Source organism: Pleurodeles waltl, chromosome 2_2 (genome assembly GCF_031143425.1).
Source record: "Pleurodeles waltl isolate 20211129_DDA chromosome 2_2, aPleWal1.hap1.20221129, whole genome shotgun sequence".
Taxonomy (NCBI): domain Eukaryota; kingdom Metazoa; phylum Chordata; class Amphibia; order Caudata; family Salamandridae; genus Pleurodeles; species Pleurodeles waltl.
Window position 1 is genome coordinate 41,484,019 of NC_090439.1, and position 70,886 is coordinate 41,554,904.

A 70,886-nucleotide genomic window follows, 5' to 3' on the forward strand; every position below is an offset into this window, starting at 1 on the left:
CATTTCTGCCCCCCGGGGGCAGATCGGCCTATTTTTATTAGGCCGATCTGCCCCCAGGGGGGGAAGAAACCTCTAGGCGCCAGGGCAAATTTGTTTGAGAGTTTTTTTTTGTTTTGTTTGTTTTTCTAGAGATGGGGAGCGACCCATTAGGCAAGGGTCGCTCCCCTGGGGGGGATAATTGTATTTAGTCCATTTCTGCCCCCCTTGTGGGCAGATTGGCAGGTTTTAGGTCAATCTGCCCCCAAGGGGGCAGAAACCACTAGACACCGGGGATTTTTTCTTTGGCGCAATTTTCACGGTGGGGAGCGATCCCGTAGGCAATGGTCGCTCCCGGGGGGTGGGGGGTTGAGGGGGGGAATTTATTTTAGGCCATTTCTGCCCCCCCCGGGGCCGGCTGAGCTAGAGGCCAAAATCCACAGGTAGGCACTTTGCAAAAAAAACCTCTGTTTTATGTGAAAAAAAGTGTTGTGTCCACATTGTGTTTTGGTCCATTTCCTTTCGTGGGCGCTAGGCCTACCCACACAAGTGAGGTACCATTTTTATTGAGAGACTTAGAGGAACGCTGGGTGGAAGGAAATTTGTGGCTCCTCTCAGATTCCAGAACTTTCTGTCACCGAAATGAGAGGAAAAAGTGCTTTTTTGGCCAAATGTTGATGTTTTCAAAGGATTCTGGGTAACAGAACCTGGTCAGAGCCCCGCAAGTCACCCCATCTTGGATTCCCCTGGGTTTCTAGTTTTCAAAAATGTGCTGGTTTGCTAGGTTTCCCCAGTTGCCGGCGGAGCTACAGGCCAAAATCCACAGATAGGCACTGTTTTCTATGAAAAAATGTGATGTGTCCACATTGTGTTTTGGGCCATTTCCTTTCGTGGGCGCTAGGCCTACCCACACAAGTGAGGTATCATTTTTATCGGGAGACTTGGGGGAATGCTGGATGGAAGGAAATTTGTGGCTCCTCTCAGATTCCACAACTTTCTGTCACCGAAATGAGTGGAAAACGTGTTTTATTTAGCCAAATTTTGTGGTTTGCAAATGATTCTGGGTAACAGAACCTGGTCAGAGCCCCACAAGTCACCCCATCTTGGATTCCGCTAGGTCTCTAGTTTTCCGAAATGCACAGGTTGGTAGGTTTCCCTAGGTGCCGGCTGAGCTAGAGGCCAAAATCTACATGTAGGCACTTTGCAAAAAACACCTCTGTTTTCTTTCAAAAAATGTGATGTGTCCACGTTGCGTTTTGGGGCATTTCCTGTTGCGGGCGCTAGGCCTACCCACACAAGTGAGGTATCATTTTTATCGGGAGACTTGGGGGAACGCTGAGTGGAAGGAAATGTGTGGCTCCTCTCTGATTCCAGAACTTTCTGTCACCAAAATGTGAGGAAAATGTGTTTTTTTAGCCAAATTTTTAGGTTTGCAAAGGATTCTGGGAAAGAGAACCTGGTCAGAGCCCCACAAGTCACCCCATCTTGGATTCCCCTAGGTCTCTAGTTTTCATAAATGCACAGGTTTGGTAGGTTTCCCTAGGTGCCGGATGAGCTAGAGGCCAAAATCTACAGGTATGCACTTTGCAAAAAAGACCTCTGTTTTCTTTCAAAAAATGTGATGTATCCACGTTGCGTTTTGGGTCATTTCCTGTCACGGGCGCTAGGCCTACCCACACAAGTGAGGTATCATTTTTATCGGGATACCTTGGGGAATGCTGGGTGGTAGGAAATTTGTGGCTCCTCTCTGATTCCAGAACTTTCTATCACCAAAATGTGAGGAAAATGTGTTTTTTTAGCCAAATTTTGAGGTTTGCAAAGGATTCTGGGTAACAGAACCTGGTCAGAGCCCCACAAGTCACCCCATCTTGGATTCCCCTAGGTCTCTAGTTTTCAAAAATGCACAGGTTTGGTAGGTTTCCCTAGGTGCCCGCTGAGCTAGAGGCCAAAATCTACAGGTAGTCACTTTGCAAAAAACACCTCTGTTTTCTTTCAAAAAATGTGATGTGTGCACGTTGCGTTTTGGGGCATTTCCTGTCGCGGGCGCTGGGCCTACCCACACAAGTGAGGTATCACTTTCTGTCACCGAAATGTGAGGAAAACGTGTTTTTTTAGCCAAATTTTGAGGTTTGCAAAGGATTCTGGGTAACAGAACCTGGTCAGAGCCCCACAAGTCACCCCATCTTGGATTCCCCTAGGTCTCTAGTTTTCAAAAATGCACAGGTTTGGTAGGTTTCCCTAGGTGCCCGCTGAGCTAGAGGCCAAAATCTACAGGTAGTCACTTTGCAAAAAACACCTCTGTTTTCTTTCAAAAAATGTGATGTGTGCACGTTGCGTTTTGGGGCATTTCCTGTCGCGGGCGCTGGGCCTACCCACACAAGTGAGGTATCACTTTCTGTCACCGAAATGTGAGGAAAACGTGTTTTTTTAGCCAAATTTTGAGGTTTGCAAAGGATTCTGGGTAACAGAACCTGGTCAGAGCCCACAAGTCACCCCATCTTGGATTCCCCTAGGTCTCTAGTTTTAAAAAATGCACAGGTTTGGTAGGTTTCCCTAGGTGCCGGCTGAGCTAGGGGCCAAAATCTACAGGCAGGCACTTTGCAAAAAACAACTCTGTTTTCTTTCAAAAAATGTGATGTGTGCATGTTGCGTTTTGGGGCATTTCCTGTCGTGGGCGCTGGGCCTACCCACACAAGTGAGGTATCATTTTTATCAGGAGACTTGGGGGACCGCTGGGTGGAAGGAAATTTGTGGCTCCTCTCTGATTCCAGAACTTTCTGTCACCAAAATGTGAGGAAAATGTGTTTTTTTAGCCAAATGTTGAGGTTTGCAAAGGATTCTGTGTAACAACACCTGGTCAGAGCCCAACAAGTCACCCCATCTTGGATTCCCCTAGGTCTCCAGTTTTCAAAAATGCACAGGTTTGGTAGGGTTCCCTAGGTGCCTGCTGAGCTAGAGGCCAAAATCTACAGGTAGGCACTTTGCAAAAAACACCTCTGTTTTCTTTAAAAAAATGTTGTGTCCACGTTGTGTTTTGGGGTATTTCCTGTCGCGGGCGCTAGGCCTACCCACACAAGTGAGGTATCATTTTTATCGGGAGACTTGGGGGAATGCTGGATGGAAGGAAATTTGTGGCTCCTCTCAGATTCCACAACTTTCTGTCACCGAAATGAGTTGAAAACGTGTTTTATTTAGCCAAATTTTCAGGTTTGCAAATGATTCTGGGTAACAGAACCTGGTCAGAGCCCCACAAGTCACCCCATCTTGGATTCCGCTAGGTCTCTAGTTTTCCGAAATGCACAGGTTGGTAGGTTTCCCTAGGTGCCGGCTGAGCTAGAGGCCAAAATCTACATGTAGGCACTTTGCAAAAAACACCTCTGTTTTCTTTCAAAAAATGTGATGTGTCCACGTTGCGTTTTGGGGCATTTCCTGTTGCGGGCGCTAGGCCTACCCACACAAGTGAGGTATCATTTTTATCGGGAGACTTGGGGGAACGCTGGGTGGAAGGAAATGTGTGGCTCCTCTCTGATTCCAGAACTTTCTGTCACCAAAATGTGAGGAAAATGTGTTTTTTTAGCCAAATTTTGAGGTTTGCAAAGGATTCTGGGAAAGAGAACCTGGTCAGAGCCCCACAAGTCACCCCATCTTGGATTCCCCTAGGTCTCTAGTTTTCATAAATGCACAGGTTTGGTAGGTTTCCCCAGGTGCCGGATGAGCTAGAGGCCAAAATCTACAGGTATGCACTTTGCAAAAAACACCTCTGTTTTCTTTCAAAAAATGTGATGTGTCCACGTTGCGTTTTGGGTCATTTCCTGTCACGGGCGCTAGGCCTACCCACACAAGTGAGGTATCATTTTTATCGGGATACCTTGGGGAATGCTGGGTGGAAGGAAATTTGTGGCTCCTCTCTGATTCCAGAACTTTCTATTACCAAAATGTGAGGAAAATGTGTTTTTTTAGCCAAATTTTGAGGTTTGCAAAGGATTCTGGGTAACAGAACCTGGTCAGAGCCCCACAAGTCACCCCATCTTGGATTCCCCTAGGTCTCTAGTTTTCAAAAATGCACAGGTTTGGTAGGTTTCCCTAGGTGCCCGCTGAGCTAGAGGCCAAAATCTACAGGTAGTCACTTTGCAAAAAACACCTCTGTTTTCTTTCAAAAAATGGGATGTGTGCACGTTGCGTTTTGGGGCATTTCCTGTCGCGGGCGCTGGGCCTACCCACACAAGTGAGGTATCACTTTCTGTCACCGAAATGTGAGGAAAACGTGTTTTTTTAGCCAAATTTTGAGGTTTGCAAAGGATTCTGGGTAACAGAACCTGGTCAGAGCCCACAAGTCACCCCATCTTGGATTCCCGTAGGTCTCTAGTTTTAAAAAATGCACAGGTTTGGTAGGTTTCCCTAGGTGCCGGCTGAGCTAGAGGCAAAAATCTACAGGTAGGCACTTTGCAAAAAACACCTCTGTTTTCTTTCAAAAAATGTGATGTGTGCACATTGCGTTTTGGGGCATTTCCTGTCACGGGCGCTAGGCCTACCCACACAAGTGAGGTATCATTTTTATCGGGAGACTTGTGGGAAGGCTGGTTGGAAGGAAATTTGTGGCTCCTCTCAGATTCCACAACTTTCTGTCACCGAAATGAGTGGAAAACGTGTTTTATTTAGCCAAATTTTGTGGTTTGCAAATGATTCTGGGTAACAGAACCTGGTCAGAGCCCCACAAGTCACCCCATCTTGGATTCCGCTAGGTCTCTAGTTTTCCGAAATGCACAGGTTGGTAGGTTTCCCTAGGTGCCGGCTGAGCTAGAGGCCAAAATCTACATGTAGGCACTTTGCAAAAAACACCTCTGTTTTCTTTCAAAAAATGTGATGTGTCCACGTTGCGTTTTGGGGCATTTCCTGTTGCGGGCGCTAGGCCTACCCACACAAGTGAGGTATCATTTTTATCGGGAGACTTGGGGGAACGCTGAGTGGAAGGAAATGTGTGGCTCCTCTCTGATTCCAGAACTTTCTGTCACCAAAATGTGAGGAAAATGTTTTTTTTTAGCCAAATTTTTAGGTTTGCAAAGGATTCTGGGAAAGAGAACCTGGTCAGAGCCCCACAAGTCACCCCATCTTGGATTCCCCTAGGTCTCTAGTTTTCATAAATGCACAGGTTTGGTAGGTTTCCCTAGGTGCCGGATGAGCTAGAGGCCAAAATCTACAGGTATGCACTTTGCAAAAAAGACCTCTGTTTTCTTTCAAAAAATGTGATGTATCCACGTTGCGTTTTGGGTCATTTCCTGTCACGGGCGCTAGGCCTACCCACACAAGTGAGGTATCATTTTTATCGGGATACCTTGGGGAATGCTGGGTGGTAGGAAATTTGTGGCTCCTCTCTGATTCCAGAACTTTCTATCACCAAAATGTGAGGAAAATGTGTTTTTTTAGCCAAATTTTGAGGTTTGCAAAGGATTCTGGGTAACAGAACCTGGTCAGAGCCCCACAAGTCACCCCATCTTGGATTCCCCTAGGTCTCTAGTTTTCAAAAATGCACAGGTTTGGTAGGTTTCCCTAGGTGCCCGCTGAGCTAGAGGCCAAAATCTACAGGTAGTCACTTTGCAAAAAACACCTCTGTTTTCTTTCAAAAAATGTGATGTGTGCACGTTGCGTTTTGGGGCATTTCCTGTCGCGGGCGCTGGGCCTACCCACACAAGTGAGGTATCACTTTCTGTCACCGAAATGTGAGGAAAACGTGTTTTTTTAGCCAAATTTTGAGGTTTGCAAAGGATTCTGGGTAACAGAACCTGGTCAGAGCCCCACAAGTCACCCCATCTTGGATTCCCCTAGGTCTCTAGTTTTCAAAAATGCACAGGTTTGGTAGGTTTCCCTAGGTGCCCGCTGAGCTAGAGGCCAAAATCTACAGGTAGTCACTTTGCAAAAAACACCTCTGTTTTCTTTCAAAAAATGTGATGTGTGCACGTTGCGTTTTGGGGCATTTCCTGTCGCGGGCGCTGGGCCTACCCACACAAGTGAGGTATCACTTTCTGTCACCGAAATGTGAGGAAAACGTGTTTTTTTAGCCAAATTTTGAGGTTTGCAAAGGATTCTGGGTAACAGAACCTGGTCAGAGCCCACAAGTCACCCCATCTTGGATTCCCCTAGGTCTCTAGTTTTAAAAAATGCACAGGTTTGGTAGGTTTCCCTAGGTGCCGGCTGAGCTAGGGGCCAAAATCTACAGGCAGGCACTTTGCAAAAAACAACTCTGTTTTCTTTCAAAAAATGTGATGTGTGCATGTTGCGTTTTGGGGCATTTCCTGTCGTGGGCGCTGGGCCTACCCACACAAGTGAGGTATCATTTTTATCAGGAGACTTGGGGGACCGCTGGGTGGAAGGAAATTTGTGGCTCCTCTCTGATTCCAGAACTTTCTGTCACCAAAATGTGAGGAAAATGTGTTTTTTTAGCCAAATGTTGAGGTTTGCAAAGGATTCTGTGTAACAACACCTGGTCAGAGCCCAACAAGTCACCCCATCTTGGATTCCCCTAGGTCTCCAGTTTTCAAAAATGCACAGGTTTGGTAGGGTTCCCTAGGTGCCTGCTGAGCTAGAGGCCAAAATCTACAGGTAGGCACTTTGCAAAAAACACCTCTGTTTTCTTTAAAAAAATGTTGTGTCCACGTTGTGTTTTGGGGTATTTCCTGTCGCGGGCGCTAGGCCTACCCACACAAGTGAGGTATCATTTTTATCGGGAGACTTGGGGGAATGCTGGATGGAAGGAAATTTGTGGCTCCTCTCAGATTCCACAACTTTCTGTCACCGAAATGAGTTGAAAACGTGTTTTATTTAGCCAAATTTTCAGGTTTGCAAATGATTCTGGGTAACAGAACCTGGTCAGAGCCCCACAAGTCACCCCATCTTGGATTCCGCTAGGTCTCTAGTTTTCCGAAATGCACAGGTTGGTAGGTTTCCCTAGGTGCCGGCTGAGCTAGAGGCCAAAATCTACATGTAGGCACTTTGCAAAAAACACCTCTGTTTTCTTTCAAAAAATGTGATGTGTCCACGTTGCGTTTTGGGGCATTTCCTGTTGCGGGCGCTAGGCCTACCCACACAAGTGAGGTATCATTTTTATCGGGAGACTTGGGGAAACGCTGGGTGGAAGGAAATGTGTGGCTCCTCTCTGATTCCAGAACTTTCTGTCACCAAAATGTGAGGAAAATGTGTTTTTTTAGCCAAATTTTGAGGTTTGCAAAGGATTCTGGGAAAGAGAACCTGGTCAGAGCCCCACAAGTCACCCCATCTTGGATTCCCCTAGGTCTCTAGTTTTCATAAATGCACAGGTTTGGTAGGTTTCCCCAGGTGCCGGATGAGCTAGAGGCCAAAATCTACAGGTATGCACTTTGCAAAAAACACCTCTGTTTTCTTTCAAAAAATGTGATGTGTCCACGTTGCGTTTTGGGTCATTTCCTGTCACGGGCGCTAGGCCTACCCACACAAGTGAGGTATCATTTTTATCGGGATACCTTGGGGAATGCTGGGTGGAAGGAAATTTGTGGCTCCTCTCTGATTCCAGAACTTTCTATTACCAAAATGTGAGGAAAATGTGTTTTTTTAGCCAAATTTTGAGGTTTGCAAAGGATTCTGGGTAACAGAACCTGGTCAGAGCCCCACAAGTCACCCCATCTTGGATTCCCCTAGGTCTCTAGTTTTCAAAAATGCACAGGTTTGGTAGGTTTCCCTAGGTGCCCGCTGAGCTAGAGGCCAAAATCTACAGGTAGTCACTTTGCAAAAAACACCTCTGTTTTCTTTCAAAAAATGGGATGTGTGCACGTTGCGTTTTGGGGCATTTCCTGTCGCGGGCGCTGGGCCTACCCACACAAGTGAGGTATCACTTTCTGTCACCGAAATGTGAGGAAAACGTGTTTTTTTAGCCAAATTTTGAGGTTTGCAAAGGATTCTGGGTAACAGAACCTGGTCAGAGCCCACAAGTCACCCCATCTTGGATTCCCGTAGGTCTCTAGTTTTAAAAAATGCACAGGTTTGGTAGGTTTCCCTAGGTGCCGGCTGAGCTAGAGGCAAAAATCTACAGGTAGGCACTTTGCAAAAAACACCTCTGTTTTCTTTCAAAAAATGTGATGTGTGCACATTGCGTTTTGGGGCATTTCCTGTCACGGGCGCTAGGCCTACCCACACAAGTGAGGTACCATTTTTATCAGGAGATTTGGGGGAACGCTGGGTGGAAGGACATTTGTGGCTCCTCTCTGATTCCAGAACTTTCTGTCACCAAAATGTGAGGAAAATGTGTTTTTTTAGCCACATTTTGAGGTTTGCAAAGGATCCTGGGTAACAGAACCTGGTCAGAGCCCCACAAGTCACCCCATCTTGGATTCCCCTAGGTCTCTAGTTTTCAAAAATGCATAGGTTTGGTAGGTTTCCCTAGGTGCCGGCTGACCTAGAGGCCAAAATCTACAGGTAGGCACTTTGCAAAAAACACCTCTGTTTTCTTTAAAAAAATGTGATGTGTGCACGTTGCGTTTTGGGGCATTTCTTGTCGCGGGCGCTGGGCCTACCCACAAAAGTGAGGTATCATTTTTATCGGGAGACTTTGGGAAACGCTTCGAGGAAGGAAATTTGTGTCTCCTCTCTGATTCCAGAACTTTCTGTCACCAAAATGTGAGTAAAATTTGTTTTTTTAGCCAAATTTTGAGGTTTGCAAAGAATTCTGGGTAACAGAACCTGGTCAGAGCCCCACAAGTCACCCCATCTTGGATTCCTCTACGTCTCTAGTTTTAAAAAATGCATAGATTTGGTAGGTTTCCCTAGGTGCCGGCTGAGCTAGAGGCCAAAATCTACAGGTAGGCACTTTTAAAAAAACACCTCTGTTTTCTTGAAAAAAATGTGATGTGTCCATGTTGCGTTTTGGGGCATTTCCTGTTGCGGGCGCTAGGCCTACCCACACAAGTGAGGTATCATTTTTATCGGGAGACTAGGGGGAACGCTGGGTGGAAAGAAATGTGTGGCTCCTCTCTGATTCCAGCACTTTCTGTCACCAAAATGTGTGGAAAATGTGTTTTTTTAGCAACATTTTGAGGTTTGCAAAGGATTCCGGGTAACAGAACCTGGTCAGAGCCCCACAAGTCACCCTCTCTTAGATTCCCCTAGGTCTCTAGTTTTCTAAAATGCATAGGTTTGTTAGGTTTCCCTAAGTGCCGGCTGAGCTAGAGGCCAAAATCTACAGGTAGGCACTTTGCAAAAAACACCTCTGTTTTCTTTAAAGAAATGTGATGTGTGCACGTTGCGTTTTGGGGCATTTCCTGTCACGGACGCTAGGCCTACCCACACAAGGGAGATATCATCTTTATCAGGAGACTTGGGGGAACGCTGGGTGGAAGGAAATTTGTGGCTCCTCTCTGATTCCAGAACTTTCTGTCACCAAAATGTGAGGAAAATTTGTTTTTTTAGCCAAATGTTGAGGTTTGCAAAGGAATCTGGGTAACAGAACCTGGTCAGAGCCCCACAAGTCACCCCATCTTGGATTCCCCTAGGTCTCTAGTTTAAAAAAATGCACAGGTTTGGTAGGTTTCCCTAGGTGCCGGGTGAGCTAGAGGCCAAAATCTACAGGTAGGCACTTTGCAAAAAACACCTCTGTTTTCTTTTAAAAAATGTGATGTGTGCACGTTGCGTTTTGGGGCATTTCCTGTCGCGGGCGCTGGGCCTACCCACACAAGTGAGGTATCATTTTTATCGGGAGACTTGGGGGAACGCTTCGAGGAAGGAAATTTATGGCTCCTCTCTGATTCCAGAACTTTCTGTCACCAAAATGTGATGAAAATTTGTTTTGTTAGCCAAATTTGGAGGTTTGCAAAGAAATCTGGGTAACAGAACCTGGTCAGAGCCCCACAAGTCACCCCATCTTGGATTCCCCTACGTCTCTAGTTTTCAAAAATGCGTAGGTTTGGTAGGTTTCCCTAGGTGCCCGCTGAGCTAGAGGCCAAAATCTACAGGTAGTCACTTTTCAAAAAACACCTCTGTTTTCTTTCAAAAAATGTGATGTGTCCATGTTGCGTGTTGGGGCATTTCCTGTTGCGGGCACTAGGCCTACCCACACAAGTGAGGTATCATTTTTATCGGGAGACTAAGGGGAACGCTGGGTGGAAAGAAATTTGTGGCTCATCTCTGATTCCAGCACTTTCTGTCACCAAAATGTGAGGAAAATGTGTTTTTTTAGCAACATTTTGAGGTTTGCAAAGGATTCCGGGTAACAGAACCTGGTCAGAGCCCCACAAGTCACCCTCTCTTAGATTCCCCTAGGTCTCTAGTTTTCAAAAATTCATAGGTTTGTTAGGTTTCCCTAAGTGCCGGCTGAGCTAGAGGCCAAAATCTACAGGTCGGCACTTTGCAAAAAACACCTCTGTTTTCTTTAAAAAAATGTGATGTGTGCACGTTGCGTTTTGGGGCATTTCCTGTCGCGGACGCTAGGCCTACCCACACAAGGGAGATATCATTTTTATCAGGAGACTTGGGGGAACGCTGGGTAGAAGGAAATTTGTGGCTCCTCTCTGATTCCAGAACTTTCTGTCACCAAAATGTGAGGAAAATGTGTTTTTTTAGCAACATTTTGAGGTTTGCAAAGGATTCCGGGTAACAGAACCTGGTCAGAGCCCCACAAGTCACCCTCTCTTAGATTCCCCTAGGTCTCTAGTTTAAAAAAATGCACAGGTTTGGTAGGTTTCCCTAGGTGCCGGGTGAGCTAGAGGCCACAATCTACAGGTAGGCACTTTGCAAAAAACACCTCTGTTATCTTTAAAAAAATGTGATGTGTGCACGTTGCGTTTTGGGGCATTTCCTGTCGCGGGCGCTAGGCCTACCCACACAAGTGAGGTATCACTTTCTGTCACCGAAATGTGAGGAAAACGAGTTTTTTTAGCCAAATTCTAAGGTTTGCAAAGAATTCTGCGTAACAGAACCTGGTCAGAGCCCCACAAGTCACCCCATCTTGGATTCCCCTAGGTCTCTAGTTTTAAAAAATGCACAGGTTTGGTAGGTTTCCCTATGTGCCGGTTGAGCTAGAGGCCAAAATCTACAGGTAGGCACTTTGCAAAAAACACCTCTGTTTTCTTTAAAAAAATGTGATGTGTCCACGTTGCGTCTTGGGGCATTGCCTGTCGCAGGCGCTAGGCCTACCCACAGAAGTGAGGTATCATTTTTATCGGGAGACTTGGGGGAACGCTTGGAGGAAGGAAATTTGTGGCTCCTCTCTGATTCCAGAACTTTCTGTCACCAAAATGTGAGGAAAGTGTGCTTTTTTAGCCACATTTTGAGGTTTGTAAAGGATTCTGGGTAACAGAACCTGGTCAGAGCCCCACAAGTCACCCCATCTTAGATTCCCCTAGGTCTCTAGTTTTCAGAAATGCATAGGTTTGGTAGATTTCCCGAGGTGCCGGCTGAGCTTGAGGCCAAAATCTACAGGTAGGCACTTTGCAAAAAACACCTCTGTTTTCTTTAAAAAAATGTGATGTGTCCACGTTGCGTTTTGGGGCATTTCTTGTCGCGGGCGCTGGGCCTACCCACAAAAGTGAGGTATCATTTTTATCGGGAGACTTTGGGAAACGCTTCGAGGAAGGAAATTTGTGTCTCCTCTCTGATTCCAGAACTTTCTGTCACCAAAATGTGAGTAAAATTTGTTTTTTTAGCCAAATTTTGAGGTTTGCAAAGAATTCTGGGTAACAGAACCTGGTCAGAGCCCCACAAGTCACCCCATCTTGGATTCCTCTACGTCTCTAGTTTTAAAAAATGCATAGGTTTGGTAGGTTTCCCTAGGTGCTGGCTGAGCTAGAGGCCAAAATCTACAGGTAGGCACTTTTCAAAAAACACCTCTGTTTTCTTGAAAAAAATGTGATGTGTCCATGTTGCGTTTTGGGGCATTTCCTGTTGCGGGCGCTAGGCCTACCCACACAAGTGAGGTATCATTTTTATCGGGAGACTAGGGGGAACGCTGGGTGGAAAGAAATGTGTGGCTCCTCTCTGATTCCAGCACTTTCTGTCACCAAAATGTGTGGAAAATGTGTTTTTTTAGCAACATTTTGAGGTTTGCAAAGGATTCCGGGTAACAGAACCTGGTCAGAGCCCCACAAGTCACCCTCTCTTAGATTCCCCTAGGTCTCTAGTTTTCAAAAATGCATAGGTTTGTTAGGTTTCCCTAAGTGCCGGCTGAGCTAGATGCCAAAATCTACAGGTAGGCACTTTGCAAAAAACAACTCTGTTTTCTTTAAAAAAATGTGATGTGTGCACGTTGCGTTTTGGGGCATTTCCTGTCACGGACGCTAGGCCTACCCACACAAGGGAGATATCATCTTTATCAGGAGACTTGGGGGAACGCTGGGTGGAAGGAAATTTGTGGCTCCTCTCTGATTCCAGAACTTTCTGTCACCAAAATGTGAGGAAAATTTGTTTTTTTAGCCAAATGTTGAGGTTTGCAAAGGAATCTGGGTAACAGAACCTGGTCAGAGCCCCACAAGTCACCCCATCTTGGATTCCCCTAGGTCTCTAGTTTAAAAAAATGCACAGGTTTGGTAGGTTTCCCTAGGTGCCGGGTGAGCTAGAGGCCAAAATCTACAGGTAGGCACTTTGCAAAAAACACCTCTGTTTTCTTTTAAAAAATGTGATGTGTGCACGTTGCGTTTTGGGGCATTTCCTGTCGCGGGCGCTGGGCCTACCCACACAAGTGAGGTATCATTTTTATCGGGAGACTTGGGGGAACGCTTCGAGGAAGGAAATTTATGGCTCCTCTCTGATTCCAGAACTTTCTGTCACCAAAATGTGATGAAAATTTGTTTTGTTAGCCAAATTTTGAGGTTTGCAAAGAAATCTGGGTAACAGAACCTGGTCAGAGCCCCACAAGTCACCCCATCTTGGATTCCCCTACGTCTCTAGTTTTCAAAAATGCATAGGTTTGGTAGGTTTCCCTAGGTGCCCGCTGAGCTAGAGGCCAAAATCTACAGGTAGTCACTTTTCAAAAAACACCTCTGTTTTCTTTCAAAAAATGTGATGTGTCCATGTTGCGTGTTGGGGCATTTCCTGTTGCGGGCGCTGGCCTACCCACACAAGTGAGGTATCATTTTTATTGGGAGACTAGGGGGAACGCTGGGTGGAAAGAAATTTGTGGCTCCTCTCTGATTCCAGCACTTTCTGTCACCAAAATGTGAGGAAAATGTGTTTTTTTAGCAACATTTTGAGGTTTGCAAAGGATTCCGGGTAACAGAACCTGGTCAGAGCCCCACAAGTCACCCTCTCTTAGATTCCCCTAGGTCTCTAGTTTTCAAAAATGCATAGGTTTGTTAGGTTTCCCTAAGTGCCGGCTGAGCTAGAGGCCAAAATCTACCGGTCGACACTTTGCAAAAAACACCTCTGTTTTCTTTAAAAAAATGTGATGTGTGCACGTTGCGTTTTGGGGCATTTCCTGTCGCGGACGCTAGGCCTACCCACACAAGGGAGATATCATTTTTATCAGGAGACTTGGGGGAACGCTGGGTAGAAGGAAATTTGTGGCTCCTCTCTGATTCCAGAACTTTCTGTCACCAAAATGTGAGGAAAATTTGTTTTTTTAGCCAAATGTTGAGGTTTGCAAAGGAATCTGGGTAACAGAACCTGGTCAGAGCCCCACAAGTCACCCCATCTTGGATTCCCCTAGGTCTCTAGTTTAAAAAAATGCACAGGTTTGGTAGGTTTCCCTAGGTGCCGGGTGAGCTAGAGGCCAAAATCTACAGGTAGGCACTTTGCAAAAAACACCTCTGTTATCTTTAAAAAAATGTGATGTGTGCACGTTGCGTTTTGGGGCATTTCCTGTCGCGGGCGCTAGGCCTACCCACACAAGTGAGGTATCACTTTCTGTCACCAAAATGTGAGGAAAACAAGTTTTTTTAGCCAAATTCTAAGGTTTGCAAAGAATTCTGCGTAACAGAACCTGGTCAGAGCCCCACAAGTCACCCCATCTTGGATTCCCTTAGGTCTCTAGTTTTAAAAAATGCACAGGTTTGGTAGGTTTCCCTATGTGCCGGCTGAGCTAGAGGCCAAAATCTACAGGTAGGCACTTTGCAAAAAACACCTCTGTTTTCTTTAAAAAAATGTGATGTGTCCACGTTGCGTCTTGGGGCATTGCCTGTCGCAGGCGCTAGGCCTACCCACAGAAGTGAGGTATCATTTTTATCGGGAGACTTGGGGGAACGCTTGGAGGAAGGAAATTTGTGGCTCCTCTCTGATTCCAGAACTTTCTGTCACCAAAATGTGAGGAAAGTGTGCTTTTTTAGCCACATTTTGAGGTTTGTAAAGGATTCTGGGTAACAGAACCTGGTCAGAGCCCCACAAGTCACCCCATCTTAGATTCCCCTAGGTCTCTAGTTTTCAGAAATGCATAGGTTTGGTAGATTTCCCTAGGTGCCGGCTGAGCTTGAGGCCAAAATCTACAGGTAGGCACTTTGCAAAAAACACCTCTGTTTTCTTTAAAAAAATGTGATGTGTGCAAGTTGCGTTTTGGGGAATTTCCTGTCGCGGGCGCTAGGCCTACCCACACAAGTGAGGTATCACTTTCTGTCACCGAAATGTGAGGAAAACTTGTTTTTTTAGCCAAATTTTGAGGTTTGCAAAGGATTCTGCGTAACAGAACCTGGTCAGAGCCCAACAAGTCACCCCATCTTGGATTCCCCTAGGTCTCTAGTTTTAAAAAATGCACAGGTTTGGTAGGTTTCCCTAGGTGCCGGCTGAGCTAGAGGCCAAAATCTACAGGTAGGCACTTTTCAAAAATCACCTCTGTTTTCTTTCAAAAAATGTGATTTGTGCATGTTGCGTTTTGGGGCATTTCCTGTCGTGGGCGCTGGGACTACCCACGCAAGTGAGGTATCATTTTTATCAGGAGACTTGGGGGATCGCTGGGTGGAAAGAAATTTGTGGCTCCTCTCTGATTCCAGAACTTTCTGTCACTAAAATGTGAGGAAAATGTGTTTTTTTAGTAACATTTTGAGGTTTGCAAAGGATTCCAGGTAACAGAACCTGGTCAGAGCCCCACAAGTCACCCTCTCTTAGATTCCCCTAGGTCTCTAGTTTTAAAAAATGCATAGGTTTGTTAGGTTTCCCTAAGTACCAGCTGAGCTAGAGGCCAAAATCTACAGGTAGGCACTTTGCAAAAAACACCTCTGTTTTCTTTAAAAAAATGTGATGTGTGCACGTTGCGTTTTGGGGCATTTCCTGTCGCGGACGCTAGGCCTACCCACACAAGGGAGATATCAATTTTATCAGGAGATTTGGGGGAACGCTGGGTGGAAGGAAATTTGTGACTCCTCTCTGATTCCAGAACTTTCTGTCACCAAAATGTGAGGAAAATTTGTTTTTTTAGCCAAATGTTGAGGTTTGCAAAGGAATCTGGGTAACAGAACCTGGTCAGAGCCCCACAAGTCACCCCATCTTGGATTCCCCTAGGTCTCTAGTTTTCAAAAATGCACAGGTTTGGTAGGTTTCCCTAGGTGCCGGCTGAGCTAGAGGCCAAAATCTACAGGTAGGCACTTTGCAAAAAACACCTCTGTTTTCTTTAAAAAAATGTGATGTGTCCACGTTGCGTCTTGGGGCATTTCCTGTCGCAGGCGCTAGGCCTACCCACAGAAGTGAGGTATCATTTTTATCGGGAGACTTGGGGGAATGCTTGGAGGAAGGAAATTTGTGGCTCCTCTCTGATTCCAGAACTTTCTGTCACCCAAATGTGAGGAAAATTTGTTTTTTTAGCCAAATGTTGAGGTTTGCAAAGGAATCTGGGTAACAGAACCTGGTCAGAGCCCCACAAGTCACCCCATCTTGGATTCCCCTAGGTCTCTAGTTTAAAAAAATGCACAGGTTTGGTAGGTTTCCCTAGGTGCCGGGTGAGCTAGAGGCCAAAATCTACAGGTAGGCACTTTGCAAAAAACACCTCCGTTTTCTTTTAAAAAAATGTGATGTGTCCACGTTGCGTCTTGGGGCATTTCCTGTCGCAGGCGCTAGGCCTACCCACAGAAGTGAGGTATCATTTTTATCGGGAGACTTGGGGGAACGCTTGGAGGAAGGAAATTTGTGGCTCCTCTCTGATTCCAGAACTTTCTGTCACCAAAATGTGAGGAAAGTGTACTTTTTTAGCCACATTTTGAGGTTTGCAAAGGATTCTGGGTAACAGAACCTGGTCAGAGCCCCACAAGTCACCCCATCTTAGATTCCCCTATGTCTCTAGTTTTCAGAAATGCATAGGTTTGGTAGATTTCCCTAGGTGCCGGCTGAGCTAGAGGCCAAAATCTACAGGTAGGCACTTTGCAAAAAACACCTCTGTTTTCTTTAAAAAAATGTGATGTGTGCACGTTGCGTTTTGGGGCATTTCCTGTCGCGGGCGCTAGGCCTACCCACACAAGTGAGGTATCATTTTTATCAGGAGACTTGGGGAAACGCTGGGTGGAAGGAAATTTGTGGCTCCTCTCTGATTCCAGAACTTTCTGTCACCAAAATGTGAGGAAAATGTGTTTTTTTAGCCAAATTTTGAGGTTTGCAAAGGATTCTGTGTAACAAAACCTGGTAAGAGCCCCACAAGTCACCCCATCCTGGATTCCCCTAGGTCTCTAGTTTTCAGAAAAGGACAGGTTTGGGAGGTTTCCCTAGGTGCCGGCTGAGCTAGAGGCCAAAATCTACAGGTAGGCACTTTGCAAAAAACACCTCTGTATTTTTTAAAAAAAAGTGATGTGTTCACGTTGCGTTTTGGGGCATTTCCTGTCACAGGCGCTAGGCCTACCCACACAAGTGAGGTATCATTTTTATCAGGAGATTTGGGGGAACGCTGGGTGGAAGAAAATTTGTGGCTCCTCTCTGATTCCAGAACTTTCTGTCACCAAAATGTGAGGAAAATGTGTTTTTTTAGCAACATTTTGAGGTTTGCAAAGGATTCCGGGTAACAGAACCTGGTCAGAGCCCCACAAGTCACCCTCTCTTAGATTCCCCTAGGTCTCTAGTTTAAAAAAATGCACAGGTTTGGTAGGTTTCCCTAGGTGCCGGGTGAGCTAGAGGCCACAATCTACAGGTAGGCACTTTGCAAAAAACACCTCTGTTATCTTTAAAAAAATGTGATGTGTGCACGTTGCGTTTTGGGGCATTTCCTGTCGCGGGCGCTAGGCCTACCCACACAAGTGAGGTATCACTTTCTGTCACCGAAATGTGAGGAAAACGAGTTTTTTTAGCCAAATTCTAAGGTTTGCAAAGAATTCTGCGTAACAGAACCTGGTCAGAGCCCCACAAGTCACCCCATCTTGGATTCCCCTAGGTCTCTAGTTTTAAAAAATGCACAGGTTTGGTAGGTTTCCCTATGTGCCGGTTGAGCTAGAGGCCAAAATCTACAGGTAGGCACTTTGCAAAAAACACCTCTGTTTTCTTTAAAAAAATGTGATGTGTCCACGTTGCGTCTTGGGGCATTGCCTGTCGCAGGCGCTAGGCCTACCCACAGAAGTGAGGTATCATTTTTATCGGGAGACTTGGGGGAACGCTTGGAGGAAGGAAATTTGTGGCTCCTCTCTGATTCCAGAACTTTCTGTCACCAAAATGTGAGGAAAGTGTGCTTTTTTAGCCACATTTTGAGGTTTGTAAAGGATTCTGGGTAACAGAACCTGGTCAGAGCCCCACAAGTCACCCCATCTTAGATTCCCCTAGGTCTCTAGTTTTCAGAAATGCATAGGTTTGGTAGATTTCCCGAGGTGCCGGCTGAGCTTGAGGCCAAAATCTACAGGTAGGCACTTTGCAAAAAACACCTCTGTTTTCTTTAAAAAAATGTGATGTGTCCACGTTGCGTTTTGGGGCATTTCTTGTCGCGGGCGCTGGGCCTACCCACAAAAGTGAGGTATCATTTTTATCGGGAGACTTTGGGAAACGCTTCGAGGAAGGAAATTTGTGTCTCCTCTCTGATTCCAGAACTTTCTGTCACCAAAATGTGAGTAAAATTTGTTTTTTTAGCCAAATTTTGAGGTTTGCAAAGAATTCTGGGTAACAGAACCTGGTCAGAGCCCCACAAGTCACCCCATCTTGGATTCCTCTACGTCTCTAGTTTTAAAAAATGCATAGGTTTGGTAGGTTTCCCTAGGTGCTGGCTGAGCTAGAGGCCAAAATCTACAGGTAGGCACTTTTCAAAAAACACCTCTGTTTTCTTGAAAAAAATGTGATGTGTCCATGTTGCGTTTTGGGGCATTTCCTGTTGCGGGCGCTAGGCCTACCCACACAAGTGAGGTATCATTTTTATCGGGAGACTAGGGGGAACGCTGGGTGGAAAGAAATGTGTGGCTCCTCTCTGATTCCAGCACTTTCTGTCACCAAAATGTGTGGAAAATGTGTTTTTTTAGCAACATTTTGAGGTTTGCAAAGGATTCCGGGTAACAGAACCTGGTCAGAGCCCCACAAGTCACCCTCTCTTAGATTCCCCTAGGTCTCTAGTTTTCAAAAATGCATAGGTTTGTTAGGTTTCCCTAAGTGCCGGCTGAGCTAGATGCCAAAATCTACAGGTAGGCACTTTGCAAAAAACAACTCTGTTTTCTTTAAAAAAATGTGATGTGTGCACGTTGCGTTTTGGGGCATTTCCTGTCACGGACGCTAGGCCTACCCACACAAGGGAGATATCATCTTTATCAGGAGACTTGGGGGAACGCTGGGTGGAAGGAAATTTGTGGCTCCTCTCTGATTCCAGAACTTTCTGTCACCAAAATGTGAGGAAAATTTGTTTTTTTAGCCAAATGTTGAGGTTTGCAAAGGAATCTGGGTAACAGAACCTGGTCAGAGCCCCACAAGTCACCCCATCTTGGATTCCCCTAGGTCTCTAGTTTAAAAAAATGCACAGGTTTGGTAGGTTTCCCTAGGTGCCGGGTGAGCTAGAGGCCAAAATCTACAGGTAGGCACTTTGCAAAAAACACCTCTGTTTTCTTTTAAAAAATGTGATGTGTGCACGTTGCGTTTTGGGGCATTTCCTGTCGCGGGCGCTGGGCCTACCCACACAAGTGAGGTATCATTTTTATCGGGAGACTTGGGGGAACGCTTCGAGGAAGGAAATTTATGGCTCCTCTCTGATTCCAGAACTTTCTGTCACCAAAATGTGATGAAAATTTGTTTTGTTAGCCAAATTTTGAGGTTTGCAAAGAAATCTGGGTAACAGAACCTGGTCAGAGCCCCACAAGTCACCCCATCTTGGATTCCCCTACGTCTCTAGTTTTCAAAAATGCATAGGTTTGGTAGGTTTCCCTAGGTGCCCGCTGAGCTAGAGGCCAAAATCTACAGGTAGTCACTTTTCAAAAAACACCTCTGTTTTCTTTCAAAAAATGTGATGTGTCCATGTTGCGTGTTGGGGCATTTCCTGTTGCGGGCGCTGGCCTACCCACACAAGTGAGGTATCATTTTTATTGGGAGACTAGGGGGAACGCTGGGTGGAAAGAAATTTGTGGCTCCTCTCTGATTCCAGCACTTTCTGTCACCAAAATGTGAGGAAAATGTGTTTTTTTAGCAACATTTTGAGGTTTGCAAAGGATTCCGGGTAACAGAACCTGGTCAGAGCCCCACAAGTCACCCTCTCTTAGATTCCCCTAGGTCTCTAGTTTTCAAAAATGCATAGGTTTGTTAGGTTTCCCTAAGTGCCGGCTGAGCTAGAGGCCAAAATCTACCGGTCGACACTTTGCAAAAAACACCTCTGTTTTCTTTAAAAAAATGTGATGTGTGCACGTTGCGTTTTGGGGCATTTCCTGTCGCGGACGCTAGGCCTACCCACACAAGGGAGATATCATTTTTATCAGGAGACTTGGGGGAACGCTGGGTAGAAGGAAATTTGTGGCTCCTCTCTGATTCCAGAACTTTCTGTCACCAAAATGTGAGGAAAATTTGTTTTTTTAGCCAAATGTTGAGGTTTGCAAAGGAATCTGGGTAACAGAACCTGGTCAGAGCCCCACAAGTCACCCCATCTTGGATTCCCCTAGGTCTCTAGTTTAAAAAAATGCACAGGTTTGGTAGGTTTCCCTAGGTGCCGGGTGAGCTAGAGGCCAAAATCTACAGGTAGGCACTTTGCAAAAAACACCTCTGTTATCTTTAAAAAAATGTGATGTGTGCACGTTGCGTTTTGGGGCATTTCCTGTCGCGGGCGCTAGGCCTACCCACACAAGTGAGGTATCACTTTCTGTCACCAAAATGTGAGGAAAACAAGTTTTTTTAGCCAAATTCTAAGGTTTGCAAAGAATTCTGCGTAACAGAACCTGGTCAGAGCCCCACAAGTCACCCCATCTTGGATTCCCTTAGGTCTCTAGTTTTAAAAAATGCACAGGTTTGGTAGGTTTCCCTATGTGCCGGCTGAGCTAGAGGCCAAAATCTACAGGTAGGCACTTTGCAAAAAACACCTCTGTTTTCTTTAAAAAAATGTGATGTGTCCACGTTGCGTCTTGGGGCATTGCCTGTCGCAGGCGCTAGGCCTACCCACAGAAGTGAGGTATCATTTTTATCGGGAGACTTGGGGGAACGCTTGGAGGAAGGAAATTTGTGGCTCCTCTCTGATTCCAGAACTTTCTGTCACCAAAATGTGAGGAAAGTGTGCTTTTTTAGCCACATTTTGAGGTTTGTAAAGGATTCTGGGTAACAGAACCTGGTCAGAGCCCCACAAGTCACCCCATCTTAGATTCCCCTAGGTCTCTAGTTTTCAGAAATGCATAGGTTTGGTAGATTTCCCTAGGTGCCGGCTGAGCTTGAGGCCAAAATCTACAGGTAGGCACTTTGCAAAAAACACCTCTGTTTTCTTTAAAAAAATGTGATGTGTGCAAGTTGCGTTTTGGGGAATTTCCTGTCGCGGGCGCTAGGCCTACCCACACAAGTGAGGTATCACTTTCTGTCACCGAAATGTGAGGAAAACTTGTTTTTTTAGCCAAATTTTGAGGTTTGCAAAGGATTCTGCGTAACAGAACCTGGTCAGAGCCCAACAAGTCACCCCATCTTGGATTCCCCTAGGTCTCTAGTTTTAAAAAATGCACAGGTTTGGTAGGTTTCCCTAGGTGCCGGCTGAGCTAGAGGCCAAAATCTACAGGTAGGCACTTTTCAAAAATCACCTCTGTTTTCTTTCAAAAAATGTGATTTGTGCATGTTGCGTTTTGGGGCATTTCCTGTCGTGGGCGCTGGGACTACCCACGCAAGTGAGGTATCATTTTTATCAGGAGACTTGGGGGATCGCTGGGTGGAAAGAAATTTGTGGCTCCTCTCTGATTCCAGAACTTTCTGTCACTAAAATGTGAGGAAAATGTGTTTTTTTAGTAACATTTTGAGGTTTGCAAAGGATTCCAGGTAACAGAACCTGGTCAGAGCCCCACAAGTCACCCTCTCTTAGATTCCCCTAGGTCTCTAGTTTTAAAAAATGCATAGGTTTGTTAGGTTTCCCTAAGTACCAGCTGAGCTAGAGGCCAAAATCTACAGGTAGGCACTTTGCAAAAAACACCTCTGTTTTCTTTAAAAAAATGTGATGTGTGCACGTTGCGTTTTGGGGCATTTCCTGTCGCGGACGCTAGGCCTACCCACACAAGGGAGATATCAATTTTATCAGGAGATTTGGGGGAACGCTGGGTGGAAGGAAATTTGTGACTCCTCTCTGATTCCAGAACTTTCTGTCACCAAAATGTGAGGAAAATTTGTTTTTTTAGCCAAATGTTGAGGTTTGCAAAGGAATCTGGGTAACAGAACCTGGTCAGAGCCCCACAAGTCACCCCATCTTGGATTCCCCTAGGTCTCTAGTTTTCAAAAATGCACAGGTTTGGTAGGTTTCCCTAGGTGCCGGCTGAGCTAGAGGCCAAAATCTACAGGTAGGCACTTTGCAAAAAACACCTCTGTTTTCTTTAAAAAAATGTGATGTGTCCACGTTGCGTCTTGGGGCATTTCCTGTCGCAGGCGCTAGGCCTACCCACAGAAGTGAGGTATCATTTTTATCGGGAGACTTGGGGGAATGCTTGGAGGAAGGAAATTTGTGGCTCCTCTCTGATTCCAGAACTTTCTGTCACCCAAATGTGAGGAAAATTTGTTTTTTTAGCCAAATGTTGAGGTTTGCAAAGGAATCTGGGTAACAGAACCTGGTCAGAGCCCCACAAGTCACCCCATCTTGGATTCCCCTAGGTCTCTAGTTTAAAAAAATGCACAGGTTTGGTAGGTTTCCCTAGGTGCCGGGTGAGCTAGAGGCCAAAATCTACAGGTAGGCACTTTGCAAAAAACACCTCCGTTTTCTTTTAAAAAAATGTGATGTGTCCACGTTGCGTCTTGGGGCATTTCCTGTCGCAGGCGCTAGGCCTACCCACAGAAGTGAGGTATCATTTTTATCGGGAGACTTGGGGGAACGCTTGGAGGAAGGAAATTTGTGGCTCCTCTCTGATTCCAGAACTTTCTGTCACCAAAATGTGAGGAAAGTGTACTTTTTTAGCCACATTTTGAGGTTTGCAAAGGATTCTGGGTAACAGAACCTGGTCAGAGCCCCACAAGTCACCCCATCTTAGATTCCCCTATGTCTCTAGTTTTCAGAAATGCATAGGTTTGGTAGATTTCCCTAGGTGCCGGCTGAGCTAGAGGCCAAAATCTACAGGTAGGCACTTTGCAAAAAACACCTCTGTTTTCTTTAAAAAAATGTGATGTGTGCACGTTGCGTTTTGGGGCATTTCCTGTCGCGGGCGCTAGGCCTACCCACACAAGTGAGGTATCATTTTTATCAGGAGACTTGGGGAAACGCTGGGTGGAAGGAAATTTGTGGCTCCTCTCTGATTCCAGAACTTTCTGTCACCAAAATGTGAGGAAAATGTGTTTTTTTAGCCAAATTTTGAGGTTTGCAAAGGATTCTGTGTAACAAAACCTGGTAAGAGCCCCACAAGTCACCCCATCCTGGATTCCCCTAGGTCTCTAGTTTTCAGAAAAGGACAGGTTTGGGAGGTTTCCCTAGGTGCCGGCTGAGCTAGAGGCCAAAATCTACAGGTAGGCACTTTGCAAAAAACACCTCTGTATTTTTTTAAAAAAAGTGATGTGTTCACGTTGCGTTTTGGGGCATTTCCTGTCACAGGCGCTAGGCCTACCCACACAAGTGAGGTATCATTTTTATCAGGAGATTTGGGGGAACGCTGGGTGGAAGAAAATTTGTGGCTCCTCTCTGATTCCAGAACTTTCTGTCACCAAAATGTGAGGAAAATGTGTTTTTTTAGCCACATTTTGAGGTTTGCAAAGTATTCTGGGTTACAGAACCTGGTCAGAGCCCCACAAGTCACCCCATCTTGGATTCCCCTAGGTCTCTAGTTTTCAGAAATGCACATGTTTGGTATGTTTCCCTAGGTGCCGGCTGAGCTAGAGGCCAAAATCTACAGGTAGGCACTTTTCAAAAAACACCTCTGTTTTCTTTCAAAAAATGTGATGTGTGCACGTTGCGTTTTGGGGCTCTTCCTGTCGCGGGCGGTAGGCCTACCCACACAAGTGAGGTATCATTTGTTTCGGGATACTTGGGGGAACGCTGGGTGGAAGGAAATTTGTGGCTCCTCTCTGATTCCAGCACTTTCTGTCACCAAAATGTGAGTAAAATTTGTTTTTTTAGCCAAATGTTGAGGTTTGCAAAGGATTCTGGGTAACAGAACCTGGTCAGAGCCCCACAAGTCACCCCATCTTGGATTCCCCTAGGTCTCTAGTTTTAAAAAATGCACAGGTTTGGTAGGTTTCCCTAGGTGCCGGCTGAGCTAGAGGCCAAAATCTACAGGTAGGCACTTTGCAAAAAACACATCTGTTTTCTTTAAAAAAATGTGATTTGTCCACATTGCGTCTTGGGGTATTTCCTGTCGCAGGCGCTAGGCCTACCCACAGAAGTGAGGTATCACTTTCTGTCACCGAAATGTGAGGAAAAAGTGTTTTTTTAGCAAAATTTTGAGGTTTGCAAAGGATTCTGCGTAACAGAACCTGGTCAGAGCCTCACAAGTCACCCCATCTTGGATTCCCCTAGGTCTCTAGTTTAAAAAAAATGCATAGGTTTGGTAGGTTTCCCTAGGTGCCGGCTGAGCTAGAGGCCAAAATCTACAGGTAGGCACTTTTCAAAAAACACCTCTGTTTTCTTTCAAAAAATGTGATGTGTGCATGTTGCATTTTGGGGCATTTCCTGTCGTGGGCGCTGGGCCTACCCACACAAGTGAGGTATCATTCTTATCAGGAGACTTGGGGGATCACTGGGTGGAAAGAAATTTGTGGCTCCTCTCTGATTCCAGAACTTTCTGTCACCAAAATGTGAGGAAAATGTGTTTTTTTAGCCAAATGTTGAGGTTTGCAAAGGATTCTGTGTAACAAAACCTGGTCAGAGCCCCACAAGTCACCCCATCTTGGATTCCCCTAGGTCTCTAGTTTTCAGAAATGCACAGGTTTGGTGGGTTTTCCTATCTGCCGGCTGAGCTAGAGGCCAAAATCGACAGGTAGGCACTTTGCCAAAAACACCTCTGTTTTCTTTAAAAAAATGTGATGGGCCCACGTTGCGTCTTGGGGCATTTCCTGTCTCAGGCGCTAGGCCTACCCACACAAGTGAGGTATCATTTTTATCGGGAGACTTGGGGGAACGCTTCGAGGAAGGAAATTTGTGGCTCCTCTCTGATTCCAGAACTTTCTGTCACCAAAATGTGAGGAAAATTTGTTTTTTTAGCCAAATTTTGAGGTTTGAAAAGAATTCTGTGTAACAGAACCTGGTCAGAGCCACACAAGTCACTCCATCTTGGATTCCCCTAGGTCTCTAGTTTTCAAAAATGCACAGGTTTGGTAGGGTTCCCTAGGTGCCGGCTGAGCTAGAGGCCAAAATCTACAGGTAGGAACTTTGCAAAAAACACCTCTGTTTTCTTTCAAAAAATGTGATGTGTCCACGTTGCGTTTTGGGGCATTTCCTGTTGCGGGCGCTAGGCCTACCCACACAAGTGAGGTATCATTTTTATCGGGAGACTTGGAGGAACGCTGGGTGGAAGAAAATTTGTGGCTCCTCTCTGATTCCAGAACTTTCTGTCACCAAAATGTGAGGAAAATTTGTTTTTTTAGCCACATTTTGAGGTTTGCAAAGGATTCTGGGTAACAGAACCTGGTCAGAGCCCCACAAGTCACCCCATATTAGATTCCCCTAGGTCTCTAGTTTTCAAAAATGCATAGGTTTGTTAGGTTTCCCTAGGTGTCGGCTGACCTAAAGGCCAAAACCTACAGGTAGGCACTTTGCAAAAAACACCTCTGTTTTCATTCAAAAAATGTGATGTGTGCACGTTGCGTTTTGTGGCATTTCCTGTCGCGGGTGCTTTGCCTACCCACACAAGTGAGGTATCATTTTTATCAGCAGACTTGGGGAAACGCTGGGTGGAAGGAAATTTGTGGCTCTTCTCTGATTCCAGAACTTTCTGTCACCAAAATGTGAGGAAAATTTATTTTTTTAGCCAAATGTTGAGGTTTGCAAAGGATTCTGGGTAACAGAACCTGGTCAGAGCCCCACAAGTCACCCCATCTTGGATTCCCCTAGGTCTCTAGTTTTAAAAAAGGCCCAGGTTTGGTAGGTTTCCCTAGGTGCCAGGTGAGCTAGAGGCCAAAATCTACAGGTAGGCACTTTGCAAAAAACACCTCTCTTTTCTTTAAAAAAATGTGATGTGTCCACGTTGCATCTTGGGGCATTTCCTGTCGCAGGCGCTAGGCCTACCCACACAAGTGAGATATCATTTTTATCGGGAGACTTGGGGTAACGCTTCGAGGAAGGAAATTTGTGGCTCCTCTCTGATTCCAGAACTTTCTGTCACCAAAATGTGAGGAAAATTTGTTTTTTTAGCCAAATTTTGAGGTTTGCAAAGAATTCTGGGTAACAGAACCTGGTCAGAGCCCCACAAGTCACCCCATCTTGGATTCCCCTAGGTCTCTAGCTTTCAGAAATGCACAGGTTTGGTATGTTTCCCTAGGTGCCGGCTGAGCTAGAGGCCAAAATCTACAGTTAGGCACTTTGCAAAAAACACCTCTGTTTTCTTTAAAAAAATGTGATGTATGCACGTTGCGTTTTGGGGCTCTTCCTGTCGCGGGCGGTAGGCCTACCCACACAAGTGAGGTATCATTGTTATCGGGAGACTTGGGGGAACACTGGGTGGAAGGAAATTTGTGGCTCCTCTCTGATTCCAGAACTTTCTGTCACCAAAATGTGAGGAAAATGTGTTTTTTTAGCCAAATGTTGTGGTTTGCAAAGGATTCTGGGTAACAAAACCTGGTCAGAGCCCCACAAGTCACCCCATCTTGGATTCCCCTAGGTCTCTAGTTTTCAAAAATGCATAGGTTTGGTAGGTTTCCCTAGGTGCCGGCTGAGCTAGAGGCCAAAATCTACAGGTAGGCACGTTGCAAAAAACACCTCTGTTTTCTTTCAAAAAATGTGATGTGTGCACGTTGCGTTTTGGGGCTCTTCCTGTCGCGGGCGGTAGGCCTACCCACACAAGTGAGGTATCATTTGTTTCGGGAGACTTGGGGGAACGCTGGGTGTAAGGAAATTTGTGGCTCCTCTCTGATTCCAGAACTTTCTGTCACCAAAATGTGAGGAAAATGTGTTTTTTTAGCCAAATGTTGAGGTTTGCAAAGGATTCTGGGTAACAAAACCTAGTCAGAGCCCCACAAGTCACCCCATCTTGGATTCCCCTAGGTCTTTAGTTTTCAGAAATGCACAGGTTTGGTGGGTTTCCCTAGCTGCCGGCTGAGCTAGAGGCCAAAATCGACAGGTAGGCACTTTGCCAAAAACACCTCTGTTTTCTTTTAAAAAAATGTGATGTGCCCACGTTGCGTCTTGGGGCATTTCCTGTCTCAGGCGCTAGGCCTACCCACACAAGTGAGGTATCATTTTTATCGGGAGACTTGGGGGAACGCTTCGAGGAAGGAAATTTGTGGCTCCTCTCTGATTCCAGAACTTTCTGTCACCAAAATGTGAGGAAAATTAGTTTTTTTAGCCAAATTTTGAGGTTTGCAAAGAATTCTGTGTAACAGAACCTGGTCAGAGCCCCACAAGTCACTCCATCTTGGATTCCCCTAGGTCTCTAGTTTTCAAAAATGCACAGGTTTGGTAGGGTTCCCTAGGTGCCGGCTAAGCTAGAGCCCAAAATCTACAGGTAGGCACTTTGCAAAAAACACCTCTGTTTTCTTTCAAAAAATGTGATGTGTCCACGTTGCGTTTTGGGGTATTTCCTGTTGCGGGCGCTAGGCCTACCCACACAAGTGAGGTATCATTTTTATCGGGAGACTTGGAGGAACGCTGGGTGGAAGAAAATTTGTGGCTCCTCTCTGATTCCAGAACTTTCTGTCACCAGAATGTGAGGAAAATTTGTTTTTTTAGCCACATTTTGAGGTTTGCAAAGGATTCTGGGTAACAGAACCTGGTCAGAGCCCCACAAGTCACCCCATCTTAGATTCCCCTAGGTCTCTAGTTTTCAAAAATGCATAGGTTTGTTAGGTTTCCCTAGGTGCCGGCTGACCTAAAGGCCAAAACCTACAGGTAGGCACTTTGCAAAAAACACCTGTTTTCTTTCAAAAAATGTGATGTGTGCACGTTGCGTTTTGTGGCATTTCCTGTCACGGGCGCTTTGCCTACCAACACAAGTGAGGTATCATTTTTATCAGCAGACTTGGGGAAACGCTGGGTGGAAGGAAATTTGTGGCTCCTCTCTGATTCCAGAACTTTCTGTCACCAAAATGTGAGGAAAATTTGTTTTTTTAGCCAAATGTTGAGGTTTGCAAAGGATTCTGGGTAACAGAACCTGGTCAGAGCCCCACAAGTCACCCCATCTTGGATTCCCCTAGGTCTCTAGTTTTAAAAAATGCCCAGGTTTGGTAGGTTTCCCTAGGTGCCAGGTGAGCTAGAGGCCAAAATCTACAGGTAGGCACTTTGCAAAAAACACCTCTCTTTTCTTTAAAAAAATGTGATGTGTCCACGTTGCATCTTGGGGCATTTCCTGTCGCAGGCACTAGGCCTACCCACAGAAGTGAGGTATCATTTTTATCGGGAGACTTGGGGGAACGCTTCGAGGAAGGAAATTTGTGGCTCCTCTCTGATTCCAGAACTTTTTGTCACCAAAATGTGAGGAAAGTGTGCTTTTTTAGCCACATTTTGAGGTTTGCAAAGGATTCTGGGTAACAGAACCTGGTCAGAGCCCCTCAAGTCACCCCATCTTAGATTCCCCTAGGTCTCTAGTTTTCTGAAATGCATAGGTTTGGTAGATTTCCCTAGGTGCCTGCTGAGCTTGAGGCCAAAATCTACAGGTAGGCACTTTGCAAAAAACACCTCTGTTTTCTTTAAAAAAATGTGATGTGTGCACGGTGCCTTTTGGGGCATTTCCTGTCGCGGGCGCTAGGCCTACCCACACAAGTGAGGTATCACTTTCTGTCACCGAAATGTGAGGAAAACGTGTTTTTTTAGCCAAATTTTGAGATTTGCAAAGGATTCTGCGTAACAGAACCTGGTCAGAGCCCCACAAGTCACCCCATCTTGGATTCCACTAGGTCTCTAGTTTTCAAAAATGCACAGGTTTGGTAGGTTTCCCTAGGTGCCGGCTTAGCTAGAGGCCAAAATCTACAGGTAGGCACTTTGCAAAAAACACCTCTGTTTTCTTTCAAAAAATATGATGTGTGCATGTTGAGTTTTGGGGCATTTCCTGTCGTGGGCGCTGGGCCTACCCACACAAGTGAGGTATCATTTTTATCAGGAGACTTGGGGGATCGCTGGGTGGAAAGAAATGTGTGGCTCCTCTCTGATTCCAGAACTTTCTGTCACCAAAATGTGAGGAAAATGTGTTTTTTTAGCCACATTTTGAGGTTTGCAAAGGATTCTGGGTTACAGAACCTGGTCAGAGCCCCACAAGTCACCCCATCTTGGATTCCCCTAGGTCTCTAGTTTTCAGAAATGCACAGGTTTGGTAGGTTTCCCTAGGTGCCGGCTGAGCTAGAGGCCAAAATCTACAGGTAGGCACTTTGCAAAAAACACCTCTGTTTTCTTTAAAAAAATGTGATGATTCCACGTTGCGTCTTGGGGCATTTCCTGTCTCAGGCGCTAGGCCTACCCACACAAGTGAGATATCATTTTTATCGGGAGACTTGGAGTAACGCTTCGAGGAAGGAAATTTGTGGCTCCTCTCTGATTCCAGAACTTTCTGTCACCAAAATGTGAGGAAAATTAGTTTTTTTAGCCAAATTTTGAGGTTTGCAAAGAATTCTGTGTAACAGAACCTAGTCAGAGCTCCACAAGTCACTCCATCTTGGATTCCCCTAGGTCTCTAGTTTTCAAAAATGCACAGGTTTGGTAGGGTTCCCTAGGCGCCGGCTGAGCTAGAGGCCAAAATCTACAGGTAGGCACTTTGCAAAAAACACCTCTGTTTTCTTTCAAAAAATGTGATGTGTGCATGTTGCATTTTGGGGCATTTCCTGGCGTGGGCGCTGGGCCTACCCACAGAAGTGAGGTATCATTTTTATCGGGAGACTTGGGGAAACACTTCGAGGAAGGAAATTTGTGGGTCCTCTCTGATTCCAGAACTTTCTGTCACCAAAATGTGAGGAAAGTGTGCTTTTTTAGCCACATTTTGAGGTTTGCAAAGGATTCTGGGTAACAGAACCTGGTCAGAGCCCCACAAGTCACCCCATCTTAGATTCCCCTAGGTCTCTAGTTTTCAGAAATGCATAGGTTTGGTAGATTTCCCTAGGTGCCGGCTGAGCTTGAGGCCAAAATCTACAGGTAGGCACTTTGCAAAAAACACCTCTGTTTTCTTTAAAAAAATGTTATGTGTGCACGTTGCCTTTTGGGGCATTTCCTGTCGCGGGCGCTAGGCCTACCCACACAAGTGAGGTATCACTTTCTGTCACCGAAATGTGAGGAAAACGTGTTTTTTTAGCCAAATTTTGAGATTTGCAAAGGATTCTGCGAAACAGAACCTGGTCAGAGCCCCATAAGTCACCCCATCTTGGATTCCACTAGGTCTCTAGTTTTAAAAAATGCACAGGTTTGGTAGGTTTCCCTAGGTGCCGGCTTAGCTAGAGGCCAAAATCTACAGGTAGGCACTTTGCAAAAAACACCTCTGTTTTCTTTCAAAAAATATGATGTGTGCATGTTGAGTTTTGGGGCATTTCATGTCGTGGGCGCTGGGCCTACCCACACAAGTGAGGTATCATTTTTATCAGGAGACTTGGGGGATCGCTGGGTGGAAAGAAATTTGTGGCTCCTCTCTGATTCCAGAACTTTCTGTCACCAAAATGTGAGGAAAATGTGTTTTTTTAGCCACATTTTGAGGTTTGCAAAGGATTCTGGGTTACAGAACCTGGTCAGAGCCCCATAAGTCACCCCATCTTGGATTCCCCTAGGTCTCTAGTTTTCAGAAATGCACAGGTTTGGTAGGTTTCCCTAGGTGCCGGCTGAGCTAGAGGCCAAAATCTACAGGTAGGCACTTTGCAAAAAACACCTCTGTTTTCTTTAAAAAAATGTGATGATTCCACGTTGCGTCTTGGGGCATTTCCTGTCTCAGGCGCTAGGCCTACCCACACAAGTGAGGTATCATTTTTATCAGGAGACTTGGGGGATCGCTGGGTGGAAAGAAATGTGTGGCTCCTCTCTGATTCCAGAACTTTCTGTCACCAAAATGTGAGGAAAATGTGTTTTTTTAGCCACATTTTGAGGTTTGCAAAGGATTCTGGGTTACAGAACCTGGTCTGTGCCCCACAAGTCACCCCATCTTGGATTCCCCTAGGTCTCTAGTTTTCAGAAATGCACAGGTTTGGTAGGTTTCCCTAGGTGCCGGCTGAGCTAGAGGCCAAAATCTACAGGTAGGCACTTTGCAAAAAACACCTCTGTTTTCTTTAAAAAAATGTGATGATTCCACATTGCGTCTTGGGGCATTTCCTGTCTCAGGCGCTAGGCCTACCCACACAAGTGAGATATCATTTTTATCGGGAGACTTGGAGTAACGCTTCGAGGAAGGAAATTTGTGGCTCCTCTCTGATTCCAGAACTTTCTGTCACCAAAATGTGAGGAAAATTTGTTTTTTTAGCCAAATTTTGAGGTTTGCAAAGAATTCTGTGTAACAGAACCTAGTCAGAGCTCCACAAGTCACTCCATCTTGGATTCCCCTAGGTCTCTAGTTTTCAAAAATGCACAGGTTTGGTAGGGTTCCCTAGCCGCCGGCTGAGCTAGAGGCCAAAATCTACAGGTAGGCACTTTGCAAAAAACACCTCTGTTTTCTTTCAAAAAATGTGATGTGTGCATGTTGCATTTTGGGGCATTTCCTGGCGTGGGCGCTGGGCCTACCCACAGAAGTGAGGTATCATTTTTATCGGGAGACTTGGGGAAACACTTCGAGGAAGGAAATTTGTGGGTCCTCTCTGATTCCAGAACTTTCTGTCACCAAAATGTGAGGAAAGTGTGCTTTTTTAGCCACATTTTGAGGTTTGCAAAGGATTCTGGGTAACAGAACCTGGTCAGATCCCCACAAGTCACCCCATCTTAGATTCCCCTAGGTCTCTAGTTTTCAGAAATGCATAGGTTTGGTAGATTTCCCTAGGTGCCGGCTGAGCTTGAGGCCAAAATCTACAGGTAGGCACTTTGCAAAAAACACCTCTGTTTTCTTTAAAAAAATGTTATGTGTGCACGTTGCCTTTTGGGGCATTTCCTGTCGCGGGCGCTAGGCCTACCCACACAAGTGAGGTATCACTTTCTGTCACCGAAATGTGAGGAAAACGTGTTTTTTTAGCCAAATTTTGAGATTTGCAAAGGATTCTGCGAAACAGAACCTGGTCAGAGCCCCATAAGTCACCCCATCTTGGATTCCACTAGGTCTCTAGTTTTAAAAAATGCACAGGTTTGGTAGGTTTCCCTAGGTGCCGGCTTAGCTAGAGGCCAAAATCTACAGGTAGGCACTTTGCAAAAAACACCTCTGTTTTCTTTCAAAAAATATGATGTGTGCATGTTGAGTTTTGGGGCATTTCCTGTCGTGGGCGCTGGGCCTACCCACACAAGTGAGGTTTCATTTTTATCAGGAGACTTGGGGGATCGCTGGGTGGAAAGAAATTTGTGGCTCCTCTCTGATTCCAGAACTTTCTGTCACCAAAATGTGAGGAAAATGTGTTTTTTTAGCCACATTTTGAGGTTTGCAAAGGATTCTGGGTTACAGAACCTGGTCAGAGCCCCATAAGTCACCCCATCTTGGATTCCCCTAGGTCTCTAGTTTTCAGAAATGCACAGGTTTGGTAGGTTTCCCTAGGTGCCGGCTGAGCTAGAGGCCAAAATCTACAGGTAGGCACTTTGCAAAAAACACCTCTGTTTTCTTTAAAAAAATGTGATGATTCCACGTTGCGTCTTGGGGCATTTCCTGTCTCAGGCGCTAGGCCTACCCACACAAGTGAGATATCATTTTTATCGGGAGACTTGGGGTAACGCTTCGAGGAAGGAAATTTGTGGCTCCTCTCTGATTCCAGAACTTTCTGTCACCAAAATGTGAGGAAAATTTGTTTTTTTAGCCAAATTTTGAGGTTTGCAAAGAATTCTGGGTAACAGAACCTGGTCAGAGCCCCACAAGTCACCCCATCTTGGATTCCCCTAGGTCTCTAGTTTTCAGAAATGCACAGGTTTGGTATGTTTCCCTAGGTGCCGGCTGAGCTAGAGGCCAAAATCTACAGGTAGGCACTTTGCAAAAAACACCTCTGTTTTCTTTAAAAAAATGTGATGTGTGCACGTTGCGTTTTGGGGCTCTTCCTGTCGCGGGCGGTAGGCCTACCCACACAAGTGAGGTATCATTTGTTTCGGGAGACTTGGGGGAACGCTGGGTGGAAGGAAATTTGTGGCTCCTCTCTGATTCCAGAACTTTCTGTCACCAAAATGTGAGGAAAATGTGTTTTTTTAGCTAAATGTTGAGGTTTGCAAAGGATTCTGGGTAACAAAACCTAGTCAGAGCACCACAAGTCACCCCATCTTGGATTCCCTTAGGTCTCTAGTTTTCAGAAATGCACAGGTTTGGTGGGTTTCCCTAGCTGCCGGCTGAGCTAGAGGCCAAAATCGACAGGTAGGCACTTTGCCAAAAACACCTCTGTTTTCTTTAAAAAAATGTGATGTGCCCACGTTGTGTCTTGGGGCATTTCCTGTCTCAGGCGCTAGGCCTACCCACACAAGTGAGGTATCATTTTTATCGGGAGACTTGGGGGAATGCTTCGAGGAAGGAAATTTGTGGCTCCTCTCTGATTCCAGAACTTTCTGTCACCAAAATGTGAGGAAAATTTGTTTTTTTAGCCACATTTTGAGGTTTGCAAAGAATTCTGTGTAACAGAACCTTGTCAGAGCCCCACAAGTCACTCCATCTTGGATTCCCCTAGGTCTCTAGTTTTCAAACATGCACAGGTTTGGTAGGGTTCCCTAGGTGCCGGCTGAGCTAGAGGCCAAAATCTACAGGTAGGCACTTTGCAAAAAACACCTCTGTTTTCTTTCAAAAAATGTGATGTGTCCACGTTGCGTTTTGGGGCATTTCCTGTTGCGGGCGCTAGGCCTACCCACACAAGTGAGGTATCATTTTTATCGGGAGACTTGGAGGAACGCTGGGTGGAAGAAAATTTGTGGCTCCTCTCTGATTCCAGAACTTTCTGTCACCAAAATGTGAGGAAAATTTGTTTTTTTAGCCACATTTTGAGGTTTGCAAAGGATTCTGGGTAACAGAACCTGGTCAGAGCCCCACAAGTCACCCCATATTAGATTCCCCTAGGTCTCTAGTTTTCAAAAATGCATAGGTTTGTTAGGTTTCCCTAGGTGCCGGCTGACCTAAAGGCCAAAACCTACAGGTAGGCACTTTGCAAAAAACACCTCTGTTTTCTTTCAAAAAATGTGATGTGTGCACGTTGCGTTTTGTGGCATTTCCTGTCACGGGCGCTTTGCCTACCCACACAAGTGAGGTATCATTTTTATCAGCAGACTTGGGGAAACGCTGGGTGGAAGGAAATTTGTGGCTCCTCTCTGATTCCAGAACTTTCTGTCACCAAAATGTGAGGAAAATTTGTTTTTTTAGCCAAATGTTGAGGTTTGCAAAGGATTCTGAGTAACAGAACCTGGTCAGAGCCCCACAAGTCACCCCATCTTAGATTCCCCTAGGTCTCTAGTTTTCAGAAATGCATAGGTTTGGTAGATTTCCCTAGGTGCCTGCTGAGCTTGAGGCCAAAATCTACAGGTAGGCACTTTGCAAAAAACACCTCTGTTTTCTTTAAAAAAATGTGATGTGTGCACGTTGCCTTTTGGGGCATTTCCTGTCGCGGGCGCTAGGCCTACCCACACAAGTGAGGTATCACTTTCTGTCACCGAAATGTGAGGAAAACGTGTTTTTTTAGCCACATTTTGAGATTTGCAAAGGATTCTGCGAAACAGAACCTGGTCAGAGCCCCATAAGTCACCCCATCTTGGATTCCACTAGGTCTCTAGTTTTAAAAAATGCACAGGTTTGGTAGGTTTCCCTAGGCGCCGGCTTAGCTAGAGGCCAAAATCTACAGGTAGGCACTTTGCAAAAAACACCTCTGTTTTCTTTCAAAAAATATGATGTGTGCATGTTGAGTTTTGGGGCATTTCATGTCGTGGGCGCTGGGCCTACCCACACAAGTGAGGTATCATTTTTATCAGGAGACTTGGGGGATCGCTGGGTGGAAAGAAATTTGTGGCTCCTCTCTGATTCCAGAACTTTCTGTCACCAAAATGTGAGGAAAATGTGTTTTTTTAGCCACATTTTGAGGTTTGCAAAGGATTCTGGGTTACAGAACCTGGTCAGAGCCCCACAAGTCACCCCATCTTGGATTCCCCTAGGTCTCTAGTTTTCAGAAATGCACAGGTTTGGTAGGTTTCCCTAGGTGCCGGCTGAGCTAGAGGCCAAAATCTACAGGTAGGCACTTTGCAAAAAACACCTCTGTTTTCTTTAAAAAAATGTGATGATTCCACGTTGCGTCTTGGGGCATTTCCTGTCTCAGGCGCTAGGCCTACCCACACAAGTGAGATATCATTTTTATCGGGAGACTTGGGGTAACGCTTCGAGGAAGGAAATTTGTGGCTCCTCTCTGATTCCAGAACTTTCTGTCACCAAAATGTGAGGAAAATTTGTTTTTTTAGCCAAATTTTGAGGTTTGCAAAGAATTCTGGGTAACAGAACCTGGTCAGAGCCCCACAAGTCACCCCATCTTGGATTCCCCTAGGTCTCTAGTTTTCAGAAATGCACAGGTTTGGTATGTTTCCCTAGGTGCCGGCTGAGCTAGAGGCCAAAATCTACAGGTAGGCACTTTGCAAAAAACACCTCTGTTTTCTTTAAAAAAATGTGATGTGTGCACGTTGCGTTTTGGGGCTCTTCCTGTCGCGGGCGGTAGGCCTACCCACACAAGTGAGGTATCATTTGTTTCGGGAGACTTGGGGGAACGCTGGGTGGAAGGAAATTTGTGGCTCCTCTCTGATTCCAGAACTTTCTGTCACCAAAATGTGAGGAAAATTTGTTTTTTTAGCCACATTTTGAGGTTTGCAAAGGATTCTGGGTAACAGAACCTGGTCATAGCCCCACAAGTCACCCCATATTAGATTCCCCTAGGTCTCTAGTTTTCAAAAATGCATAGGTTTGTTAGGTTTCCCTAGGTGCCGGCTGACCTAAAGGCCAAAACCTACAGGTAGGCACTTTGCAAAAAACACCTCTGTTTTCTTTCAAAAAATGTGATGTGTGCACGTTGCGTTTTGTGGCATTTCCTGTCGCGGGCGCTTTGCCTACCCACACAAGTGAGGTATCATTTTTATCAGCAGACTTGGGGAAACGCTGGGTGGAAGGAAATTTGTGGCTCCTCTCTGATTCCAGAACTTTCTGTCACCAAAATGTGAGGAAAATTTGTTTTTTTAGCCAAATGTTGAGGTTTGCAAAGGATTCTGGGTAACAGAACCTGGTCAGAGCCCCACAAGTCACCCCATCTTGGATTCCCCTAGGTCTCTAGTTTTAAAAAATGCCCAGGTTTGGTAGGTTTCCCTAGGTGCCAGGTGAGCTAGAGGCCAAAATCTACAGGTAGGCACTTTGCAAAAAACACCTCTCTTTTCTTTAAAAAAATGTGATGTGTCCACGTTGCATCTTGGGGCATTTCCTGTCGCAGGCACTAGGCCTACCCACAGAAGTGAGGTATCATTTTTATCGGGAGACTTGGGGGAACGCTTCGAGGAAGGAAATTTGTGGCTCCTCTCTGATTCCAGAACTTTTTGTCACCAAAATGTGAGGAAAGTGTGCTTTTTTAGCCACATTTTGAGGTTTGCAAAGGATTCTGGGTAACAGAACCTGGTCAGAGCCCCTCAAGTCACCCCATCTTAGATTCCCCTAGGTCTCTAGTTTTCAGAAATGCATAGGTTTGGTAGATTTCCCTAGGTGCCTGCTGAGCTTGAGGCCAAAATCTACAGGTAGGCACTTTGCAAAAAACACCTCTGTTTTCTTTAAAAAAATGTGATGTGTGCACGTTGCCTTTTGGGGCATTTCCTGTCGCGGGCGCTAGGCCTACCCACACAAGTGAGGTATCACTTTCTGTCACCGAAATGTGAGGAAAACGTGTTTTTTTAGCCAAATTTTGAGATTTGCAAAGGATTCTGCGTAACAGAACCTGGTCAGAGCCCCACAAGTCACCCCATCTTGGATTCCACTAGGTCTCTAGTTTTAAAAAATGCACAGGTTTGGTAGGTTTCCCTAGGTGCCGGCTTAGCTAGAGGCCAAAATCTACAGGTAGGCACTTTGCAAAAAACACCTCTGTTTTCTTTCAAAAAATATGATGTGTGCATGTTGAGTTTTGGGGCATTTCCTGTCGTGGGCGCTGGGCCTACCCACACAAGTGAGGTATCATTTTTATCAGGAGACTTGGGGGATCGCTGGGTGGAAAGAAATGTGTGGCTCCTCTCTGATTCCAGAACTTTCTGTCACCAAAATGTGAGGAAAATGTGTTTTTTTAGCCACATTTTGAGGTTTGCAAAGGATTCTGGGTTACAGAACCTGGTCAGAGCCCCACAAGTCACCCCATCTCGGATTCCCCTAGGTCTCTAGTTTTCAGAAATGCACAGGTTTGGTAGGTTTCCCTAGGTGCCGGCTGAGCTAGAGGCCAAAATCTACAGGTAGGCACTTTGCAAAAAACACCTCTGTTTTCTTTAAAAAAATGTGATGATTCCACGTTGCGTCTTGGGGCATTTCCTGTCTCAGGCGCTAGGCCTACCCACACAAGTGAGATATCATTTTTATCGGGAGACTTGGAGTAACGCTTCGAGGAAGGAAATTTGTGGCTCCTCTCTGATTCCAGAACTTTCTGTCACCAAAATGTGAGGAAAATTAGTTTTTTTAGCCAAATTTTGAGGTTTGCAAAGAATTCTGTGTAACAGAACCTAGTCAGAGCTCCACAAGTCACTCCATCTTGGATTCCCCTAGGTCTCTAGTTTTCAAAAATGCACAGGTTTGGTAGGGTTCCCTAGGCGCCGGCTGAGCTAGAGGCCAAAATCTACAGGTAGGCACTTTGCAAAAAACACCTCTGTTTTCTTTCAAAAAATGTGATGTGTGCATGTTGCATTTTGGGGCATTTCCTGGCGTGGGCGCTGGGCCTACCCACAGAAGTGAGGTATCATTTTTATCGGGAGACTTGGGGAAACACTTCGAGGAAGGAAATTTGTGGGTCCTCTCTGATTCCAGAACTTTCTGTCACCAAAATGTGAGGAAAGTGTGCTTTTTTAGCCACATTTTGAGGTTTGCAAAGGATTCTGGGTAACAGAACCTGGTCAGAGCCCCACAAGTCACCCCATCTTAGATTCCCCTAGGTCTCTAGTTTTCAGAAATGCATAGGTTTGGTAGATTTCCCTAGGTGCCGGCTGAGCTTGAGGCCAAAATCTACAGGTAGGCACTTTGCAAAAAACACCTCTGTTTTCTTTAAAAAAATGTTATGTGTGCACGTTGCCTTTTGGGGCATTTCCTGTCGCGGGCGCTAGGCCTACCCACACAAGTGAGGTATCACTTTCTGTCACCGAAATGTGAGGAAAACGTGTTTTTTTAGCCAAATTTTGAGATTTGCAAAGGATTCTGCGAAACAGAACCTGGTCAGAGCCCCATAAGTCACCCCATCTTGGATTCCACTAGGTCTCTAGTTTTAAAAAATGCACAGGTTTGGTAGGTTTCCCTAGGTGCCGGCTTAGCTAGAGGCCAAAATCTACAGGTAGGCACTTTGCAAAAAACACCTCTGTTTTCTTTCAAAAAATATGATGTGTGCATGTTGAGTTTTGGGGCATTTCCTGTCGTGGGCGCTGGGCCTACCCACACAAGTGAGGTTTCATTTTTATCAGGAGACTTGGGGGATCGCTGGGTGGAAAGAAATGTGTGGCTCCTCTCTGATTCCAGAACTTTCTGTCACCAAAATGTGAGGAAAATGTGTTTTTTTAGCCACATTTTGAGGTTTGCAAAGGATTCTGGGTTACAGAACCTGGTCAGAGCCCCATAAGTCACCCCATCTTGGATTCCCCTAGGTCTCTAGTTTTCAGAAATGCACAGGTTTGGTAGGTTTCCCTAGGTGCCGGCTGAGCTAGAGGCCAAAATCTACAGGTAGGCACTTTGCAAAAAACACCTCTGTTTTCTTTCAAAAAATGTGATGTGTGCATGTTGCATTTTGGGGCATTTCCTGGCGTGGGCGCTGGGCCTACCCACAGAAGTGAGGTATCATTTTTATCGGGAGACTTGGAGTAACGCTTCGAGGAAGGAAATTTGTGGCTCCTCTCTGATTCCAGAACTTTCTGTCACCAAAATGTGAGGAAAATTTGTTTTTTTAGCCAAATTTTGAGGTTTGCAAAGAATTCTGTGTAACAGAACCTAGTCAGAGCTCCACAAGTCACTCCATCTTGGATTCCCCTAGGTCTCTAGTTTTCAAAAATGCACAGGTTTGGTAGGGTTCCCTAGGCGCCGGCTGAGCTAGAGGCCAAAATCTACAGGTAGGCACTTTGCAAAAAACACCTCTGTTTTCTTTCATAAAATGTGATGTGTGCATGTTGCATTTTGGGGCATTTCCTGGCGTGGGCGCTGGGCCTACCCACAGAAGTGAGGTATCATTTTTATCGGGAGACTTGGGGAAACACTTCGAGGAAGGAAATTTGTGGGTCCTCTCTGATTCCAGAACTTTCTGTCACCAAAATGTGAGGAAAGTGTGCTTTTTTAGCCACATTTTGAGGTTTGCAAAGGATTCTGGGTAACAGAACCTGGTCAGAGCCCCACAAGTCACCCCATCTTAGATTCCCCTAGGTCTCTAGTTTTCAGAAATGCATAGGTTTGGTAGATTTCCCTAGGTGCCGGCTGAGCTTGAGGCCAAAATCTACAGGTAGGCACTTTGCAAAAAACACCTCTGTTTTCTTTAAAAAAATGTTATGTGTGAACGTTGCCTTTTGGGGCATTTCCTGTCGCGGGCGCTAGGCCTACCCACACAATTGAGGTATCACTTTCTGTCACCGAAATGTGAGGAAAACGTGTTTTTTTAGCCAAATTTTGAGATTTGCAAAGGATTCTGCGAAACAGAACCTGGTCAGAGCCCCATAAGTCACCCCATCTTGGATTCCACTAGGTCTCTAGTTTTAAAAAATGCACAGGTTTGGTAGGTTTCCCTAGGTGCCGGCTTAGCTAGAGGCCAAAATCTACAGGTAGGCACTTTGCAAAAAACACCTCTGTTTTCTTTCAAAAAATATGATGTGTGCATGTTGAGTTTTGGGGCATTTCCTGTCGTGGGCGCTGGGCCTACCCACACAAGTGAGGTTTCATTTTTATCAGGAGACTTGGGGGATCGCTGGGTGGAAAGAAATTTGTGGCTCCTCTCTGATTCCAGAACTTTCTGTCACCAAAATGTGAGGAAAATGTGTTTTTTTAGCCACATTTTGAGGTTTGCAAAGGATTCTGGGTTACAGAACCTGGTCAGAGCCCCATAAGTCACCCCATCTTGGATTCCCCTAGGTCTCTAGTTTTCAGAAATGCACAGGTTTGGTAGGTTTCCCTAGGTGCCGGCTGAGCTAGAGGCCAAAATCTACAGGTAGGCACTTTGCAAAAAACACCTCTGTTTTCTTTAAAAAAATGTGATGATTCCATGTTGCGTCTTGGGGCATTTCCTGTCTCAGGCGCTAGGCCTACCCACACAAGTGAGGTATCATTTTTATCAGGAGACTTGGGGGATCGCTGGGTGGAAAGAAATGTGTGGCTCCTCTCTGATTCCAGAACTTTCTGTCACCAAAATGTGAGGAAAATGTGTTTTTTTAGCCACATTTTGAGGTTTGCAAAGGATTCTGGGTTACAGAACCTGGTCAGAGCCCCACAAGTCACCCCATCTTGGATTCCCCTAGGTCTCTAGTTTTCAGAAATGCACAGGTTTGGTAGGTTTCCCTAGGTGCCGGCTGAGCTAGAGGCCAAAATCTACAGGTAGGCACTTTGCAAAAAACACCTCTGTTTTCTTTAAAAAAATGTGATGATTCCACGTTGCGTCTTGGGGCATTTCCTGTCTCAGGCGCTAGGCCTACCCACACAAGTGAGATATCATTTTTATCGGGAGACTTGGAGTAACGCTTCGAGGAAGGAAATTTGTGGCTCCTCTCTGATTCCAGAACTTTCTGTCACCAAAATGTGAGGAAAATTTGTTTTTTTAGCCAAATTTTGAGGTTTGCAAAGAATTCTGTGTAACAGAACCTAGTCAGAGCTCCACAAGTCACTCCATCTTGGATTCCCCTAGGTCTCTAGTTTTCAAAAATGCACAGGTTTGGTAGGGTTCCCTAGGCGCCGGCTGAGCTAGAGGCCAAAATCTACAGGTAGGCACTTTGCAAAAAACACCTCTGTTTTCTTTCAAAAAATGTGATGTGTGCATGTTGCATTTTGGGGCATTTCCTGGCGTGGGCGCTGGGCCTACCCACAGAAGTGAGGTATCATTTTTATCGGGAGACTTGGGGAAACACTTCGAGGAAGGAAATTTGTGGGTCCTCTCTGATTCCAGAACTTTCTGTCACCAAAATGTGAGGAAAGTGTGCTTTTTTAGCCACATTTTGAGGTTTGCAAAGGATTCTGGGTAACAGAACCTGGTCAGAGCCCCACAAGTCACCCCATCTTAGATTCCCCTAGGTCTCTAGTTTTCAGAAATGCATAGGTTTGGTAGATTTCCCTAGGTGCCGGCTGAGCTTGAGGCCAAAATCTACAGGTAGGCACTTTGCAAAAAACACCTCTGTTTTCTTTAAAAAAATGTTATGTGTGCACGTTGCCTTTTGGGGCATTTCCTGTCGCGGGCGCTAGGCCTACCCACACAAGTGAGGTATCACTTTCTGTCACCGAAATGTGAGGAAAACGTGTTTTTTTAGCCAAATTTTGAGATTTGCAAAGGATTCTGCGAAACAGAACCTGGTCAGAGCCCCATAAGTCACCCCATCTTGGATTCCACTAGGTCTCTAGTTTTAAAAAATGCACAGGTTTGGTAGGTTTCCCTAGGTGCCGGCTTAGCTAGAGGCCAAAATCTACAGGTAGGCACTTTGCAAAAAACACCTCTGTTTTCTTTCAAAAAATATGATGTGTGCATGTTGAGTTTTGGGGCATTTCCTGTCGTGGGCGCTGGGCCTACCCACACAAGTGAGGTTTCATTTTTATCAGGAGACTTGGGGGATCGCTGGGTGGAAAGAAATTTGTGGCTCCTCTCTGATTCCAGAACTTTCTGTCACCAAAATGTGAGGAAAATGTGTTTTTTTAGCCACATTTTGAGGTTTGCAAAGGATTCTGGGTTACAGAACCTGGTCAGAGCCCCATAAGTCACCCCATCTTGGATTCCCCTAGGTCTCTAGTTTTCAGAAATGCACAGGTTTGGTAGGTTTCCCTAGGTGCCGGCTGAGCTAGAGGCCAAAATCTACAGGTAGGCACTTTGCAAAAAACACCTCTGTTTTCTTTAAAAAAATGTGATGATTCCACGTTGCGTCTTGGGGCATTTCCTGTCTCAGGCGCTAGGCCTACCCACACAAGTGAGATATCATTTTTATCGGGAGACTTGGGGGTAACGCTTCGAGGAAGGAAATTTGTGGCTCCTCTCTGATTCCAGAACTTTCTGTCACCAAAATGTGAGGAAAATTTGTTTTTTTAGCCAAATTTTGAGGTTTGCAAAGAATTCTGGGTAACAGAACCTGGTCAGAGCCCCACAAGTCACCCCATCTTGGATTCCCCTAGGTCTCTAGTTTTCAGAAATGCACAGGTTTGGTATGTTTCCCTAGGTGCCGGCTGAGCTAGAGGCCAAAATCTACAGGTAGGCACTTTGCAAAAAACACCTCTGTTTTCTTTAAAAAAATGTGATGTGTGCACGTTGCGTTTTGGGGCTCTTCCTGTCGCGGGCGGTAGGCCTACCCACACAAGTGAGGTATCATTTGTTTCGGGAGACTTGGGGGAACGCTGGGTGGAAGGAAATTTGTGGCTCCTCTCTGATTCCAGAACTTTCTGTCACCAAAATGTGAGGAAAATTTGTTTTTTTAGCCACATTTTGAGGTTTGCAAAGGATTCTGGGTAACAGAACCTGGTCAGAGCCCCACAAGTCACCCCATATTAGATTCCCCTAGGTCTCTAGTTTTCAAAAATGCATAGGTTTGTTAGGTTTCCCTAGGTGCCGGCTGACCTAAAGGCCAAAACCTACAGGTAGGCACTTTGCAAAAAACACCTCTGTTTTCTTTCAAAAAATGTGATGTGTGCACGTTGCGTTTTGTGGCATTTCCTGTCGCGGGCGCTTTGCCTACCCACACAAGTGAGGTATCATTTTTATCAGCAGACTTGGGGAAACGCTGGGTGGAAGGAAATTTGTCTCTCCTCTCTGATTCCAGAACTTTCTGTCACCAAAATGTGAGGAAAATTTGTTTTTTTAGCCAAATGTTGAGGTTTGCAAAGGATTCTGGGTAACAGAACCTGGTCAGAGCCCCACAAGTCACCCCATCTTGGATTCCCCTAGGTCTCTAGTTTTAAAAAATGCCCAGGTTTGGTAGGTTTCCCTAGGTGCCAGGTGAGCTAGAGGCCAAAATCTACAGGTAGGCACTTTGCAAAAAACACCTCTCTTTTCTTTAAAAAAATGTGATGTGTCCACGTTGCATCTTGGGGCATTTCCTGTCGCAGGCACTAGGCCTACCCACAGAAGTGAGGTATCATTTTTATCGGGAGACTTGGGGGAACGCTTCGAGGAAGGAAATTTGTGGCTCCTCTCTGATTCCAGAACTTTTTGTCACCAAAATGTGAGGAAAGTGTGCTTTTTTAGCCACATTTTGAGGTTTGCAAAGGATTCTGGGTAACAGAACCTGGTCAGAGCCCCTCAAGTCACCCCATCTTAGATTCCCCTAGGTCTCTAGTTTTCAGAAATGCATAGGTTTGGTAGATTTCCCTAGGTGCCTGCTGAGCTTGAGGCCAAAATCTACAGGTAGGCACTTTGCAAAAAACACCTCTGTTTTCTTTAAAAAAATGTGATGTGTGCACGTTGCCTTTTGGGGCATTTCCTGTCGCGGGCGCTAGGCCTACCCACACAAGTGAGGTATCACTTTCTGTCACCGAAATGTGAGGAAAACGTGTTTTTTTAGCCAAATTTTGAGATTTGCAAAGGATTCTGCGTAACAGAACCTGGTCAGAGCCCCACAAGTCACCCCATCTTGGATTCCACTAGGTCTCTAGTTTTAAAAAATGCACAGGTTTGGTAGGTTTCCCTAGGTGCCGGCTTAGCTAGAGGCCAAAATCTACAGGTAGGCACTTTGCAAAAAACACCTCTGTTTTCTTTCAAAAAATATGATGTGTGCATGTTGAGTTTTGGGGCATTTCCTGTCGTGGGCGCTGGGCCTACCCACACAAGTGAGGTATCATTTTTATCAGGAGACTTGGGGGATCGCTGGGTGGAAAGAAATGTGTGGCTCCTCTCTGATTCCAGAACTTTCTGTCACCAAAATGTGAGGAAAATGTGTTTTTTTAGCCACATTTTGAGGTTTGCAAAGGATTCTGGGTTACAGAACCTGGTCAGAGCCCCACAAGTCACCCCATCTCGGATTCCCCTAGGTCTCTAGTTTTCAGAAATGCACAGGTTTGGTAGGTTTCCCTAGGTGCCGGCTGAGCTAGAGGCCAAAATCTACAGGTAGGCACTTTGCAAAAAACACCTCTGTTTTCTTTAAAAAAATGTGATGATTCCACGTTGCGTCTTGGGGCATTTCCTGTCTCAGGCGCTAGGCCTACCCACACAAGTGAGATATCATTTTTATCGGGAGACTTGGAGTAACGCTTCGAGGAAGGAAATTTGTGGCTCCTCTCTGATTCCAGAACTTTCTGTCACCAAAATGTGAGGAAAATTTGTTTTTTTAGCCAAATTTTGAGGTTTGCAAAGAATTCTGTGTAACAGAACCTAGTCAGAGCTCCACAAGTCACTCCATCTTGGATTCCCCTAGGTCTCTAGTTTTCAAAAATGCACAGGTTTGGTAGGGTTCCCTAGGCGCCGGCTGAGCTAGAGGCCAAAATCTACAGGTAGGCACTTTGCAAAAAACACCTCTGTTTTCTTTCAAAAAATGTGATGTGTGCATGTTGCATTTTGGGGCATTTCCTGGCGTGGGCGCTGGGCCTACCCACAGAAGTGAGGTATCATTTTTATCGGGAGACTTGGGGAAACACTTCGAGGAAGGAAATTTGTGGGTCCTCTCTGATTCCAGAACTTTCTGTCACCAAAATGTGAGGAAAGTGTGCTTTTTTAGCCACATTTTGAGGTTTGCAAAGGATTCTGGGTAACAGAACCTGGTCAGAGCCCCACAAGTCACCCCATCTTAGATTCCCCTAGGTCTCTAGTTTTCAGAAATGCATAGGTTTGGTAGATTTCCCTAGGTGCCGGCTGAGCTTGAGGCCAAAATCTACAGGTAGGCACTTTGCAAAAAACACCTCTGTTTTCTTTAAAAAAATGTTATGTGTGCACGTTGCCTTTTGGGGCATTTCCTGTCGCGGGCGCTTGGCCTACCCACACAAGTGAGGTATCACTTTCTGTCACCGAAATGTGAGGAAAACGTGTTTTTTTAGCCAAATTTTGAGATTTGCAAAGGATTCTGCGAAACAGAACCTGGTCAGAGCCCCATAAGTCACCCCATCTTGGATTCCACTAGGTCTCTAGTTTTAAAAAATGCATAGGTTTGGTAGGTTTCCCTAGGTGCCGGCTTAGCTAGAGGCCAAAATCTACAGGTAGGCACTTTGCAAAAAACACCTCTGTTTTCTTTCAAAAAATATGATGTGTGCATGTTGAGTTTTGGGGCATTTCCTGTCGTGGGCGCTGGGCCTACCCACACAAGTGAGGTTTCATTTTTATCAGGAGACTTGGGGGATCGCTGGGTGGAAAGAAATGTGTGGCTCCTCTCTGATTCCAGAACTTTCTGTCACCAAAATGTGAGGAAAATGTGTTTTTTTAGCCACATTTTGAGGTTTGCAAAGGATACTGGGTAACAGAACCTGGTCAGAGCCCCACAAGTCACCCCATCTTAGATTCCCCTAGGTCTCTAGTTTTCAGAAATGCATAGGTTTGGTAGGTTTCCCTAGGTGCCGGCTTAGCTAGAGGCCAAAATCTACAGGTAGGCACTTTGCAAAAAACACCTCTGTTTTCTTTCAAAAAATATGATGTGTGCATGTTGAGTTTTGGGGCATTTCCTGTCGTGGGCGCTGGGCCTACCCACACAAGTGAGGTTTCATTTTTATCAGGAGACTTGGGGGATCGCTGGGTGGAAAGAAATGTGTGGCTCCTCTCTGATTCCAGAACTTTCTGTCACCAAAATGTGAGGAAAATGTGTTTTTTTAGCCACATTTTGAGGTTTGCAAAGGATTCTGGGTTACAGAACCTGGTCAGAGCCCCACAAGTCACCCCATCTTGGATTCCCCTAGGTCTCTAGTTTTCAGAAATGCACAGGTTTGGTAGGTTTCCCTAGGTGCCGGCTGAGCTAGAGGCCAAAATCTACAGGTAGGCACTTTGCAAAAAACACCTCTGTTTTCTTTAAAAAAATGTGATGATTCCACGTTGCGTCTTGGGGCATTTCCTGTCTCAGGCGCTAGGCCTACCCACACAAGTGAGATATCATTTTTATCGGGAGACTTGGAGTAACGCTTCGAGGAAGGAAATTTGTGGCTCCTCTCTGATTCCAGAACTTTCTGTCACCAAAATGTGAGGAAAATTAGTTTTTTTAGCCAAATTTTGAGGTTTGCAAAGAATTCTGTGTAACAGAACCTAGTCAGAGCTCCACAAGTCACTCCATCTTGGATTCCCCTAGGTCTCTAGTTTTCAAAAATGCACAGGTTTGGTAGGGTTCCCTAGGCGCCGGCTGAGCTAGAGGCCAAAATCTACAGGTAGGCACTTTGCAAAAAACACCTCTGTTTTCTTTCAAAAAATGTGATGTGTGCATGTTGCATTTTGGGGCATTTCCTGGCGTGGGCGCTGGGCCTACCCACAGAAGTGAGGTATCATTTTTATCGGGAGACTTGGGGAAACACTTCGAGGAAGGAAATTTGTGGGTCCTCTCTGATTCCAGAACTTTCTGTCACCAAAATGTGAGGAAAGTGTGCTTTTTTAGCCACATTTTGAGGTTTGCAAAGGATTCTGGGTAACAGAACCTGGTCAGAGCCCCACAAGTCACCCCATCTTAGATTCCCCTAGGTCTCTAGTTTTCAGAAATGCATAGGTTTGGTAGATTTCCCTAGGTGCCGGCTGAGCTTGAGGCCAAAATCTACAGGTAGGCACTTTGCAAAAAACACCTCTGTTTTCTTTAAAAAAATGTTATGTGTGCACGTTGCCTTTTGGGGCATTTCCTGTCGCGGGCGCTAGGCCTACCCACACAAGTGAGGTATCACTTTCTGTCACCGAAATGTGAGGAAAACGTGTTTTTTTTAGCCAAATTTTGAGATTTGCAAAGGATTCTGCGAAACAGAACCTGGTCAGAGCCCCATAAGTCACCCCATCTTGGATTCCACTAGGTCTCTAGTTTTAAAAAATGCACAGGTTTGGTAGGTTTCCCTAGGTGCCGGCTTAGCTAGAGGCCAAAATCTACAGGTAGGCACTTTGCAAAAAACACCTCTGTTTTCTTTCAAAAAATATGATGTGTGCATGTTGAGTTTTGGGGCATTTCCTGTCGTGGGCGCTGGGCCTACCCACACAAGTGAGGTTTCATTTTTATCAGGAGACTTGGGGGATCGCTGGGTGGAAAGAAATTTGTGGCTCCTCTCTGATTCCAGAACTTTCTGTCACCAAAATGTGAGGAAAATGTGTTTTTTTAGCCACATTTTGAGGTTTGCAAAGGATTCTGGGTTACAGAACCTGGTCAGAGCCCCATAAGTCACCCCATCTTGGATTCCCCTAGGTCTCTAGTTTTCAGAAATGCACAGGTTTGGTAGGTTTCCCTAGGTGCCGGCTGAGCTAGAGGCCAAAATCTACAGGTAGGCACTTTGCAAAAAACACCTCTGTTTTCTTTAAAAAAATGTGATGATTCCACGTTGCGTCTTGGGGCATTTCCTGTCTCAGGCGCTAGGCCTACCCACACAAGTGAGGTATCATTTTTATCAGGAGACTTGGGGGATCGCTGGGTGGAAAGAAATGTGTGGCTCCTCTCTGATTCCAGAACTTTCTGTCACCAAAATGTGAGGAAAATGTGTTTTTTTAGCCACATTTTGAGGTTTGCAAAGGATTCTGGGTTACAGAACCTGGTCAGAGCCCCACAAGTCACCCCATCTTGGATTCCCCTAGGTCTCTAGTTTTCAGAAATGCACAGGTTTGGTAGGTTTCCCTAGGTGCCGGCTGAGCTAGAGGCCAAAATCTACAGGTAGGCACTTTGCAAAAAACACCTCTGTTTTCTTTAAAAAAATGTGATGATTCCACGTTGCGTCTTGGGGCATTTCCTGTCTCAGGCGCTAGGCCTACCCACACAAGTGAGATATCATTTTTATCGGGAGACTTGGAGTAACGCTTCGAGGAAGGAAATTTGTGGCTCCCCTCTGATTCCAGAACTTTCTGTCACCAAAATGTGAGGAAAATTTGTTTTTTTAGCCAAATTTTGAGGTTTGCAAAGAATTCTGTGTAACAGAACCTAGTCAGAGCTCCACAAGTCACTCCATCTTGGATTCCCCTAGGTCTCTAGTTTTCAAAAATGCACAGGTTTGGTAGGGTTCCCTAGGCGCCGGCTGAGCTAGAGGCCAAAATCTACAGGTAGGCACTTTGCAAAAAACACCTCTGTTTTCTTTCAAAAAATGTGATGTGTGCATGTTGCATTTTGGGGCATTTCCTGGCGTGGGCGCTGGGCCTACCCACAGAAGTGAGGTATCATTTTTATCGGGAGACTTGGGGAAACACTTCGAGGAAGGAAATTTGTGGGTCCTCTCTGATTCCAGAACTTTCTGTCACCAAAATGTGAGGAAAGTGTGCTTTTTTAGCCACATTTTGAGGTTTGCAAAGGATTCTGGGTAACAGAACCTGGTCAGAGCCCCACAAGTCACCCCATCTTAGATTCCCCTAGGTCTCTAGTTTTCAGAAATGCATAGGTTTGGTAGATTTCCCTAGGTGCCGGCTGAGCTTGAGGCCAAAATCTACAGGTAGGCACTTTGCAAAAAACACCTCTGTTTTCTTTAAAAAAATGTTATGTGTGCACGTTGCCTTTTGGGGCATTTCCTGTCGCGGGCGCTAGGCCTACCCACACAAGTGAGGTATCACTTTCTGTCACCGAAATGTGAGGAAAACGTGTTTTTTTAGCCAAATTTTGAGATTTGCAAAGGATTCTGCGAAACAGAACCTGGTCAGAGCCCCATAAGTCACCCCATCTTGGATTCCACTAGGTCTCTAGTTTTAAAAAATGCACAGGTTTGGTAGGTTTCCCTAGGTGCCGGCTTAGCTAGAGGCCAAAATCTACAGGTAGGCACTTTGCAAAAAACACCTCTGTTTTCTTTCAAAAAATATGATGTGTGCATGTTGAGTTTTGGGGCATTTCCTGTCGTGGGCGCTGGGCCTACCCACACAAGTGAGGTTTCATTTTTATCAGGAGACTTGGGGGATCGCTGGGTGGAAAGAAATTTGTGGCTCCTCTCTGATTCCAGAACTTTCTGTCACCAAAATGTGAGGAAAATGTGTTTTTTTAGCCACATTTTGAGGTTTGCAAAGGATTCTGGGTTACAGAACCTGGTCAGAGCCCCATAAGTCACCCCATCTTGGATTCCCCTAGGTCTCTAGTTTTCAGAAATGCACAGGTTTGGTAGGTTTCCCTAGGTGCCGGCTGAGCTAGAGGCCAAAATCTACAGGTAGGCACTTTGCAAAAAACACCTCTGTTTTCTTTAAAAAAATGTGATGATTCCACGTTGCGTCTTGGGGCATTTCCTGTCTCAGGCGCTAGGCCTACCCACACAAGTGAGATATCATTTTTATCGGGAGACTTGGGGTAACGCTTCGAGGAAGGAAATTTGTGGCTCCTCTCTGATTCCAGAACTTTCTGTCACCAAAATGTGAGGAAAATTTGTTTTTTTAGCCAAATTTTGAGGTTTGCAAAGAATTCTGGGTATCAGAACCTGGTCAGAGTCCCACAAGTCACCCCATCTTGGATTCCCCTAGGTCTCTAGTTTTCAGAAATGCACAGGTTTGGTATGTTTCCCTAGGTGCCGGCTGAGCTAGAGGCCAAAATCTACAGGTAGGCACTTTGCAAAAAACACCTCTGTTTTCTTTAAAAAAATGTGATGTGTGCACGTTGCGTTTTGGGGCTCTTCCTGTCGCGGGCGGTAGGCCTACCCACACAAGTGAGGTATCATTTGTTTCGGGAGACTTGGGGGAACGCTGGGTGGAAGGAAATTTGTGGCTCCTCTCTGATTCCAGAACTTTCTGTCACCAAAATGTGAGGAAAATGTGTTTTTTTAGCTAAATGTTGAGGTTTGCAAAGGATTCTGGGTAACAAAACCTAGTCAGAGCACCACAAGTCACCCCATCTTGGATTCCCCTAGGTCTCCAGTTTTCAGAAATGCACAGGTTTGGTGGGTTTCCCTAGCTGCCGGCTGAGCTAGAGGCCAAAATTGACAGGTAGGCACTTTGCCAAAAACACCTCTGTTTTCTTTAAAAAAATGTGATGTGCCCACGTTGTGTCTTGGGGCATTTCCTGTCTCAGGCGCTAGGCCTACCCACACAAGTGAGGTATCATTTTTATCGGGAGACTTGGGGGAATGCTTCGAGGAAGGAAATTTGTGGCTCCTCTCTGATTCCAGAACTTTCTGTCACCAAAATGTGAGGAAAATTTGTTTTTTTAGCCACATTTTGAGGTTTGCAAAGAATTCTGTGTAACAGAACCTGGTCAGAGCCCCACAAGTCACTCCATCTTGGATTCCCCTAGGTCTCTAGTTTTCAAACATGCACAGGTTTGGTAGGGTTCCCTAGGTGCCGGCTGAGCTAGAGGCCAAAATCTACAGGTAGGCACTTTGCAAAAAACACCTCTGTTTTCTTTCAAAAAATGTGATGTGTCCACGTTGCGTTTTGGGGCATTTCCTGTTGCGGGCGCTAGGCCTACCCACACAAGTGAGGTATCATTTTTATCGGGAGACTTGGAGGAACGCTGGGTGGAAGAAAATTTGTGGCTCCTCTCTGATTCCAGAACTTTCTGTCACCAAAATGTGAGGAAAATTTGTTTTTTTAGCCACATTTTGAGGTTTGCAAAGGATTCTGGGTAACAGAACCTGGTCAGAGCCCCACAAGTCACCCCATATTAGATTCCCCTAGGTCTCTAGTTTTCAAAAATGCATAGGTTTGTTAGGTTTCCCTAGGTGCCGGCTGACCTAAAGGCCAAAACCTACAGGTAGGCACTTTGCAAAAAACACCTCTGTTTTCTTTCAAAAAATGTGATGTGTGCACGTTGCGTTTTGTGGCATTTCCTGTCGCGGGCGCTTTGCCTACCCACACAAGTGAGGTATCATTTTTATCAGCATACTTGGGGAAACGCTGGGTGGAAGGAAATTTGTGGCTCCTCTCTGATTCCAGAACTTTCTGTCACCAAAATGTGAGGAAAATTTGTTTTTTTAGCCAAATGTTGAGGTTTGCAAAGGATTCTGGGTAACAGAACCTGGTCAGAGCCCCACAAGTCACCCCATCTTGGATTCCCCTAGGTCTCTAGTTTTAAAAAATGCCCAGGTTTGGTAGGTTTCCCTAGGTGCCAGGTGAGCTAGAGGCCAAAATCTACAGGTAGGCACTTTGCAAAAAACACCTCTCTTTTCTTTAAAAAAATGTGATGTGTCCACGTTGCATCTTGGGGCATTTCCTGTCGCAGGCACTAGGCCTACCCACAGAAGTGAGGTATCATTTTTATCGGGAGACTTGGGGGAACGCTTCGAGGAAGGAAATTTGTGGCTCCTCTCTGATTCCAGAACTTTTTGTCACCAAAATGTGAGGAAAGTGTGCTTTTTTAGCCACATTTTGAGGTTTGCAAAGGATTCTGGGTAACAGAACCTGGTCAGAGCCCCACAAGTCACCCCATCTTAGATTCCCCTAGGTCTCTAGTTTTCAGAAATGCATAGGTTTGGTAGATTTCCCTAGGTGCCTGCTGAGCTTGAGGCCAAAATCTACAGGTAGGCACTTTGCAAAAAACACCTCTGTTTTCTTTAAAAAAATGTGATGTGTGCACGTTGCCTTTTGGGGCATTTCCTGTCGCGGGCGCTAGGCCTACCCACACAAGTGAGGTATCACTTTCTGTCACCGAAATGTGAGGAAAACGTGTTTTTTTAGCCAAATTTTGAGATTTGCAAAGGATTCTGCGTAACAGAACCTGGTCAGAGCCCCACAAGTCACCCCATCTTGGATTCCACTAGGTCTCTAGTTTTAAAAAATGCACAGGTTTGGTAGGTTTCCCTAGGTGCCGGCTTAGCTAGAGGCCAAAATCTACAGGTAGGCACTTTGCAAAAAACACCTCTGTTTTCTTTCAAAAAATATGATGTGTGCATGTTGAGTTTTGGGGCATTTCCTGTCGTGGGTGCTGGGCCTACCAACACAAGTGAGGTATCATTTTTATCAGGAGACTTGGGGGATCGCTGGGTGGAAAGAAATTTGTGGCTCCTCTCTGATTCCAGAACTTTCTGTCACCAAAATGTGAGGAAAATGTGTTTTTTTAGCCACATTTTGAGGTTTGCAAAGGATTCTGGGTTACAGAACCTGGTCAGAGCCCCACAAGTCACCCCATATTGGATTCCCCTAGGTCTCTAGTTTTCAGAAATGCACAGGTTTGGTAGGTTTCCCTAGGTGCCGGCTGAGCTAGAGGCCAAAATCTACAGGTAGGCACTTTGCAAAAAACACCTCTGTTTTCTTTAAAAAAATGTGATGATTCCACGTTGCGTCTTGGGGCATTTCCTGTCGCAGGCGCTAGGCCTACCCACACAAGTGAGGTATCACTTTCTGTCACCGAAATGTGAGGAAAACGTATTTTTTTAGCCAAATTTTGAGATTTGCAAAGGATTCTGCGTAACAGAACCTGGTCAGAGCCCCACAAGTCACCCCATCTTGGATTCCACTAGGTCTCTAGTTTTAAAAAATGCACAGGTTTGGTAGGTTTCCCTAGGTGCCGGCTTAGCTAGAGGCCAAAATCTACAGGTAGGCACTTTGCAAAAAACACCTCTGTTTTCTTTAAAAAAATATGATGTGTGCATGTTGAGTTTTGGGGCATTTCCTGTCGTGGGCGCTGGCCCTACCCACACAAGTGAGGTATCATTTTTATCAGGAGACTTGGGGGATCGCTGGGTGGAAAGACATTTGTGGCTCCTCTCTGATTCCAGGTCTCTAGTTTTCAAAAATGCATTGGTTGTGAGGTATCATTTAAAAAAAAAGTGATGTGTGGTTTGGTAGGTTTCCCTAGGTGCCGGCTGAGCTAGAGGCCAAAATCTACAGGTAGGCACTTTGCCAAAAACACCTCTGTTTTCTTTAAAAAAATGTGATGTGTCCACGTTGCGTCTTGGGGCATTTCCTGTCTCAGGCACTAGGCCTACCCACACAAGTGAGGTATCATTTTTATCGGGAGACTTGGGGGAACGCTTCGAGGAAGGAAATTTGTGGCTCCTCTCTAATTCCAGAACTTTCTGTCACCAAAATGTGAGGAAAATTTGTTTTTTTAGCCAAATTTTGAGGTTTGCAAAGAATTCTGGGTAACAGAACCTGGTCAGATCCCCACAAGTCACCCCATCTTGGATTCCCCTAGGTCTCCAGTTTTCAAAAATGCACAGGTTTGGTGGGTTACCCTAGGTGCGCCCTGAGCTAGAGGCCAAAATCCACAGGTAGGCACTTTGCAAAAAACACCTCTGTTTTCTTTCAAAAAATGTGATGTGTGCACGTTGCGTTTTGGGGCATTTCCTGTCGCGGGTGCTGGGCCTACCCACACAAGTGAGGTATCATTTTTATCAGGAGACTTGGGGGAACGCTGGGTGGAAGGAAATATGTGGCTCCTCTCTGATTCCAGAACTTTCTGTCACCAAAATGTGAGGAAAATATGTTTTTTTAGCCAAATTTTGAGGTTTGCAAAGGATTCTGGGTAACAAAACCTGGTCAGAGCCCCACAAGTCACCCCATCTTTGATTCCCCTAGGTCTCTAGTTTTCAGAAATGCACAGGTTTTGTAGGTTTCCCTAGGTGCCGGCTGAGCTAGAGGCCAAAATCTACAGGTAGGCACTTTGCCAAAAACACCCCTGTTTTCTTTAAAAAAATGTGATGTGTCCACGTTGCGTCTTGGGGCAATTCCTGTGTCAGGCGCTAGGCCTACCCACACAAGTGAGGTATCATTTTTATCGGGAGACTTGGGGGAACGCTTCGAGGAAGGAAATTTGCATCGGTTTGGTAGTTTTCCCTAGGTGCCGGCTGAGCTAGAGGCCAAAATCTACAGGTAGGCACTTTTCAAAAAACACCTCTGTTTTCTTTCAAAAAATTTGATGTGTCCATGTTGCGTTTTGGGGCATTTCCTGTTGCGGGCGCTAGGCCTACCCACACAAGTGAGGTATCATTTTTATCGGGAGACTAGGGGAAACGCTGGGTGGAAAGAAAATTTGTGGCTCCTCTCTGATTCCAGAACTTTCTGTCACCAAAATGTGAGGAAAATCTGTTTTTTTAGCAACATTTTGAGGTTTGCAAAGGATTCCGGGTAACAGAACCATGTCAGAGCTCCACAAGTCACCCTCTCTTAGATTCCCCTAGGTCTCTAGTTTTCAAAAATGCATAGGTTTGTTAGGTTTCCGTAAGTGCCGGCTGAGCTAGAGGCTAAAATCTACAGGTAGGCACTTTGCAAAATACACCTCTGTTTGCTTTCATAAAATGTGATGTGTGCACGTTGCGTTTTGGGGCATTTCCTGTTGCGGACGCTAGGCCTACCCACACAAAGGGAGATATAATTTTTATCAGGAGACTTGGGGGAACGCTGGGTGGAAGGAAATTTGTGGCTCCTCTCTGATTCCAGAACTTTCTGTCACCAAAATGTGAGTAAAATTTGTTTTTTTAGCCAAATGTTGACGTTTGCAAAGGATTCTGGGTAACAAAACCTGGTCAGAGCCCCACAAGTCACCCCATCTTGGATTCCCCTAGGTCTCTAGTTTTAAAAAATGCACAGGTTTGGTAGGTTTCCCTAGGTGCCGGCTGAGCTAGAGGCCAAAATCTACAGGTAGGCACTTTGCAAAAAACATCTCTGTTTTCTTTAAAAAAATGTGATGTGTCCACGTTGCGTCTTGGGGTATTTAATGTCGCAGGCGCTAGGCCTACCCACAGAAGTGAGGTATCACTTTCTGTCACCGAAATGTGAGGAAAAAGTGTTTTTTTAGCCACATTTTGAGGTTTGCAAAGGATTCTGCGTAACAGAACCTGGTCAGAGCCTCACAAGTCACCCCATCTTGGATTCCACTAGGTCTCTAGTTTTAAAAAATGCACAGGTTTGGTAGGTTTCCCTAGGTGAAGGCTGAGCTAGAGGCCAAAATCTACAGGTAGGCACTTTGCAAAAAACACCTCTGGTTTCTTTAAAAAAATGTGATGTGTGCATGTTGCATTTTGGGGCATTTCCTGGCGTGGGCGCTGGGCCTACCCACACAAGTGAGGTATCATTTTTATCAGGAGACTTGGGGGATCACTGGGTGGAAAGAAATTTGTGGCTCCTCTCTGATTCCAGAACTTTCTGTCACCAAAATGTGAGGAAAATGTGTTTTTTTAGCCAAATGTTGAGGTTTGCAAAGGATTCTGTGTAACAAAACCTGGTCAGAGCCCCACAAGTCACCCCATCTTGGATTCCCCTAGGTCTCTAGTTTTCAGAAATGCACAGGTTTGGTAGGTTTCCCTAGCTGCCGGCTGAGCTAGAGGCCAAAATCGACAGGTAGGCACTTTGCCTAAAACACCTCTGTTTTCTTTAAAAAAATGTGATGTGCCCACGTTGCGTCTTGGGGCATTTCCTGTCTCAGGCGCTAGGCCTACCCACACAAGTGAGGTATCATTTTTATCGGGAGACTTGGGGGAACGCTTCGAGGAAGGAAATTTGTGGCTCCTCTCTGATTCCAGAACTTTCTGTCACCAAAATGTGAGGAAAATGTGTTTTTTTAGCCAAATGTTGAGGTTTGCAAAGGATTCTGGGTAACAAAACCTAGTCAGAGCCCCACAAGTCACCCCATCTTGGACTCCCCTACGTCTCTAGTTTTAAAAAATGCATAGGTTTGGTAGGTTTCCCTAGGTGCTGGCTGAGCTGGAGGCCAAAATCTACAGGTAGGCACTTTTCAAAAAACACCTCTGTTTTCTTTAAAAAAATCTGATGTGTCCATGTTGCGTTTTGGGGCATTTCCTGATGCGGGCGCTAGGCCTACCCACACAAGTGAGGTATCATTTTTATCGGGAGACTAGGGGGAACGCTGGGTGGAAAGAAATTTGTGGCTCCTCTCTGATTCCAGCACTTTCTGTCACCAAAATGTGAGGAAAATGTGTTTTTTTAGCAACATTTTGAGGTTTGCAAAGGATTCCGGGTAACAGAACCTTGTCAGAGCTCCCCAAGTCACCCTCTCTTAGATTCCCCTAGGTCTCTAGTTTTAAAAAATGCATAGGTTTCTTAGGTTTCCCTAAGTACCGGCTGAGCTAGAGGCCAAAATCTACAGGTAGGCACTTTGCAAAATACATCTCTGTTTGCTTTCATAAAATGTGATGTGTGCACGTTGCGTTTTGGGGAATTTCCTGTCGCGGACGCTAGGCCTACCCACACAAGGGAGATATCATTTTTATCAGGAGACTTGGGGGAACGCTGGTGGAAGGAAATTTGTGGCTCCTCTCTGATTCCAGAACTTTCTGTCACCAAAATGTGAGTAAAATTTGTTTTTTTAGCCAAATGTTGAGGTTTGCAAAGGATTCTGGGTAACAGAACCTGGTCAGAGCCCCACAAGTCACCCCATCTTGGATTCCCCTAGGTCTCTAGTTTTCAGAAATGCACAGGTTTGGTGGGTTTCCCTAGCTGCCGGCTGAGCTAGAGGCCAAAATCTACAGGTAAGCACTTTCCAAAAAACACCTCTGTTTTCTTTAAAAAAATGTGATGTGTCCACATTGCGTCTTGGGGTATTTCCTGTCGCAGGCGCTAGGCCTACCCACAGAAGTGAGGTATCACTTTCTGTCACCGAAATGTGAGGAAAAAGTGTTTTTTTAGCCAAATTTTGAGGTTTGCAAAGGATTCTGCGTAACAGAACCTGGTCAGAGCCTCACAAGTCACCCCATCTTGGATTCCCCTAGGTCTCTAGTTTAAAAAAAATGCATAGGTTTGGTAGGTTTCCCTAGGTGCCGGCTGAGCTAGAGGCCAAAATCTACAGGTAGGCACTTTGCAAAAAACACCTCTGTTTTCTTTCAAAAAATGTGATGTGTGCATGTTGTATTTTGGGGCATTTCCTGTAGTGGGCGCTGGGCCTACCCACACAAGTGAGGTATCATTTTTATCAGGAGACTTGGGGGATCACTGGGTGGAAAGAAATTTGTGGCTCCTCTCTGATTCCAGAACTTTCTGTCACCAAAATGTGAGGAAAATGTGTTTTTTTAGCCAAATGTTGAGGTTTGCAAAGGATTCTGTGTAACAAAACCTGGTCAGAGCCCCACAAGTCACGCCATCTTGGATTCCCCTAGGTCTCTAGTTTTCAGAAATGCACAGGTTTGGTGGGTTTCCCTAGCTGCCGGCTGAGCTAGAGGCCAAAATCGACAGGTAGGCACTTTGCCAAAAACACCTCTGTTTTCTTTAAAAAAAATGTGATGTGCCCACGTTGTGTCTTGGGGCATTTCCTGTCTCAGGCGCTAGGCCTACCCACACAAGTGAGGTATCATTTTTATCGGGAGACTTGGGGGAACGCTTCGTGGAAGGAAATTCGTGGCTCCTCTCTGATTCCAGAACTTTCTGTCACCAAAATGTGAGGAAAATTTGTTTTTTTAGCCAAATTTTGAGGTTTGCAAAGAATTCTGTGTAACAGAACCTGGTCAGAGCCCCACAAGTCACTCCATCTTGGATTCCCCTAGGTCTCTAGTTTTCAAAAATGCAGAGGTTTGGTAGGGTTCCCTAGGTGCCGGCTGAGCTAGAGGCCAAAATCTACAGGTAGGCACTTTGCAAAAAACACCTCTGTTTTCTTTCAAAAAATGTGATGTGTCCACGTTGCGTTTTGGGCATTTCCTGTTGCGGGCGCTAGGCCTACCCACACAAGTGAGGTATCATTTTTATCGGGAGACTTGGAGGAACGCTGGGTGGATGAAAATTTGTGGCTCCTCTCTGATTCCAGAACTTTCTGTAAACAAAATGTGAGGAAAATTTGTGTTTTTAGCCACATTTTGAGGTTTGCAAAGGATTCTGGGTAACAGAACCTGGTCAGAGCCCCACAAGTCACCCCATCTTAGATTCCCCTAGGTCTCTAGTTTTCAAAAATGCATAGGTTTGTTAGGTTTCCGTAGGTGCCGGCTGACCTAAAGGCCAAAACCTACAGGTAGGCACTTTGCAAAAAACACCTCTGTTTTCTTTCAAAAAATGTGATGTGTGCACGTTGCGTTTTGGGGCATTTCCTGTCGCGGGCGCTTTGCCTACCCACACAAGTGAGGTATCATTTTTATCGGGAGACTTGGGGGAACGCTTCGAGGAAGGAAATTTGTGGCTCCTCTCTGATTCCAGAACTTTCTGTCACCAAAATGTGAGGAAAGTGTGCTTTTTTAGCCACATTTTGAGGTTTGCAAAGGATTCTGGGTAACAGAACCTGGTCAGAGCCCCACAAGTCACCCCATCTTAGATTCCCCTAGGTCTCTAGTTTTCAGAAATGCATAGGTTTGGTAGATTTCCCTAGGTGCCGGCTGAGCTTGAGGCCAAAATCTACAGGTAGGCACTTTGCAAAAAACACCTCTGTTTTCTTTAAAAAAATGTGATGTGTGCACGTTGCCTTTTGGGGCATTTCCTGTTGCGGGCGCTAGGCCGACCCACACAAGTGAGGTATCACTTTCTGTCACCGAAATGTGAGGAAAACGTGTTTTTTTAGCCAAATTTTGAGATTTGCAAAGGATTCTGCGTAACAGAACCTGGTCAGAGCCACACAAGTCACCCCATCTTGGATTCCACTAGGTCTCTAGTTTTAAAAAATGCACAGGTTTGGTAGGTTTCCCTAGGTGCAGGCTTAGCTAGAGGCCAAAATCTACAGGTAGGCACTTTGCAAAAAACACCTCTGTTTTCTTTCAAAAAATATGATGTGTGCATGTTGAGTTTTGGGGCATTTCCTGTCGTGGGCCCTGGGCCTACCCACACAAGTGAGGTATCATTTTTATCAGGAGACTTGGGGGATCGCTGGGTGGAAAGAAATTTATGGCTCCTCTCTGATTCCAGAATTTTCTGTCACCAAAATGTGAGGAAAATGTGTTTTTTTAGCCAAATGTTGAGGTTTGCAAAGGATTCTGTGTAACAAAACCTGGTCAGATCCCCACAAGTCACCCCATTTTGGATTCCCCTAGGTCTCTAGTTTTCAGAAATGCACAGGTTTGGTAGGTTTCCCTAGGTGCCGGCTGAGCTAGAGGTCAAAATCTACAGGTAGGCACTTTGCAAAAAACACCTCTGTTTTCTTTCAAAAAATGTGATGTGTCCACGTTGCGTTTTGGGGCATTTCCTGTCGTGGGCGCTAGGCCTACCCACACAAGTGAGGTATCATTTTTATCGGGAGACTTGGAGGAACGCTGGGTGGAAGAAAATTTGTGGCTCCTCTCTGATTCCAGAACTTTCTGTCACCAAAATGTGAGGAAAATGTGTTTTTTTAGCAACATTTTGAGGTTTGCAAAGGATTCTGGGTAACAGAACCTGGTCAGAGCCCCACAAGTCACCCCATCTTAGATTCCCCTAGGTCTCTAGTTTTCAAAAATGCATTGGTTTGTTAGGTTTCCCTAGGTGCCGGCTGACCTAAAGGCCAAAATCTACAGGTAGGCACTTTGCAAAAAACACCTCTGTTTTCTTTCAAAAAATGTGATGTGTGCACGTTGCGTTTTGGGGCATTTCCTGTCGCGGGCGCTTTGCCTACCCACACAAGTGAGGTATCATTTTTATCAGGAGACTTGGGGAAAGGCTGGGTGGAAGGAAATTTGTGGCTCCTCTCTGATTCCAGAACTTTCTGTCACCAAAATGTGAGGAAAATGTGTTTATTTAGCCAACTTTTGAGGTTTGCAAAGGATTCTGTGTAACAAAACCTGGTCAGAGCCCCACAAGTCACTCCATCCTGGATTTCCCTAGGTCTCTAGTTTTCAAAAATGCACAGGTTTGGTAGGTTTCCCTAGCTGCCGGCTGAGCTAGAGGCCAAAATCTACAGGTACGCACTTTGCAAAAAACACCTCTGTTTTCTTTTAAAAAAATGTGATGTGTTCACGTTGCGTTTTGGGGCATTCCCTGTTACGGGCGCTAGGCCTACCCACACAAGTGAAGTATCATTTTCATCAGGAGATTTGGGGGAACACTGGGTGGAAGAAAATTTGTGGCTCCTCTCTGATTCCAGAACTTTATGTCACCAAAATGTGAGGAAAATGTGTTTTTTTAGCCACATTTTGAGTTTTGCAAAGGATTCTGGGTTACAGAACCTGGTCAGAGCCCCACAAGTCACCCCATCTTAGATTCCCCTAGGTCTCTAGTTTTCAGAAATGCATAGGTTTGGTAGATTTCCCTAGGTGCCGGCTGAGCTTGAGGCCAAAATCTACAGGTAGGCACTTTGCAAAAAACACCTCTGTTTTCTTTAAAAAAATGTGATGTGTGCACGTTGCCTTTTGGGGCATTTCCTGTTGCGGGCGCTAGGCCTACCCACACAAGTGAGGTATCACTTTCTGTCACCGAAATGTGAGGAAAACGTGTTTTTTTAGCCAAATTTTGAGATTTGCAAAGGATTCTGCGTAACAGAACCTGGTCAGAGCCCCACAAGTCACCCCATCTTGGATTCCACTAGGTCTCTAGTTTTAAAAAATGCACATGTTTGGTAGGTTTCCCTAGGTGCAGGCTTAGCTAGAGGCCAAAATCTACAGGTAGGCACTTTGCAAAAAACACCTCTGTTTTCTTTCAAAAAATATGATGTGTGCATGTTGAGTTTTGGGGCATTTCCTGTCGTGGGCCCTGGGCCTACCCACACAAGTGAGGAATCATTTTTATCAGGAGACTTGGGGGATCGCTGGGTGGAAAGAAATTTATGGCTCCTCTCTGATTCCAGAATTTTCTGTCACCAAAATGTGAGGAAAATGTGTTTTTTTAGCCAAATGTTGAGGTTTGCAAAGGATTCTGTGTAACAAAACCTGGTCAGAGCCCCACAAGTCACCCCATTTTGGATTCCCCTAGGTCTCTAGTTTTCAGAAATGCACAGGTTTGGTAGGTTTCCCTAGGTGCCGGCTGAGCTAGAGGTCAAAATCTACAGGTAGGCACTTTGCAAAAAACACCTCTGTTTTCTTTCAAAAAATGTGATGTGTCCACGTTGCGTTTTGGGGCATTTCCTGTCGTGGGCGCTAGGCCTACCCACACAAGTGAGGTATCATTTTTATCGGGAGACTTGGAGGAACGCTGGGTGGAAGAAAATTTGTGGCTCCTCTCTGATTCCAGAACTTTCTGTCACCAAAATGTGAGGAAAATGTGTTTTTTTAGCAACATTTTGAGGTTTGCAAAGGATTCTGGGTAACAGAACCTGGTCAGAGCCCCACAAGTCACCCCATCTTAGATTCCCCTAGGTCTCTAGTTTTCAAAAATGCATTGGTTTGTTAGGTTTCCCTAGGTGCCGGCTGACCTAAAGGCCAAAATCTACAGGTAGGCACTTTGCAAAAAACACCTCTGTTTTCTTTCAAAAAATGTGATGTGTGCACGTTGCGTTTTGGGGCATTTCCTGTCGCGGGCGCTTTGCCTACCCACACAAGTGAGGTATCATTTTTATCAGGAGACTTGGGGAAAGGCTGGGTGGAAGGAAATTTGTGGCTCCTCTCTGATTCCAGAACTTTCTGTCACCAAAATGTGAGGAAAATGTGTTTATTTAGCCAACTTTTGAGGTTTGCAAAGGATTCTGTGTAACAAAACCTGGTCAGAGCCCCACAAGTCACTCCATCCTGGATTTCCCTAGGTCTCTAGTTTTCAAAAATGCACAGGTTTGGTAGGTTTCCCTAGCTGCCGGCTGAGCTAGAGGCCAAAATCTACAGGTACGCACTTTGCAAAAAACACCTCTGTTTTCTTTTAAAAAAATGTGATGTGTTCACGTTGCGTTTTGGGGCATTTCCTGTTACGGGCGCTAGGCCTACCCACACAAGTGAAGTATCATTTTCATCAGGAGATTTGGGGGAACACTGGGTGGAAGAAAATTTGTGGCTCCTCTCTGATTCCAGAACTTTATGTCACCAAAATGTGAGGAAAATGTGGTTTTTTAGCCACATTTTGAGTTTTGCAAAGGATTCTGGGTTACAGAACCTGGTCAGAGCCCCGCAAGTCACCCCATCTTGGATTCCCCTAGGTCTCTATTTTTCAGAAATGCACAGGTTTGGTAGGTTTCCCTAGGTGCCGGCTGAGCTAGAGACCAAAATCTACAGGTAGGCACTTTGCCAGAAACACCTCAGTTTTCTTTAAAAAAATGTGATGTGTCCACGTTGCCTCTTGGGGCATTTCCTGTCTCAGGCGCTAGGCCTACCCACACAAGTGAGGTATCATTTTTATCGGGAGACTTGGGGGAACGCTTCGAGGAAGGAAATTTGTGGCTCCTCTCTGATTCCAGAACTTTCTGTAAACAAAATGTGAGGAAAATTTGTTTTTTTAGCCACATTTTGAGGTTTGCAAAGGATTCTGGGTAACAGAACCTGGTCAGAGCCCCACAAGTCACCCCATCTTAGATTCCCCTAGGTCTCTAGTTTTCAAAAATGCATAGGTTTGTTAGGTTTCCCTAGGTGCCAGCTGACCTAAAGGCCAAAACCTACAGGTAGGCACTTTGAAAAAAACACCTCTGTTTTCTTTCAAAAAATGTGATGTGTGCACGTTGCGTTTTGGGGCATTTCCTGTCGCGGGCGCTTTGCCTACCCACACAAGTGAGGTATCATTTTTATCAGCAGACTTTGGGAAATGCTGGGTGGAAGGAAATTTTTGGCTCCTCTCTGATTCCAGAACTTTCTGTCACCAAAATGTGAGGACAATTTGTTTTTTTAGCCAAATGTTGAGGTTTGCAATTGATTCTGGGTAACAGAACCTGGTCAGAGCCCCACAAGTCACCCCATCATGGATTCCCCTAGGTCTCTAGTTTTAAAAAATGCCCAGGTTTGGCAGGTTTCCCTAGGTGCCGGGTGAGCTAGAGGCCAAAATGTACAGGTAGGCACTTAGCAAAAAACACCTCTCTTTTCTTTAAAAAAATGTGATGTGTCCACGTTGCATCTTGGGGCATTTCCTGTGGCAGGCACTAGGCCTACCCACAGAAGTGAGGTATCATTTTTATCGGGAGACTTGGGGGAACGCTTCGAGGAAGGAAATTTGTGGCTCCTCTCTGATTCCAGAACTTTCTGTCACCAAAATGTGAGGAAAGGGTGCTTTTTTAGCCACATTTTGAGGTTTGCAAAGGATTCTGGGTAACAGAACCTGGTCAGAGCCCCACAAGTCACCCCATCTTAGATTCCCCTAGGTCTCTAGTTTTCAGAAATGCATAGGTTTGGTAGATTTCCCTAGGTGCCGGCTGAGCTAGATGCCAAAATCTACAGGTAGGCACTTTGCAAAAAAAACCTCTGTTTTCTTTAAAAAAATTTGATGTGTGCACGTTGCCTTTTGGGGCATTTCCTGTCGCGGGCGCTAGGCCTACCCACACAAGTGAGGTATCACTTTCTGTCACCGAAATGTGAGGAAAACGTGTTTTTTTAGCCAAATTTTGAGATTTGCAAAGGATTCTGCGTAACAGAACCTGGTCAGAGCCCCACAAGTCACCCCATCTTGGATTCCACTAGGTCTCTAGTTTTAAAAAATGCACAGGTTTGGTAGGTTTCCCTAGGTGCCGGCTTAGCTAGAGGCCAAAATCTACAGGTAGGCACTTTGCAAAAAACACCTCTGCTTTCTTTAAAAAAATATGATGTGTGCATGTTGAGTTTTGGGGCATTTCCTGTCGTGGGCGCTGGGCCTACCCACACAAGTGAGGTATCATTTTTATCAGGAGACTTGGGGGATCGCTGGGTGGAAAGAAATTTGTGGCTCCTCTCTGATTCCAGAACTTTCTGTCACCAAAATGTGAGGAAAATGTGTTTTTTTAGCCACATTTTGAGGTTTGCAAAGGATTCTGGGTTACAGAACCTGGTCAGAGCCCCACAAGTCACCCCATCTTGGATTCCCCTAGGTCTCTAGTTTTCAGAAATGCACAGGTTTGGTAGGTTTCCCTAGGTGCCGGCTGAGCTAGAGGCCAAAATCTACAGGTAGGCACTTTGCAAAAAACACCTCTGTTTTCTTTAAAAAAATGTGATGATTCCACGTTGCGTCTAGGGGCATTTCCTGTCGCGGGCGCTAGGCCTACCCACACAAGTGAGGTATCACTTTCTGTCACCGAAATGTGAGGAAAATGTGTTTTTTTAGCCAAATTTTGAGATTTGCAAAGGATTCTGCGTAACAGAACCTGGTCAGAGCCCCACAAGTCACCCCATCTTGGATTCCACTAGGTCTCTAGTTTTAAAAAATGCACAGGTTTGGTAGGTTTCCCTAGGTGCCGGCTTAGCTAGAGGCCAAAATCTACAGGTAGGCACTTTGCAAAAAACACATCTGTTTTCTTTCAAAAAATATGATGTGTGCATGTTGAGTTTTGGGGCATTTCCTGTCGTGGGCGCTGGGCCTACCCACACAAGTGAGGTATCATTTTTATCAGGAGACTTGGGGGATCGCTGGGTGGAAAGAAATTTGTGGCTCCTTTCTGATTCCAGAACTTTCTGTCACCAAAATGTGAGGAAAATGTGTTTTTTTAGCCAAATGTTGAGGTTTGCAAAGGATTCTGTGTAACAAAACCTGGTCAGAGCCCCACAAGTCACCCCATTTTGGATTCCCCTAGGTCTCTAGTTTTCAGAAATGCACAGGTTTGGTAGGTTTCCCTAGGTGCCGGCTGAGCTAGAGGCCAAAATTTACAGGTAGGCACTTTGCCAAAAACACCTCTGTTTTCTTTAAAAAAATGTGAAGTGTCCACGTTGCCTCTTGGGGCATTTCCTGTCTTAGGCGCTAGGCCTACCCACACAAGTGAGGTATTATTTTTATCGGGAGACTTGGGGGAACGTTTCGAGGAAGGAAATTTGTGGCTCCTCTCTGATTCCAGAACTTTCTGTCACCAAAATGTGAGGAAAATTTGTTTTTTTAGCCAAATTTTGAGGTTTGCAAAGAATTCTGGGTAACAGAACCTGGTCAGAGCCCCACAAGTCACCCCATCTTGGATTCCCCTAGGTCTCTAGTTAAAAAAAATGCACAGGTTTGGTAGGGTTCACTAGGTGCCGGCTGAGCTAGAGGTCAAAATCTACAGGTAGGCACTTTGCAAAAAACACCTCTGTTTTCTTTCAAAAAATGTGATGTGTCCACGTTGCGTTTTGGGGCATTTCCTGTCGTGGGCACTAGGCCTACCCACACAAGTGAGGTATCATTTTTATCGGGAGACTTGGAGGAACGCTGGGTGGAAGAAAATTTGTGGCTCCTGTCTGATTCCAGAACTTTCTGTCACCAAAATGTGAGGAAAATGTGTTTTTTTAGCAACATTTTGAGGTTTGCAAAGGATTCTGGGTAACAGAACCTGTTCAGAGCCCCACAAGTCACCCCATCTTAGATTCCCCTAGGTCTCTAGTTTTCAAAAATGCATTGGTTTTTTAGGTTTCCCTAGGTGCCGGCTGACCTAAAGGCCAAAATCTACAGGTAGGCACTTTGCAAAAAACACCTCTGTTTTCTTTCAAAAAATGTGATGTGTGCACGTTGCGTTTTGGGGCATTTCCTGTCGCGGGCGCTTTGCCTACCCACACAAGTGAGGTATCATTTTTATCAGGAGACTTGGGGAAACGCTGGGTGGAAGGAAATTTGTGGCTCCTCTCTGATTCCAGAACTTTCTGTCACCAAAATGTGAGGAAAATGTGTTTATTTAGCCAAATGTTGAGGTTTGCAAAGGATTCTGTGTAACAAAACCTGGTCAGAGCCCCCACAAGTCACCCCATCCTGGATTTCCCTAGGTCTCTAGTTTTCAAAAATGCACAGGTTTGGTAGGTTTCCCTAGGTGCCGGCTGAGCTAGAGGCCAAAATCTACAGGTAGGCACTTTGCAAAAAACACCTCTGTTTTCTTTAAAAAAAAATGTGATGTGTTCACGTTGCGTTTTGGGGCATTTCCTGTTACGGGCGCTAGGCCTACCCATACAAGTGAGGTATCATTTTCATCAGGAGATTTGGGGGAACGATGCGTGGAAGAAAATTTGTGGCTCCTCTCTGATTCCAGAACTTTCTGTCACCAAAATGTGAGGAAAATTTGTTTTTTTAGCCACATTTTGAGGTTTGCAAAGGATTCTGGGTTACAGAACCTGATCAGAGCCCCACAAGTCACCCCATCTTGGATTCCCCTAGGTCTCTAGTTTTCAGAAATGCACAGGTTTGGTAGGTTTCCCTAGGTGCCGGCTGAGCTAGAGGCCAAAATCTACAGGTAGGCACTTTGCAAAAAACACCTCTGTTTTCTTTAAAAAAAATGTGATGTGTTCACGTTGCGTTTTGGGGCATTTCCTGTCACGGGCGCTAGGCCTACCCACACAAGTGAGTTATCATTTTTATCAGGAGATTTGGGGGAACGCTGGGTGGAAGAAAATTTTTGGCTCCTCTCTGATTCCAGAACTTTCTGTCACCAAAATGTGAGGAAAATGTGTTTTTTTAGCCACATTTTGAGGTTTGCAAAGGATTCTGGGTTACAGAACCTGGTCAGAGCCCCACAAGTCACCCCATCTTGGATTCCCCTAGGTCTCTAGTTTTCAGAAATGCACAGGTTTTAGTAGGTTTCCCTAGGTGCCGGCTGAGCTAGAGGCCAAAATCTACAGGTAGGCACTTTGCAAAAAACACCTCTGTTTTCTTTAAAAAAAATGTGATGTGTTCACGTTGCGTTTTGGGGCATTTCCTGTCACGGGCGCTAGGCCTACCCACACAAGTGAGGTATCATTTTTATCAGGAGATTTGGGGGAACGCTGGGTGGAAGAAAATTTTTGGCTCCTCTCTGATTCCAGAACTTTCTGTCACCAAAATGTGAGGAAAATGTGTTTTTTTAGCCACATTTTGAGGTTTGCAAAGGATTCTGGGTTACAGAACCTGGTCAGAGCCCCACAAGTCACCCCATCTTGGATTCCCCTAGGTCTCTAGTTTTCAGAAATGCACAGGTTTGGTAGGTTTCCCTAGGTGCCGGCTGAGCTAGAGGCCAAAATCTACAGGTAGGCACTTTGCAAAAAACACCTCTGTTTTCTTTAAAAAAAATGTGATGTGTTCACGTTGCGTTTTGGGGCATTTCCTGTCACGGGCGCTAGGCCTACCCACACAAGTGAGGTATCATTTTTATCAGGAGATTTGGGGGAACGCTGGGTGGAAGTAACTTTTTGGCTCCTCTCTGATTCCAGAACTTTGTGACACCAAAATGTGATGAAAATGTGTTTTTTTAGCCACATTTTGAGTTTTGCAAAGAATTCTGGGTAACAGAACCTGGTCAGAGCCCCACAAGTCACCCCATCTTGGATTCCTCTAGGTCTCTAGTTCTAAAAAATGCACAGGTTTGGTAGGGTTCCCTAGGTGCCGGCTGAGCTAGAGGTCAAAATCTACAGGTAGGCACTTTGCAAAAAACACCTCTGTTTTCTTTCAAAAAATGTGATGTGTCCACGTTGCCTCTTGGGGCATTTCCTGTCTTAGGCGCTAGGCCTACCCACACAAGTGAGGTATCATTTTTATCGGGAGACTTGGGGGAACGTTTCGAGGAAGGAAATTTGTGGCTCCTCTCTGATTCCAGAACTTTCTGTCACCAAAATGTGAGGAAAATTTGTTTTTTTAGCCAAATTTTGAGGTTTGCAAAGAATTCTGGGTAACAGAACCTGGTCAGAGCCCCACAAGTCACCCCATCTTGGATTCCCCTAGGTCTCTAGTTAAAAAAAATGCACAGGTTTGGTAGGGTTCACTAGGTGCCGGCTGAGCTAGAGGTCCAAATCTACAGGTAGGCACTTTGCAAAAAACACCTCTGTTTTCTTTCAAAAAATGTGATGTGTCCACGTTGCGTTTTGGGGCATTTCCTGTCGTGGGCGCTAGGCCTACCCACACAAGTGAGGTATCATTTTTATCGGGAGACTTGGAGGAACGCTGGGTGGAAGAAAATTTGTGGCTCCTCTCTGATTCCAGAACTTTCTGTCACCAAAATGTGAGGAAAATGTGTTTTTTTAGCAACATTTTGAGGTTTGCAAAGGATTCTGGGTAACAGAACCTGTTCAGAGCCCCACAAGTCACCCCATCTTAGATTCCCCTAGGTCTCTAGTTTTCAAAAATGCATTGGTTTGTTAGGTTTCCCTAGGTGCCGGCTGACCTAAAGGCCAAAATCTACAGGTAGGCACTTTGCAAAAAACACCTCTGTTTTCTTTCAAAAAATGTGATGTGTGCACGTTGCGTTTTGGGGCATTTCCTGTCGCGGGCGCTTTGCCTACCCACACAAGTGAGGTATCATTTTTATCAGGAGACTTGGGGAAACGCTGGGTGGAAGTATATTTGTGGCTCCTCTCTGATTCCAGAACTTTCTGTCACCAAAATGTGAGGAAAATGTGTTTATTTAGCCAAATGTTGAGGTTTGCAAAGGATTCTGTGTAACAAAACCTGGTCAGAGCCCCCACAAGTCACCCCATCCTGGATTTCCCTAGGTCTCTAGTTTTCAAAAATGCACAGGTTTGGTAGGTTTCCCTAGGTGCCGGCTGAGCTAGAGGCCAAAATCTACAGGTAGGCACTTTGCAAAAAACACCTCTGTTTTCTTTAAAAAAAAATGTGATGTGTTCACGTTGCGTTTTGGGGCATTTCCTGTTACGGGCGCTAGGCCTACCCATACAAGTGAGGTATCATTTTCATCAGGAGATTTGGGGGAACGATGCGTGGAAGAAAATTTGTGGCTCCTCTCTGATTCCAGAACTTTCTGTCACCAAAATGTGAGGAAAATTTGTTTTTTTAGCCACATTTTGAGGTTTGCAAAGGATTCTGGGTTACAGAACCTGATCAGAGCCCCACAAGTCACCCCATCTTGGATTCCCAAAGGTCTCTAATTTTCAGAAATGCACAGGTTTGGTAGGTTTCCCTAGGTGCCGGCTGAGCTAGAGGCCAAAATCTACAGGTAGGCACTTTGCAAAAAACACCTCTGTTTTCTTTAAAAAAAATGTGATGTGTTCACGTTGCGTTTTGGGGCATTTCCTGTCACGGGCGCTAGGCCTACCCACACAAGTGAGTTATCATTTTTATCAGGAGATTTGGGGGAACGCTGGGTGGAAGAAAATTTTTGGCTCCTCTCTGATTCCAGAACTTTCTGTCACCAAAATGTGAGGAAAATGTGTTTTTTTAGCCACATTTTGAGGTTTGCAAAGGATTCTGGGTTACAGAACCTGGTCAGAGCCCCACAAGTCACCCCATCTTGGATTCCCCTAGGTCTCTAGTTTTCAGAAATGCACAGCTTTTAGTAGGTTTCCCTAGGTGCCGGCTGAGCTAGAGGCCAAAATCTACAGGTAGGCACTTTGCAAAAAACACCTCTGTTTTCTTTAAAAAAAATGTGATGTGTTCACGTTGCGTTTTGGGGCATTTCCTGTCACGGGCGCTAGGCCTACCCTCACAAGTGAGGTATCATTTTTATCAGGAGATTTGGGGGAACGCTGGGTGGAAGAAAATTTTTGGCTCCTCTCTGATTCCAGAACTTTCTGTCACCAAAATGTGAGGAAAATGTGTTTTTTTAGCCACATTTTGAGGTTTGCAAAGGATTCTGGGTTACAGAACCTGGTCAGAGCCCCACAAGTCACCCCATCTTGGATTCCCCTAGGTCTCTAGTTTTCAGAAATGCACAGGTTTGGTAGGTTTCCCTAGGTGCCGGCTGAGCTAGAGGCCAAAATCTACAGGTAGGCACTTTGCAAAAAACACCTCTGTTTCTTTAAAAAAAATGTGATGTGTTCACGTTGCGTTTTGGGGCATTTCCTGTCACGGGCGCTAGGCCTACCCACACAAGTGAGGTATCATTTTTATCAGGAGATTTGGGGGAACGCTGGGTGGAAGTAACTTTTTGGCTCCTCTCTGATTCCAGAACTTTGTGACACCAAAATGTGATGAAAATGTGTTTTTTTAGCCACATTTTGAGTTTTGCAAAGAATTCTGGGTAACAGAACCTGGTCAGAGCCCCACAAGTCACCCCATCTTGGATTCCTCTAGGTCTCTAGTTCTAAAAAATGCACAGGTTTGGTAGGGTTCCCTAGGTGCCGGCTGAGCTAGAGGTCAAAATCTACAGGTAGGCACTTTGCAAAAAACACCTCTGTTTTCTTTCAAAAAATGTGATGTGTCCACGTTGCGTTTTGGGGCATTTCCTGTCGCGGGCGCTAGGCCTACCCACACAAGTGAGGTATCATTTTTATCGGGAGACTTGGAGGAACGCTGGGTGGAAGAAAATTTGTGGCTCCTCTCTGATTTTAGAACTTTCTGTCACCAAAATGTGAGGAAAATGTGTTTTTTTAGCAACATTTTGAGGTTTGCAAAGGATTCTGGGTAACAGAAACTTGTCAGAGCCCCACAAGTCACCCCATCTTGGATTCCCCTAGGTCTCTAGTTTTCAGAAATGCACAGGTTTTGTAGGTTTCGCTAGGTGCCGGCTGAGCTAGAGGCCAAAATCTACAGGTAGGCACTTTGCCAAAAACACCTCTGTTTTCTTTAAAAAAATGTGATGTGTCCACGTTGCGTCTTGGGGCATTTCCTGTCTCAGGCACTAGGCCTACCCACACAAGTGAGGTATCATTTTTATCGGGAGACTTGGGGGAACGCTTCGAGGAAGGAAATTTGTGGCTCCTCTCTAATTCCAGAACTTTCTGTCACCAAAATGTGAGGAAAATTTGTTTTTTTAGCCAAATTTTGAGGTTTGCAAAGAATTCTGGGTAACAGAACCTGGTCAGATCCCCACAAGTCACCCCATCTTGGATTCCCCTAGGTCTCCAGTTTTCAAAAATGCACAGGTTTGGTGGGTTTCCCTAGGTGCGCCCTGAGCTAGAGGCCAAAATCCACAGGTAGGCACTTTGCAAAAAACACCTCTGTTTTCTTTCAAAAAATGTGATGTGTGCACGTTGCGTTTTGGGGCATTTCCTGTCGCGGGTGCTGGGCCTACCCACACAAGTGAGGTATCATTTTTATCAGGAGACTTGGGGGAACGCTGGGTGGAAGGAAATATGTGGCTC